General features: G+C 44.1%; 1 protein-coding gene across 4 annotated transcripts; it reads right to left on the bottom strand.

The window, feature by feature from the left end:
• Positions 1 to 20,528: 20,528 nt before the first annotated feature.
• Positions 20,529 to 65,188, bottom strand: SLF2 (SMC5/6 complex localization factor 2). Of its 4 annotated transcripts, none has more exons than XM_090057267.1 (20): positions 65,057 to 65,188; positions 49,867 to 49,910; positions 48,964 to 49,421; positions 46,713 to 46,770; positions 44,575 to 45,764; positions 42,131 to 42,213; positions 41,156 to 41,272; positions 40,662 to 40,829; positions 39,798 to 39,900; positions 35,725 to 35,800; positions 33,829 to 33,970; positions 33,363 to 33,465; positions 32,167 to 32,343; positions 31,434 to 31,531; positions 29,779 to 29,866; positions 28,327 to 28,455; positions 27,525 to 27,602; positions 25,121 to 25,207; positions 23,653 to 23,721; positions 20,529 to 22,754 (listed from the first exon to the last, which is right to left on the bottom strand). In XM_090057267.1, exons 1-20 carry the CDS (start codon positions 65,059 to 65,061, stop codon positions 22,719 to 22,721), a joined length of 3,309 nt encoding a protein of 1,102 aa, XP_089913393.1. In that variant the 5' UTR covers positions 65,062 to 65,188; the 3' UTR covers positions 20,529 to 22,718. The 4 variants fall into 4 exon arrangements, with proteins under 4 accessions (XP_089913393.1, XP_089913392.1, XP_089913394.1 ...); XM_090057266.1 differs by lacking the exon at positions 65,057 to 65,188 and adding an exon at positions 60,854 to 61,094; XM_090057268.1 differs by lacking the exon at positions 65,057 to 65,188 and adding an exon at positions 60,854 to 61,094 and having other exon boundaries at positions 49,162 to 49,421.
• Between the last annotated feature and the right edge of the window lie 276 nt (positions 65,189 to 65,464).

Below are 65,464 nucleotides of genomic sequence, written 5' to 3'. Positions count from 1 at the left end.
CACAGGGGCCTCGCGTGCAATAGTCCTAGCCCTGGCAGAGCTGGAGCAGGCCAGGGGACAGAAGTAGGACACGACTGTCATGCTGCAGCTGGTGGGAAGGCTGGGAGCCACTTCTCTTCTGGGGGTGCTTACGTTGCATGCAGCCACTGTGGTTCACCGTCTGCTTCCTCAGAGACACGCGCTGCTCAGGGCAACTCGCCTACGGCCGTGGTTCTGCGCCTCCAGCTCCAGCCTGGGCCGGCCGGCCTCCTCCCTCTCTGGAAACCTGCATGAAGAGACCGGACTGAGGGTTTTGCAGAGAACAGGAAACCCAGGCGAGACGCTGCGCTCCGCTCTGAGAACGGTCGGGCTGACGACTTCTTCTTTTTTTAAACGCAGTGAAGTATTTTGGAAGATCTCCCAGGCTAATTAGGAAGTTACAGACAGTGAGGGTGGAAGGGACCTCAGGAGGCCACATCTAGTCCACCCCCCTGCTCCAAGCAGCACCAGCCCCAACTGCATCGTCCCAGTCAAGGCTTTGTCTAACCGAGTCTTGAACACCTCCGAGGAGTAAGACTCCACCACCATTTTGGGAAGCCCATTTCAGTGCTTTAAGAGGAACTTCTTCATATCTAACCTCAACTTCCCTTGCTGCAGCCTGAGCCCATTGCTCCTTGTCCTGTCGCCTGCCCCCACTGAGACCAGCCCAGCTCCATCCTCTGTGCAGCCCCCCGGCAGGGAGGTGAAGGCTGCTATTCAATCCCTCTCGGTCTTCTCTTCTCCAGACTCAATCAGCCCAGGTCCCTCGGCCTCTCCTCACCAGTCACGTCCTCCAGCCTCCAACCATTTCCATTCCCCTCCACTGGACTCTCTCCAGCGTGACCACATCCTTTCTGCAGTGGGGGCCCACAGCTGGACACAGGACTCCAGATGTGGCCTCCCCAGTGCTGAAAAGAAAGGAAGAATCACGTCCCTCCCTCTGCTGGCACCGCTCCTACCGATGCAGCCCAGGATGCCGGTCACCTTCCTGGCACCAGGGACACACAGCTGGCTTGTGTCCAGCTCCTTGCCCCCTGTCCCCCCAGGTCCTTTTCTGCAGAGCTGCTGCCCAGCCCGTCGCCCCCAGCCTGCCCCGGTGCAGGGGATCGCCCCCTCCTCAGTGCAGGACTTTGCACTTGTCCTTGTTGAACCGCATGAGGTTTCTTTTGGCCCGATCTTCCAATGCATCGTGGTCTCTCTGAACCCTAGCCCTGCCCTCCAGCATATCTACTACTCCCCCAGCTTGGTGTCATCTGCAGACTTGCTGAGGGTGCGCCCTGTGCCATCTTCCAGGTCATTAATGACGTTGATCATTTGGAAACATAGGAAGCAGATTTTTCTCTCCAAACCACCTTGGGGGGAAAAAAAGATTTCAAAAGGGTATTACAATGATGTGGTTCATTTAGGACAAACTCCTTTTGGAGGCTGCTGAAACAGGACCCTGCTGGGAGCACAAGGCTTTCTCCCCAGGTCGTTCCCGTTCAAATAGGGTTTTAATGGAACGAGAAGCAGCGGTTGTGGTTGTCCAGGCGCAGCGCGTCGTTCCTGCTCCCCACGGAGAGGCCGCGAGAGCCAGCGCCACCGCGTCCTCCCGGCTCTGTCCACGTCCCCCCGTCGTACCAGAGACCCCAGCCCCCGGACAGCTCTGCTTTGAAGCTCTGGCTGCAGCTGCCTGGCAGGGTGGGGTCCTGCCCCCTTGTCCAGCAGCCACCTTGGCACTTCCCAGCCAGTGAAGAGTTAAGTCCCAGCTCACCTCCCTCAGGAGCCCCGGGCTGGGGTGGAAACCTTAGCAAAATGGGAGAAAACCAGCTGGCTGGCAGCTGGCAGGGAGACATCCCCGAGCAAGCCCAGCTAATCAACTCTGGCTCCTCCGCCCCCCGCCTCGCCCCTTGCAGTCCTGTGCCAGGGCGCCCTGGATCTCAGCCTGGGGTCCCGCCGTAGCCACGCCGCCCCCACGCCGCGCTGGCTGCGGCCGAGGTACGCGGCGGCCTGCTCAGGCATGAAAGCCAGACAGCCCAAAGCAGCGTCCCCGCTCGTTACAGGAGCGAGAGATGGGGAAGGGTTTCAGAGCAGCAGCCTTCCCCCGGCAGCAAGGGGTTGGGCGACGCAGTGCCGGAGCCCAGGGCTCCGCACCCGACAGCACCGGAGCCTCGTCTACACCACGGCAGAGGCAGGCTCCAGGCCTCGCCCCCTGCTACCGATGCACGACAGGAGCCTGCTGCCCACGGGGCTCAGAGAAGGCCCGAGCCGGTCACACCGGCTGTTTCAGAGCCCCCATCTCCCAGGCCAGCCGGCGCGGGGAGCGGTAGCACTCGGGGAATGCTTTACCCAAGGCAAGGCGCAAGACCTTCCCGCCCCAGAGAGAATGGAGCTGCAGCGGCAAGTTTCCCAGGTCGTGCATGGAAAAACCCCGTCCTGGGCATGGATCGAGGTGCCTCGGATGTCCCAGCTGGGGCTCAGGGTGCAGCCTGCTCTGAACCAGCATCTGGCTGTCCCCCAGGGGTTGCCTTTTTCCCCCTTCCCTCCTGAAAGGCCAGGGCAGAGCTCGACCCCGGGCATTTTCATCCCAAAGGGGGATGTTGCGAGAGACCAAAACAGGGGATTGGAATGAAAACTGTTGTGCAACCTTAGTGAGAGCAGGTACTCCCCTGCTGGGCAAATGGAGGGATGCGAGTACCCAGAATGCACTGCAGCCACATCTGGACAAGCAACCCGGCGCCCTTGCAGCAAGCCCCGGGGGTCTGCAGTGACCCGGCAGAGCCGGGAGCTCTGGGATACACTTGATGCACACGGGGCCCCCGACAGCGCGGCGCCCCTTACTTCCCCAGGCCTCTCGGCTCCAGCAATGCACAAGTGTTTCCTGATATCCAGCCTAAACCTGCTTTGCTCAGCCACGTCTTCAGTCCGTAAGGAAAGCACCTGGCCAAGATTTCTGGGGGACATTGTGCAACGAGATGCTTCAGTCTCCCGGTATCTCCAGCCCCAGCTCAGTCAAGACACAAAGGTCTCTGGTTTGCAGCCTCAGCAGCAAGGATGTCTCCCCAGACCCCGACGCATCCCCGTCTGCCCACTGGCTGCGGATGCTGCCCCTTGGGATCAATCCAAACCCCGGCTCCTGCCGCATGGGTCGCTGTCCCCACCCCACGTCGCCAAATCCTGGATCCATCCCCATCCATCCCCTGCCCTTCTTGCATCATGCCCCTGGCACCCCCTCCCTGCACCAGCCCTGGCTGCCATAACCTCCTCCTCTTGCCAGCCTGGTGCAAACCCCAGAGGCCTCTTGGGTCCAGCTGCGTCGCCTGCTCCCCTTGCAAGGACGCGATTGTTCCCTTCGCATGGAGAGACCTGGGTGCCGCATAGTTTTAAACCAAACGTTACAAAGCTTCATTAGCTAAAGAGGCATCTTTGGGCAGCCCCGGCGCAATTCAGAAACAACCTGAGACCCACCAAAGCGTGCAGGGAGACCAGGGAACATCCTCCCCTCCCACCGAAACCGGCATTTTTAATCTCAGTGAGGAGCAGGGGCTGCAAGAGGCCAAGGCGGAGGCATTTCACAATTCAACCTGAGATCAGCCAGGTGTTTATCCATCAATCCTGGTTTCGGGGGAGGGAGGGGGAGATGGAAACCCAGACAGCCCCTGCAGGGCCGAGACTAGGGAGCACGACAGACAAACGCAAGCGATTTTCATTGCTCCGGGCCAGAGAAATAATTGGGCTTGGAAACTAAAGGCTCAGACACACAGGCAGAGAGGAGCTGCTACTTGGGGTTGCTTCAACCCCTTCCAGAGCAACAGGAGCTAGCAAGGAGAGGCCAGCATTACCCTGGATCAACTCAGAGCAGGGCCACCGAGGCGGATTTCAACCCACCTCTCGGCTCCTTGCAACCGGGCTCTCCCGTATAGATGAACCCGACGTACTGCGGTGGTGCCATCAGGACGTCACCCAGGTCTCCAGAGCAGGCGGGGAGTCTCCGCCTGGCCAAGAACAGCCACAAACAAGCCCCACAAACGGGGATGCTGGGAAAACTCAACGCCTGACCCCGGAAAACAACGATCACGTCCACTAGCCCTGGGGCTGGAACCACTCTCAATGGGGGTGACACGGACCCTGGGGTGCCTCACCTCGCTAGCATCACATCCAGGTTAAATCTCTCTCCGCTTCCCCCTTCCTATTACCCAGCTTTTCTCCCGCCCCTCCACCAGGTCCTACAGGACATGTCGGATTACAAACACAGCTGCTACTCAGCAGTAGCTCAGCTCTATCAAAGCAATTAGGGGTGCCAGCCAGAGAAATATTAATGGGATTAAAGCTGCTATAAATAAAAGGAGCCTTCCCAGAGGCTCCAGCCTCTGCCCCATGCAGGTTTGATGGCGACTTAGAAATCAGAGTGCAGCTGGGCCTGATTGAGGCAGGAGGAAAATACCGATAGCCAAGGTTGGGTTAAAAAAAAAAAAAAAAAAAAAAAAAAAAGGAAGCAAAGCAGCTCATTAGGCAGCAACGAGGCAGCCAGGCAAAGCACCCTGCAGGCACCCGCCAGCCGGAGGGGGAGAGGGATCTCTCCAGCTCCTCGAAAGCCCCTTGCTCTGCAAGCAGGAGGCGGAGGGGTCCTTTTTCCAGGCTGCAGCAGGTCCCTCGTGGCACAGCCAGGGGCGAGGGTTTCACAACCAGGTGGTTGCAAACAGAACTGCCAGTGGGGACATCCCCGTCAGGCCACATCCGCTGTGACTTGCTGGAGGAAGAGTCCTTACAAGAAGACGCTGAAGACCGCCTGGATGCAAGCCTCAAATTCCCACCCTCTGTTCCCCCAGAAGGCTGCATGGTGGGGTGGGACGGCGTCCTGTATTAACCGATCTGATACGGGCTGGCTGTAAGCAGCAGATTCTTGGGCGATTGCTCCTAAAACACCCTCCCCCAGATGCTCTCCATGCTCCCTGCATCAAGGGGGATTTCTACAGACCGCACTGAAATGGTGATCAACGCCAAAGCGGGGGAGCAGGGAGAGCAGCATGCAGCACCCGAGGCCAAGCCACCTTCATCCTGCGGCAGAGATGCAAACAGCCCCCAGCTCCCCCACAAAAGGGGGTGCCCAGGTTGGGTCTGGGGCTGCGGTCAACGCTGCACCTTGAACCATACCCGAGCAACGACCCCTGCGAAGGACGAGGGCCCCCAGCCACAAAGCCCAGTGTTCACCCGCACCTCGGGGGCTATCATCGCCGATAGCTGCTGCGTTCCACCCCAGACTCAGCTGCAGCCAAGCAGCAGGTTCACACGCTCCGTGAAGTCTGTCGGGAACCTCGGGGTGGGATGTGCTCGAAAGATGCACGCTCTGATGGTTTATGGCAGATCTGGGGCTCGCCACCTGGGAATTAAAACGATGTATTCCATTAAAACAGGCCGCAGCAGGGCCCGATCCGTCCATCATCCTGGTCCCCGGTGGAGCGGGCGGGTGAGGGAGCCCCGTTTCACTGGAGCAAGGGAGGGAGCAATTAAGTCTGGGTGAGGTTTCAGCTATCGCAAGCCACCGCCCAAGGCAGGGACTCTCTCACGGCCAACTTTGGCTCAGTGGGTTTGTCTGAAAGCCGACTGCAAGGGGCTGGGGGTGAGAGGGGGGTGTTACAGGAGTGACTGCACTGGAGGGTCTGGGTGAGATGGGTTGGGAAGGGTGGGGGGCTTGTTAGAGGCTACCCCTGGGGCACAGATGAAACCCTTCAGCAATGCCCCGCTGGCCCCAGGGCAGGGCTCTGCACCCATCCTGAGATCTTCAGCTTCTCTTGCCAGCCCTGACAGGGTTAAGCGTGGAGGGGGCAGTGACCCCCGTGCTGGATGGCGACCTGGGGACCATCCCCTGTTCTGCCACCGACTCACTGTGTGACCTTGGGGGTGTCACTTCACCTCTCCCTAGCCTTCCCCTGCACCGCAGCCGCAGGGACAAGGACCTGTGTCCCGACTCCTGGCATTAAGATACCCAAGTCCGAGGGGCTGGGGGAAGCAGGTCAGAAAGCCGCCTCGCCGACACGCAGCTGCAGACAGGACTGTGCCCTCTCTCCGAGCCAGGCCAGCCCAGGGAGGGGAGCTGGCAAATGAGAAGCGGAAAGACGTTTTAATTACAGATCACGGCAGCATAAACACGAGCTAAGAGGCTTAGCAGAATCCAATCTCCAGCAGCACCAAATTGAAAACAAGCTGGCAGCATAATTAGAGTCACTCCCACAGCTCAGGCAGGCAGCATGTACTCGCCGCATCCCGGCCCGGCGAGACCTCCTGGCATCCCAGGAGGAGGCATGGCAGCCGCTGCGGCGCGCGAGCAAGGGGTGGCTACTTGAGCCACTGGGCACAGACTTGAGTTTGACCTCGGCCCTGATCCCTGGTGAGCTGCTGGCAGTCGGAGGCACCAGGGTGCCAAGACCTTACATCTTCTCCTGACCCCGGATCCAAGCCGGCTCAAGGTCAGGGCTGAGCCTTTGTGGGTCCAGCACCGGGGGTGTTTGCCTGGCCCGGTGTCCGTCTGTCTCGTGCCCCTTGGGTATAGGGCTCTTCCGGGCATGCGGCAGAGCAAGCTGGGATGGCACGCAGACAGCATCTCCCGCGCCCACATTGCAATATCACCACTGCCAGCAGTGGCAAAGGTCTAAAAAGCAACAGGGGAGGGGAGCAGGCACCGATCTCATGTGCCTGTTGGACCCAGAGCTTTGCAGAGACCGGGGTGTGCCCCCAGCTATCCCTTCCCCACCTGTGCCTTGCCGCGGCAGTCCCAAGCTGTTGGCATTTGCCTGGGGGAGCATGGCGCCGCACCAGGCAGGTTTCTGTAGCTCCAGCCCAGTCTTCCCGACGCCTGGTGCGGAGAGGGGGCCCCGGCTGTGTGGCATTGCTGACAAAATGCTACGTCCATTGACGGCAACATAGCCCTTCTCCCCCGCTTCAGGCAAGGGCTCCTCCTCCGCCGAGGCCTCTCCGAGAGCTGGTACCAGAGCAGATGCCCTCACAGCTATCAGTGGGGTGGAGAAGGCCAAGCGAGACCCTAGGGTCAGGCCAGATGACTCCCGAGGCTCCTTCCAGCTCCAGACAGGAGCTGAGCATGTCACAGAGGAAATTTTGAGTGATTTCCTTCCTCCTCGGGTAGCAGCTCCCCCTGCCAGAGCTCAGGTGCTCCATGGGGCAGTTGCCTGGAGGCCTCTGGATCTCAACCTGGATCCTGCGAAGGGAACTAACAATGATACCAAGGGAAAGGAAACTCTGGGCTTCCCACATGCAACCAGCCATGCCGATGCCCCTCAGTCCCACCTCACTGCCCCGTCTGCCGGCGCTAGAGCTCGGTGCCCCCTGCCCTTGCAGGTCCCGGCTCTCAGCCGCTCTCCTCCCGCCTGGCCTGCAGCTCCCCTCTGCCTCTGGCATCGCTCTGAATCGCTAGCAGTCCCCAAAAGCTCAAGGCCAAATTAAACATCAGTTAAGCACCGCGACATGCGTCAGCTCCCCAAGGACGCAAGACTCGCCGTCACCACGGCACTAAGTCCGAGGCGCAAGCCTCTTGCAGGCTGGCAAAGTCCATCCTGGTTCTTCTCATCGTGCTCAGGTGAGAGGCATCCGCAGGGGCCAAAAGGGGGCTGGAGATGCATCTGTCCCAACATGAGCACGCAGGATCTGTTCTCTCTTCCCAAGCCCGACGGGGGCTGGTGGGGTTGAGTCAGTGACCTAAAAGGCCGGAGGCTGTCTCCGTCTTCGTCTTTCCTCAGGGCTATATTTACGCCAGCTAGAACAGCAGATCCCAGGCGCTCAAACAACTGATGAACGAAGGGAGGGTTTTTAGCTCCCAGATGTGCAAGGGACAGGTGGCTTCGCAGCAGAGGAGGAACACAAACTGCAGGAACGGAGGGACAAGGAGCTGAAACCGAGGTGCGCGATGGATGGGCTTCTTCCCAATCAGGACCACACCAGCCGCCATTTCGGTCATGTTTCAAGCACCTTGAAATTGCCTCCATTTAGAGGCGGGGAGCTGGAGACCGGAACAGGAGGAAAGTTCAGGGGCTGAAAGCAGCTTTTTCTACTGCCCTGACGCAGCCCGTTGCTGGGCCTGCAGCCAGCCCCAGGGAGCAGATCCTCTGACTGCGGTCCCTGGCCATCTTCCAGTCTGGAGTCCCAACAAGTTTGACCATTTGACCAGCACGTCCTCCTGCTAGTTGGAGTCTCTCCCCACCTTGGTGCAACCCAATACAGGGAAACTTGCTCCTTTGAAAGTCTGCCATGCCCAACTGTTCTGCCCTAAAACCTCCCACTGTCACCGGCACCGGTACAGCTCTCCCCTTGGAAGCATTCACGACAAAGGGCTGGTGCATTTGAATCATGGGGTTTTCTTCCCCCCACCCAGGACCCTAAACCCCTTCTGCCCTGTTCTGGCCAGCACCGCCAACAGACTGGGATGGTGGGTGCCTACGCTGTGGTACAGGGCAGCTGGCACTGCATTTCTTTTCCAATTCATTGGCTGGGGCGGGGGGGAAAAAAAAAAAAAACCCTCCTAGATAAGCCCAGATCAAAAGAAAGCGTCAATTCTTCCCCACGAAAGAAGAAATTGGAAAATAAAATCATCTAGGATTGAATGAAAGGATTTGTTCACCCTGAAACTAGCAGCTTGGTCTCTTTTGATGGCTTTGTTGAAGCTTTTTTCAAGACAAGTGAAGCCAAAATTGACAGGAAACGCTGTCGGCAAAAACTATCGTTCTGAAACATTGTTTCAGTGACACGATGTTTTCAATTTTTTTAGGGTGTTTTTTTTCCCCCTATTGCTTCAGCCAAGATCCTGGGCACAATTTTATAAAACATCTCGGTCGAGCCAGATCTCCATTTTTAATTTTTTTTTTTTTTTTTAGGGGGGGGGGAAGGGAACCTAGTATTGGCCTCACAACTCTAAATAAAAATCTAACCCCTGTCTGCTATCTATGCTCTCTCTCATACGTGCGCTGCCCAGATGTAGCAGGGGCAACTCAAGGCATGCAGAGATCCCCAGGAATGGTACGTGTTGGGTTAGATGGCATTTAATACCTGGCTTTGGAACAGGCAGAGTCGGGGCCATTCACATCTTCCTTGGGAAGATGGAGGATTAGAAGCTTACTTCAAAAAAAAGCCAAAAAGATCCCCAGGCTGCAGGTGCTGCAGCTTGGAGAATCAGCCCCAGGCCCAGCATAAAACTGCAGAAGTTGCCAGCATTACACTGTCTGCAAAAATGCTTTTATGCAGAAGCTAAAAGCCTCCCCTTATCCCCCTTCTTTCCCCTACACCATTTACCCCCATGCAAGTCAGAGTCTCTTTACAGCTTCCTGCCGGGTCAGGGCTTTCACCACCACCACCTTTACATACGTTGCTGCCGTACACAGGAAGCCGTGAGACTTTGTGCCTTCTGCACGGACAAAGCTCTGAGGATTTCCATAATAAACAAACACGGAGCAGAGCTCCCACTCCCTCAGGCTTGTTCCTCTGGGGAAGTAAAAGTTGATTCAGACAAGCAGAGCCGAGCCAGTTCAGTGCTCATTCACTGCCCTCTCTCAGATCAAAGGCCTTTGTGTCCTTAAAACTTGATATTCTTCTGCTGTTCCAGGTCTCGGCCAGGTTAGGAAGCATGAAGTTGTAATGTTGGATCTCGTTAAGGGACCTGCATGCCCCATTTGTGGTGCTCGCTGCGTTCTAGGTGGTGTCATCTTCCTGAAGCCAGTCCGGACACCAGAATACAATCGCTAGGCCTGCTCTGTTTGTACATGGTTAGCTATTAAAACGAAAAAAGAAAGACAGATTAAACTGCCCTGCTGAGCCAGCATGGCTTCCTCTCCTCTTGTAATGGGGCAAAGATCAGATGCAGAAGATGCATGAAAAATTGAACAGCAAAGACTCAAGACACGGCAGTGAATTGCTTAGGGCAGGAGCTGGAGACTCCCTCGCTTTGGGCTGGGATGGCCAGCTCTTTTGGGCAGGGGCTGCTTTTGCTCTCTGCTTCGAGCTCAGCGCAGCCCTGGGTCTGTGACGAGGACCTCCTAGACAACGCGCAGAACTCACGATAACGTAGCAGTGTAACCATTAGAGAAGAACAGCATGCAAATAAGGAAATGGGATCCCTCGACAGTGTAGGAGTCAGGAGGAGGAATTACAACGAGTAGCACAGCATTGCCTCCCCGGGGGGCTGACACGTCGCATTATTTGTTGCCATACAGTAAAACACATTGCACAGCTTGGGGTCTCAAAGGGCTTCCAAGAAGGCTCAGTGCAAGGGGCCAAGACTTCAGAGTAACCCCAACTCTGGCAGGGGCAGTGGGTTTTCCATGAATGTGCACAACCACAACTGTGGTCACTTATCACCCTCAAGACAGTGGCTCCAGGGGAACGGCACTGACACAAGGAGGTAAGGGACCCTCGCCATTTTTGGGCTGCTGTTTACTGAAAAGCAAAAAACTTGAGTCTCTTGAGGGCACGTAACCACAAGAGAGGAGAGAACAACTTGGAGGGAAACCTTCTTATTCCAATTCAAAGAGAGAGAATTGTAATAAATAGGTTGAAACCTACTTGAATCTTGCATTTCCCTCCAGCAGATGCTGTGCAAACTGTAAAATCGCCCATAACTCCATCCTCACAATATGCATTCAAAATGCACAGAGACGTAGGGATTTCTGAAGGTCTTACTGAGTGGAAACCCCCAGAGTTGCAACCATCAGCAGCAAGATTTTCAAAGGAGATGGGAAGAGTTCGTCCTAGTTGAGATGCTCCAGATTTCCAGGGAGGCAGGTGCTCAGAGCACCCTGGAAACCAAGGCCCACTTCCAGGGGTCAGATGCTTCCCTAGCCTGATAAAGGGTATTTATATCCAAAAGCTTGCAAGGAAGAATTTTTCCAACTATTTGAGTTGGTCTAATAAGAGCCATCAGATTTACCCAAAGAACCTTTAAACCAGCACAGCTACAACCTGCACCCCACAAAAACTGGAGGCACTTAAAATCATTTAGATGTTTTTGCAAGTCTGGTGCCAGGGCTGCACTGTTCAGGGATTTCAGCGCTGCTGACTATAAGACAGCATCGCACACCCACGCCACACAGAAAATGAGTTAGACCTTCTATTTCTGTGCAGGGGCCAATTTATACAGGCTCATTAACAAGATGTGTTATAAAAGGAGAGAGCTACAGAGAGAGAAGGAGCAAATCAAACAATACAGCCTGCAATGCCAAGCATACCAATAAAAAACCCTCAAGTTTCAAAACTTCTCAGAGGCAAGGATTTCTTGCCTAGGTGAGAAAGACCCTCTTCCCTTTTGATCTCCCAGTAAACAGCTTCCTTTCTTCTAATTGCTTCCCTGCTACTCCTGGGAATTTCTCACCCTCCCCTTACCACTGTGTTTTAACCCTGCTGTGTTGGCTTTCCCTGCTCAGACTTCTCTTGCATTCAAAACCTCTTATCCCAACTAAGCAGTGGATCCAGTAAGAGATATTGTCCCAAGACAGCCACGTCTCTCATGCAATTCCTGGACCATCACATGAACCCTACCAGAACTTCTGCACCAGTTTTCATCGCACAAGGCTGAGTGTCTTTGTCCTTCCCTGAGCCCAGTAAAATCCATTAAGAACAAAGCAAAACAAAGTTTGATGCTTGTCAAATGATCTACACGCAACATTTCTGGCTGGAACACACTGGGAAATGTTTGGTTTTTGTTTTAAGTGGTTGAAGCAAACTTTCAAAACTACTGTCCTCCTGGGTGGGTGGCCAGCCGGGAAAACATCAATTACAAGAGAATTTGTATGAGAACCTAACGAACTAAGAGGGGACACAGAAGAGGGAACTCGAGCTTCAAGCGTGCCCTATTTGCGTCTGCTGTAACATGCACTTGCTTTTCACTTCTGCTAGTGAAGTGCTGAGTTTATCGCTCCCAGGACTCAAAAGCAGCAGCAGAATAGAGCGACTGCCTTGTTACTTCCAGATCAAACACCCTGCAGCAACCTAGTGATGAAGATTGAATTTTTTTTTTTTGCCCAGGGCTGATCATTAAAATCCAGGCTCCCAGATGATCAGGGACACTCAGCCAGGAGCAAGATGCCAGCACCAATTTTCTCAGGAAGAAGAGGCTGAGTCATGGCAGGGGAGGCCAACAAGGCTTCGTTCACTTGCTTCAAGGCTTTGGAAAAGTACACAGAAGTGCTTTACTGACTTCCCCCGCTCAGGCTCTCAAAGGGGAGCTGCGGCTGCTAAGACGGCTCCAAAAGGCTGGCGACCCTCCTGCCTTGAGCCTGGATTGCGGCACTGGTTTGTAGCTTTGCACGGCAAGACTGGATGCATCTTCCGGCCCCACTTCCTCGTTCCTGCAGCGCTGGTTTGAAGCTGCCCTCTCACTCTCTCCCTGGAGGTGGGCAATGCCACTGCTCGCAGTTTGATCACTGTTCATCCTCCTCCAAGCAAAGGGGAAATTTCCTTCCAAGCAGTCCAGCAAAAATCGCTGCTTCTGACCCATGAAAGGCTATACGCTCTTTGGATAACATGCTGGCTCGTCTCATCTGCCCCTATTATGCCTGAACATTTAGGCTATAAACTCTTTGGGATAGGTTTATACAGTGCCTTGCACCATGGAGCCCTGGTTTGGCCTGTAGGTGCTGCTGGAATACAAGTGATAAGCAATGAAAGACCAAAAGGCCTTCAGGGAAAGACTGCAGAAGCAGCCCTTTCTCCACTGAATGCCGCCGATACCGCACTTAAAACCCGTAGGCTGCTTGAGATGCGTACATCCTCGTGAGCAGCACTCAGCCTACTTTTTCCTAACGAGCACAGAGCAGGTGGGATTAAGCAGCGAGAGCAGAGCACTGGGTTCTGACTCTGCTTTGCTTTGTGACCTTGAGAGATTCATTTAACACGTGACTTGCAAAACAGGCAGCAGCCAGGGCTTCAGTAATACATAAAGCAAGTGGCACTACCAGGTGTTACAACAGCCTTGAATTTATACAAGGGCTATTCATGAAAGCAAGGGTGTTCTGGAGCAATATACTTCGTACTCAGCACCCCCCATATTCCTTCTCTTCCCCAACAACGTTGGCTCAAAGGAAGGGAAAAAAGTCATCAGCTTCAGGCTGGTCATCACGGGGGACAAAACATCTCTTCTCACTCTCTGCCATGGCACTTTTACCAGCCCCTTGCTGCCAACATGAGTGCTCCACCTTTTGCTCACGTACCTTTGCAGTGCTGCTATCCTTGTTTTACTGCTGGAGAGAGAGGTAGTTAGCCATGTTAGTCTGCAGCGAGTCAGAAAGCAGGGTAGATACACACTTTTATAGACTAGCTAATTAAGATTTGATATATAGAGAGCACAAGCTTTCATGAACCCCAGCTGACTTCATCAGACATTGACAGGGAACAGTCATTCTCCATCCTTTAAAGAAATAAAGGCAGACTTTATGCCCTGAAAGTACAGTAAAAAGACGAAGGAACTAGGTTTTTTAACTCAGGTGAGCAGCCCAGGTTCAAGCCAGTGGGACTATCTTATGCAGAGCCTCAAAAGCCACAGAATGCAACAGGATCCGCAATGCTTTGCCTTCCCTGCAATTTGGGATCAGTCACCCAAGATCACACAGGATGAAGAAGCCTCACAAACACCAAGCCAGTCCCTTAAGCACCAAATCATTCTTCTTTGACCTTCGATGCTGCTTTCTTGCCCCCTGACCCCTACCCTGATGGTGCAGATGCTTTCAAATGTTCACCAATCCAGACATGTTGATCCAATGCTACCATCAAAAGGAGGCCAGGTGAGTAAATATGTAAAAGTAGGTTATCAGCCCCTCCCTAAGAGCTGAACACAGGCCCTTTCTCCAGCCTTTCCACCATGCTGTTGAACTACAACAACTTGATGGAGAGAGACATCCCATTTCATTAAACATTTCAAACTGTGTCTCTGTGGAACACCTTTGCCACTGGAGGAAGAGTATTTCAGGGTCTGCATTCACGTGAGTCCCAAACAAGGGATTTCCCTTCCAAAGAAATGAGATTTGGCAGGTCTGCATTAGCAGGTTTCATCACCATCGCCCATTGTTTGGGAACCACCTGGATCACCGCTGCCTGTTACAAGTTCCCTTTAAAAAGGCAAAGATGGTGGTAATACAATTAAGAATGTAATAATCCCTCCAACCCTGTCATAATGTAAACCTTATTGCAGACAGAATGCGTCTTGTCATTTTTAATCTTATTGCATCGATTTCCTGTAGTCCCTTAATCTCCTAGCAATCCGCGCACACTAAGATTTTTCTGGGTGCCTTTGGACATACAAACTCCTTCCCTTACATAGATGAGACAGCATTGCAATGTTGCTGAAACATCCTTAAAGAGGCAAGATTATATAACAAATAATTAAACCAAATAATTAAACCAAATAAAAAAAGTCAGGGAGAACTAATACAACAATCACCGCACTGTGCCTTTACCAATGTATTCTCACAGTAGGGTACCCCCAAGAAAATAGCAAAAACATATTCCAGTCATTAAAATATTTTCAAATTAATTTAGCTTTAATTGCAACCATCTCAAAGCAAGCATTTGCTGGACCAGACAAAATGAGCTACTTTAATCTCTGGCTTTTTTCCTTCACCATCGCACAAGCAACCTTATTGCTGATGGGAAATGCTGAATGAACAGTCCTGGGAACAGAAGCCTTTCTGCAAAAGAAGTGTTGCAGCTTGGGTAGAAAGCGTGACCCTCCACAGCTGGCCTTCCAGCAGGCTTCAGGCTTGGTCTGCATTACTGCTGTGTATGGACCAAGAGCATGGTCTCCATGGCCTCACTCAGGTTTTTAATATCCAAGTCAAGATGCCAAAGAGGGTGGCTTTGGCAATGGGGACATCTGCCTTCCAAGAACTGGAATAAGATGCACCAGTTTATCACAAACACCTTTTGGATGACAACTTCTGCTCACCCATGGTACAGGTTGCAGTTGCATCCTTTTGTGAAAGAAACACATCTCGCCTTTAAGCTTTCCTCATTAACTCACTGCAACTCTTCAAGCCTTTAATAGGCATTTTCATGGTCCCCCCCCACCCATACTTGCACAGATCTGCCTCAAATCTTCTGGGATGTACGTGACCCCGCTACAAGCTAGCCTGCGGGTTTCTAAATATAATCAAATCTAAGTTTAGACGCCACCGTCAGTTTAACTTCTCTGCCAGTTCTAGCAAAAAGGATTTGCGTCAGACCTGTATTTTACCCTGGATCAATCTGAAATCACCATATTTTAAAAAAGCCACCCCTCAGAAAGAATAAAATCAGGTTTTGGAAAGCTGTAGACAGAAGACTTAAAAACAAGCCTCCACACAACACTGTATTCACATCCCAATACTTCTGTGTCTCTAGTATTACTAGAAGTTTTTCAGACCCAGCAAAAAAAAAAAAAAAAAAAAAAAAAAAAAAATTATACTCATACCCATGCAGCTAATTAAAAAAAAAAAACCCCACACATTATTAAGAAGGACAGTCAAAGCCAGCACACCAAATGCCGGAGGGGATGGTTTAATAGACTAAAGCAGTAAGTTCGAAGTGCTGAGCCTCTCTGGAGTCAGCAGCTCCTTTCCCACTAGGGCTGACTCAGTTCTTCAGCTGAAGTTAGAACCACGAAGGTCTGGGCACAACCCTGTATGCATCTTTTGGATAACACCTTCAAAGCCTCCAAGGTCTGCTCTGCTTAGACATGAAAACCATTGTAGTCCTTTCCGGTGCCCTTTGCTTGAACATGCCCCGTTTATTTTTCCTCTACTTGCTTGCTTCCGAGCCAGTCACACGCATATAATTTGTAGAACACCTTGGGATGCTTCAGGGTGAAGGGTGAAATATTAATAGCCATAAATCCACCTACCTTCACAGTTTGCATCTTGCGGTGTGGCCCTCTTGTCAACCTTTTTTCCCAGATCTCGTGACCAGGCTCCTCTTGTACCTGCTCCGATAATATCATCCCACTGCTCATTGCCAAAGGCATGTCACAAGGGGAGGCAGGAAAGAACCGCAATCCATCAGTCAGGATGAGCTACACATGCCCCCAGGCATCATTTCTAACCCCTAAAGCAAGAATATCCTAACAGTGCCATGCAGCGCGCTGTGAGGAGAGTCTGGCCTTGGGAGGGACACTGGATATATGAAGTAGGATCCTGTGGTGTTAATAGGGGGCCTTATTCTGCCATAGATCTCAGTGCTCTTTAAATAGGAGTTCAAAATAATGGTTTGTGAATGGGATTATATGAAGACCAGATGAATCAGCAAGTCCCTTCAGTTTTAAAATTTCAAGAGGAAAGGGGTCTCTCTTTTATGTATGTAACAGGATGCACCAAAGCAGAGACAGGCAGTGGGCTTGCCACAGGTCTCTGAGGCAAGAACAGCAGGAAGCAATCCTAAACCCTAGACTCCCAGATCTACAGGCAATGAATTAGGCCACAGCAAGTTTTCTGGCAGTGCTTCTCTGGGGAGGAGAGTGGTATCAGCAGGAACAGTGGGGGGACATCAAGGAAACCCTCTACACGATTGTGCGATTGTGATTTCTGGAAGGGACTTGAGCATTTCAGCCCAGCCAGCCGTAACGGTGTCCCTTTAAATCCTTTCAAACAGTAACACATCTATTGCCAAAAATGATCCGATAATGGAAAAAGAGAAAGAGAGCAATGATACACAATGAGTCATCATCTTCTAAGTGCATATTTAACTCCCTTGTCTTTGGCAATGACAAAAGCTAGACTCCTGCCTGAAGCAGGGTGAGGTTGCCCCCAAGAGGTAAATCCTATACAGCGACTTTAGGCTGAAGCCGCCACACATTGAGGTCTTACGTTTTATTTCCTTTGGAGAATACAGAAAAGCAGAATGGGTTACATTACGTGTTTTTCTACCACTTGTTGTCTAAAAACATAAGACCTCTCAGAATTCAAATAAAACTGGAAATGTCAAGCACATCAGCATATCTCAAGTTATGCTGAAGTATTTGATCCCATCATAACCTTGCTCCCAGGGACATCTAAAGGCAATAATGCTGCTGAAAGCAGCACAGATGCTGCCAAGTCGCAACTGGCCCACTGCAAAGGTCATCCTCTGAATGGGATTTAAAAGAAAAAAGGTCTCAAGCAGTGATGGTCAGTGGGAGAAGGCTGCAATTTGCCTTGGACACTTCCTACCTAGTAAAGTTTTTCTTTCTTTTAAGAGGTGGCCCACATTTGGGTTATGCAAAAGGATCTGTATGAGGGGTGCTCAACCACTAGAAAATTTGGTGGCTGAGAAATGGTGGCCCCGCTCCCCTGCTACCAATTTTCCAGCCCTGTGCATGCACAGCATGGACCCTGATGTGCAGGACCTGATTCAGCCCACAGGTCAGCCCCACACCACTCATTCAGCCCACAGAGCACCACTGATCTATACTTTACCTGCTTCAAAGCCATCTCTCTCAAAAAAGCAGAGACAACAGAACTACCCAAACTGGGGTGTAAGCAGGACATAAAGAGCCAAGGCACACCTGCACTTTTTGCAATGATGGGCTTTATAACAGGCCACATTTTTCTCATTTGGGACAGTGCTTTCAGTAGTATGTAACCCTGTTCAGTTTGGGGTGAAGGGAGGAGGAGTGAGGGGGGAGACATGTACCACCCACTGGAAATTAAGAACTTTGCTACACGTTGCAGCATGCCAGGTTTTAAACAGCTCTTCTTGAGTCGAAACTAAAAGCATATTGCCTGGAGCCACTGCCTTTTTCCCTGCCAAACAGTTAGTTCTGACATCATTAGCTGGATCAAATAGCTGGGCAGGCTGACTTACGCCCCAGGTTGGGAGAAGAGGAGAAAGGTGGGAGGGAATAAAAACCTAGAGGCCTAGAGAGAGGATCAGGGTAGGAACAGCCACTTAGAAGGAAGCACACAGCATGCTCTGTGAAGCTTACAAAGCAAAATGCTGAAGCCCAAATACTGAAAAAAGTAGTTTATTATAGGGGGAAACCTTAAAAAATGTACAAAGCATCAAAATCAACCTGACAGACATTTTCTTCCCCACAGCTTATGCAAGAGTTTTCAGTGCTGAGACCAAACATGCTTGAAGAAAGGCAGCACTGTTTGAAAAGTATCTCGCTGCTATGAACACGACTGACACTGCTGCTACCAAGGGCAGCACAGGAAAGCTAATCCTTTTATCCATCCCCTGCATCTCAAAAGCAGCTGGACTGCTCACTCATAGCTGCTAGCTCTTTTCTTCCAGCCAGCACTCAGTAGACAAGATAAGAGTTGGATTTTCCTGCCACTGACCAATGGAGTGCAGAAGTCCCATGTACTATTTCTAAGCATGCCCTTTTCATTAAACAAGTCCAATTCCAGGTGCCCTTGCCCTGCATCTTGCTCAGCCAGGTGTATTTGGAACCTGTGGTGAAAGACATCCTCCCAAAGATCAGGGAAGCAGCCACATTTATCCTTCTGGCTCTCTCAGCAGCATTTAAAATAGCACTAGTGTGCATGCAAGCAGCTGCCAGGGTGAATGAACACACAATGAGAAGCCCTGGGCCTACATTCCCAGTCATTATGGATAACCAACCATTCCATCACAGCTGCAGCAGAGTCCAGCAAGACTCCATACCCCCAGCCCCCACTCATTATTTCATGATGTTATTTGATATGAGCTGTGCAGAGCGCCAGAAGGAAATGGAGATGAAGTGCCTGTAGCTTGAACACAGAGGAAAACATTTTTTTTTTTTTTTTTTTAAAAGATCAGAGTATCACACTATAGCATAAAAATCCTATAAAACCACCCCCCTAACAGACAACATTTTCTGCCATACAGCTTGCCAAACAGATGGTTTTCAGGGTGGAGACTAAGATAATACCAGGTAACAGTTGTGAACAAACACCATCTTTTAATGTTAACCCAGCCCGAGACCTTTTAATGCAAGGTAACATTACCAGCTCTCTTGTTTTATAGCCTTCTAGCTCTTTTTATCCACCCGAACGACACCAAGTGCCCCTGCCATGGTGGCAAAACAAATTTGTGACCAACCAGATGAAGATAACCCCATCTTACCAGGGTCATATCTGGCGCCAGCAACCCAGGCTCTAAATTATGTGTGAAAGTCCAAAAAACACCTAACCTGGAAGACCCTCAAGCCAATAACACACACACAAGCCTCAGGGCTTAAAACAGCAAGGAACTCTTGAAGCTGCAGTCTAATGGAGACAGAAGAGAATTCACATTAAACGCAAAAGCCCTACCAAGAAACACACTAACCTGTGCACACAATTCTCTTCCTGGGAGAGGACAAGAGAAAGAACAAGCCACAGGCAGCAGATGTCAATCATGATGCTTCAAGCACTTCTGGAAGGCACAAAGATTCCTTGTTGATGACAGCAATAAAAGACTCCATGGATTAAAGATACCTGGATAGGCGAGTTCTGTACTACGTGTACAGAAGGGCTCACTTCCACAACCTAATAACTGTGCAACACTCTTGCCAGAAGTGTCACCAATAAGCAGCAGATCCCTGAGGGTCCAAATCCCCTATACCTTCCAAAGATCATCTGAGCTTATTCATACTTTATAAACCTCAGTAACTTTCCATAACAGTCACCATGGATTTTCAGGAGTGCCGACTGAGCATATGTCCCAGTGAAAGCCAGTAGGACCTGCAGCTGTAAAATCATTTAGGTGTTTCTAAAAAACCCAGTTCCATTATCCAATTTCAAAAGCTGGGCAGTATTAAGTGATGGATGCATAAGGGCTTGTCATCGCTGTGCAAAGAGGTTTAAAAATAGAATTTAAACTGACCTATTTTTATGAACTATACAAAAGACTCATCAGAAAAATAGTTGCAAAGAGAAGCATAAGTGTATTTTTTTGTAGTTGCCCTTTAATTTTAAGTGCACCTAATTACCCATGAAATTAAATTAAGTGGCTCTCAAGGAAGCCAGCATAATATTGAAAGATAAACCTCAGTGCAAAATGCTTAGTCAAGGACAAGAGAAGTCACGTGACATAAGTCTGCAATTAGGTTTTTCTAGATGAGCATTAAAATCAGAAGGGCAATACAACAGCTTGGCAAAATCCAACAGGACCAGGCTCGAGTCTTTGTTGCACTCCACTTTCAGAGACAGATGGGGGCTGCTGAAGGATGCTGCAGCATGTTTTGGAATTACCCGACATGGCACTGAGAGTTTCTGGGAGACTCAATATCAATTAAAGCAACTGTATACAAAAGTTGAAGGGGGGGAGGGAGGAAGGGGTAAGAGACACTTATTTAAAAAAAAGGACAAAATGAATTAAGTGGAAAAAGTGCAGGAGTACTTGTGCTAAGTGTTACTTCAAGACATTTGCCAATTATAATAATCTAATTAACTGTGTGCATAAAAGCAACAAGCAAGCCTGCAGTAAGACAGCAAATCTGACTTGCAGCCATCTCATAAAATGAAAATTGATGCCCGCTTCTTCTATGCAGAGATTAATTAAAAGAACAGGTTTAGTTTTATTTTTTGTTAGCTCCATTAAATAAAAAGTAAATATCAAAGTGACTATTCAATTAGAAAATTGGCAGTTTATGTGCTTTGAACTGCAATACAAGAAGACTAGTTGTCAAAAACACACCCATTATTCCCCCAAATATACAAGATATGCACTTTACCTTTACATAGTAAGAAAATATATATACATTAATTACAGTAAAGAACACAGTATAGCCTATAGTTTTTTAACTTTACATAATGTTAGCAAGAAAAATATAAACCTTAATAAAATTACATACAATATATTCACAACAGTAACTGACATGGAGGGAAGAATTAATATATTGTTCTAGTAAGGCAGACTGCAAAGAAAGACAGGAAGCCGCATACTTTATATTGCCACCATAATTTTTTTGCCTTAAATAGTTCTACTAAATCAAACAAAAATATCTGAAGTAGTTCCCCCCCCACCAACTTCTTTTGACATGAGACAAGAAATTTAGTTTTCTAAATGGTGCCATCAGCCTGAATCTTGTTTTACTAGATTCAGGCCAACTGTCCTGTGAAAGGTATATAGATGCTTTGGCTTTCTAGACTTTAATATAATTAGCATATTAACACCCAAAATGGAGGATAAGAACTAGCAATTTAAAAACAATTTAAACAGCAAGGTTCAAATGTGAATAAATCAGGTAAGAATATTTTTAAGGTTATTATAAAGTCACTCCCCACTATTCTGTTGTAGTTCCCTAAATATTTACAGCAGGGATTTTTCTTTCAGTTTAAGCCTTATTTTTTGCCTCATCTGTACAAGAAAATCAGAATGTGAAGTTTATCATGAGAGGCTTGCCTACAAAGGGTAATATGAAATGAATAAACTTTAAATCACACCCCTTAATTAACAAGATATTATTAGGCAGTGTTTCTATCAAATCCTTCAATTTAGCAATTTATGTTAATACAGTCTGCAGATTAAAATACAGTATAAGATGCAAGTGGGAATGTTTCCTCATAGTACACAAGAAAGGGACAGCTTTTGCCCTTGGACTGTTATATACACAGCTCTCAGATTTTAGCAGGAGTTCTGAGAATGTGTGTATGGGCAAATCTGGCACTAAGAAACAGGGACAGGCATAAAATGTCTTTTATAACTACTTTTACATAAAGTAGATAAGTACTTTAGATAAAGATCATGGTGGGATGGCTGGAAGTGGAAGACAGGCAAGGTCTGGTTTTCCCAAATTTAAACTAAATTGAGATCTTTAAGAGTCTAGTCATTTACAGAGAGGGGCTGAAGCCAGATTATGCAGTTAATCTGCCTTTCAGGCAGAGAAATAATTACTCTAGTTGCAGCAAAACTACCTATGTAATATGGCCTTATGTAACCATTAAGTCTTCTGTGCACATACACTCCTGTCCAGGCTCTCTACAACCAGAAGAGGGGAAATGCATTTTGTCATGCTTCTCTTTAAACACTGGAAAAGGCAATACACAGTGGCTGAGCCCATTTATTTTGCTATATCAATCTGCCTGGACACAGCTGCTCTCCACATCAGCCTCTAGCACCTTTCACCTGGACAGGCACAATTCCTACCTTGATCAGTTCATTCCAGACCATTAAAAGGCATCATATGACCATGCCAGGTCTGTTCTGCTGAATGGCTAGAAAGCAGAGCTGCAGGCCAAACAATCTCTCAGTTCAATTCTCCCCTCCAATACAAACACATACACACAAAAATGGAAAAGGACAAACTTAATACTGCTTCTGAATGCTATCATTCTGTTTAAAGGGTTGCTCCCTTCTCTAGCAGTGCAACTACAATACTTATAGGTGTATACAAGGCAATAAAACAAATTGTTCTTTTCTTCTTTTAAATAAAATCTATTAAAATGGGGTTTTTTTGTTTTTATAGGTCAATGGTTTTTAGCAAGGGAAGTACAATGAGAAAACTTCCCTTTTGGCTTTCAATATACTAAAACATTAAAAGCCGATTCAAGACAGGCCTTTAGGAGAAGCAGATTATCTTACATTACATCTATACAAGGTTTGAAAAACAGGTCATCTGTCAGAGTGATACAAATCAATGGGACAGGCATGTTTTTACTTGCCAACTGTACCAAGCTGATGCTTTGATTCTAGTGGCTGATTTCTTTTGTTTCAACCATGCTGAAAATTTCACTCAACTTGCAACAGGTTTCTTGGTGACAGAAGAGGCTCTTGTTCAGTTGCTTTGATTTTTTTCCTCTGGGCTGGTTGATGTTTCATGAATCTGGCACCCAGAAATCATGCAGTTTCCCCTAAAGAGGAAAACACCAAAAAAACAAAGCAGGAAACAAATTCAAAAAAAGACATAAAAGTTTTATTCTGTGAGATTAAAGCAGGCAAGTGGTTTGCTTCAGATGATATATGGATTTACAGATGTGGTTGCAGTATAATCTTAATTGAAAAAGCTTAACAATGAATAGCAGGCTTCTGACATAGCCAAACTCATGATCTCATTTTAAATGAGCTGGAAAGTTGCAGCCACAGTTTTTACAAACTGATTTGCAGAAGCTTCTGCAACAGTGTCACCCTCTACTTCGCTTCCATTAATAGTATAGTCTTTCACACCAAAATCTTGTTCGCTTCACCAATGCTGTAAATAATGGCACACATCAGCAAAATGAGAGGAGCCAAAGTGTTTAATTACACAGGCATTACACACTTCTCACAGATTCAAGCATTTATACATGCTTAAAACTCAATACAAGCAGCTTCTCTCAGATCACTGGATTGAGATGAACAAAATCCCTTCTGCAAAGGTTAGTTACATTTTATAACCTGGGGGACTACTACTTGGTATTAAGGCATTGTCCCATGATATAAAATCTGAAAAATCAGCTCTTTCTGAAATCTGAAAAATTAGCTCTTTCCTGCTAAGGCAGGGGGTCGGACTAGATGATCTACCTAGGTCCCTTCCGACTCTAGCTACTATGATACTATGATCAATAGGATAGGCCCAAATCTTTCTGATACCCAAGAAGTAGCTACCCAGTCTCTAGCACCAGTCAGAGCTAAGGTTTCACCCAGATACCTTACCTGTAAAGCTAAAAGCATGCTCATCTACTAAATCATTTACTGAGCTGCAATGATTTTATTTTATTTTCAAATGAACCTAACACTTTACAACAAGAAAAACTGATTTAATGGCATTACCTGAGTAGGACGCGAGTTTTGTATCATTTCCTGCCACTTGCCATATATCCTAGCAACTAAGTCTTTCACCTGCAAATTAAAAAAAACCTACATTAATTAATAAAAATTGAATGGTCTAGCCATGAAATGAAACAGAATTAAACGTGAGATTGACTGGCAAGAAACATTTGAAGAGCTCCCTTTTAAAAACAGTTATGTGGCAGGAGTCGAGTGAATGGCATATTAGGTCTCCACACTTGGAACTTTTGCTGCTGTATATTCCCCATGCACATACTACAGCAAGACAGTTCCATATGCAGCGAGGCACATGGGTAATGCTGGCACCCGGGACCAGTGTAACTACCTTTGCCTCCCAAACTATTTCATTGGGGGTGCGCAGGGAGTGCCATGGAAGCCTTGTAGTTGGTGAGAGTGAGTGAGTGGCTCTCACTATAGCAACCACTCTGGCCAAATAAAGCAAAACATTCATTCCTTGATTAGAAGGCCATGCTTTACAGCAACTAGTCCTGAACATGCATTTGGTATACACTCTTCAGAGATGAAAATTTGTCTATGCGTTATTACAGCACACACAGTATTTCCACCTGAGAGATACTGCATTATAATATTAAATTGAGTTGACATGCTGGGGCAAAGCAGTAATACAAACTTTCCCATCCCAAGGGGCATGGAAATAAGCACATGCAAAGGGTATGGATGATGCATGTTAAAGACTTATTAACTTGCTGAAGTGCTGTATTAGCTGCAAACATCTAACTGAGCACCAAGTGTCAATACAAGGCTTTTTGTAAGGAAAGAATTTAGTGAATTTTAAGATACTCTTAAAAGAAGTGGCAAAAAAATGCAAAGGCTTGACTTGACTGAGCAGAAACAACTCTTCAAAACTGAAGGCTGTCATGCCATCCATCCACTCTGATCCGGCTTCTACTCCATCTTGCAAAGACAGTAAGGTCAGAGACTTGAGACCACACACTAAATGATCAAGCAAACCAAGGGGCACTCTGCATCATCTTTTTGGTGACTTAAAGACAAAGTTATTGATTTAACTAGCTTGCTGACTTAAAATAAAAGCCATGGGAACAATGCAAAACCACCAGGTTAGCTAAGTGCATACATTTGTCTAAGTGCTACCTGGACAGCAGAAGAGGACTACTTCCCAAACACTAGCCATGACCTTTGAGCCAAGACATTAAGCACTATCACTGGCTCCAGAAAGCCCCTATATGCAGAGATCCTTATCCAGAAGGAAGGTAGCTGCACATGGTTTTTACAATGCATGATTAAATCAGTCCTGCAGATGCCAACAAGATCATTTGCACTCCATCGTAATTAAGCACATGTGTAAGTTTTCACAGAACTGGGGCATAGGTGTAAAAGTCAGCACAAAAGAAAACCAGGAGAAAAAATTCAAGGCTTCCCAACCTGGGGAAGGAAACCAGAATGCAAGTCAATACACAGGCACGCTTACCTTAGTTCTGTAGAACAGTCTTGCATCTTCCCTAATATCACACTTCACATGTTTATCTAGGGCACTGCAAAGCCTCAGTAAGTGTTGCTAAATACAAATAAAATGCAGGGCTGTTAAATCTATTATCCCAGAATTTCAAGTTTCAACAAACAATAAAAACCAGACAAAAAAAACTGAAAGGGTTAGGAAATGACCCAATCTTGATAACAATTTTTAAAAGTCTGAAACATTTTCCCCAAAATACATATTAGGTAGTATAACACAAACTAGAGCTAGCAGAATTCCTGGCCGTTGATGTTAGATGCTAGTGGGACCTGGTTAAATCAGGACTAAACTTTTTTAAATAGCATTTCCAAAAAGGTCCTATTCGAAGCAGAATTATAACCCTAAATTTGACCAGCTAGTTTACAAATCCTTTAGGCCCTAGAAGAGCTAACAGCAACACCATTCAGACTCATTTTTCCATGGTATACTTTAAAGCAAGAATGACAAGCACAGGTGCCATAAGTGGTATAGGCATCCTGAGTGGCACACAGCAGCCTGGGGAGGCAGCACAATGGCAAATAGGACCAAGATGAGAACACAGAGCACCAGACCAGACAGGCATCAGGAGGCAGGAAGCAGGAAGCTGAGCAGCAGACTGGGTAAGGGAAAGTGACCAGAGTGGCACTTGGGGAGGCTGCAAATCTAGTTTGGGGCATTCCTGCCAAAAATGTTAGCTCCCACAGCTCTAAAGTTACAATAATTAGAAGTACAATTGTTCAGCAGAGGTGAGAGTCAGGTCACCACTGGGCATTTCCTCTATAGCTAGTGGTAACTCTCCTAGCAGGCAATGAAGCAGAGGGCCAGTTCCCAAGGATAAATCATTAATTCTTGAATAACAACTAGAATCCACACTGCAGAGTTTTCAGTGAGTTGCAATATTAGGATCAGCCCAATAATGATGGGGGCTGTATAAAGCTGTAGGCTTTATACAAGGACATCCTATGTGTTAAAGGCACAGCCAATGGGCTAGATTTGGCTGCAAAGCTTTATCATCCTGCCCACAGTGCTGCCTGTGGGCGTCAGACTGACCCTACGTGCTGCATGTAGCATGCACTGGCCCCAGCCTGGCACGCATGGCATGCAGTCCAAGGCATGCACTGCACATAGCACGTGCACCAGATAGGCTCTGCATGCTAGATCTAGGCTTGATATGGACTGGCCCTTCAGACCATGCTCCAGATTCAGCATGCAGGGCCAGTCCAACACAGGCACCTAAGGCAGTTCCATGTCCTGGACTAACCAGGGTATGCAGGGCTCATCTGTCGGCCCAGATGTGGCCTGCTGACGCCCCACACCCTTCATCCATCTCACAGGGCCAGGTGAGTTTGCCTAATGTTTATTCCAGGGGCAGACAGTCAATCGATTTATCTCATTTAAAGAGCAGAGGAGAGAATTTTCAGTTACATCTCTCACTAGTGACACTAGAGGATGTATAGTAGAATTATATATTTTTTAAAAACCTCTCACATTTCTAGAAAGAATTTGGGAACAGATTTTTATAGAACATAAGTTGCCACCACTTCCAACGTATCTTTTACTAGCACTAAATTTTGTTGGTGGGGAAGGAAGGTCAGATTTATTTACTTAGCAGCTATGCACAGATCCACAGAGACTCAATGGCAGATGACCTTAGAAAATTAGCACTAGAAGGGCCATCAGGAGGTCATCTAGCCCCTGGCTGAAGGCAGGGTGATCCCTACTGAAGCCACCCTACACTAGCATTTGTCCAATCTGCACTTCACTTCCAAGAATGGAAATTCTGCAACATTAACTACCTTGCGATAAGCAATTAAATTTACTGTGGAGAAATACTGAAAGGTCGGATCACTAAAAGAGGAACAATCTCCCGATACTGCTTCAGTAAATGATTTCTGGCATCCTAGGTTACTCACAAGAGCTGCAACATTAGCTTTCAGTTCATGCACTCTGGAATTTAAATTGCTTTGTTAATAAGTTTGATATTTACAGTGAATCAGAACATTGGACACTTCCCTCCCCCAGCCGAATCAAAACATGTTTAGTCTCCAATGGAAAACATCTGAAATACAGTGATTTAGGGGAAAAAAGCTCCAGGGTGTACTCTTTCAGTCACTTCCAAGGACAGACCAAAATAACAAAGCCTCACCAAGGCCCTTCAACACTATTCTACATAATTTTTTTTAAAAGACTTTTTGGTTTGGGTTCTATTCAGGAAGAGAATTGACATTTTGAAGCTATACAAAAGTCAACATAAAAAGGAAGTTGCCTTCCCCTGACCAGCTCTAACTACTATATCACAAATGAGACACTTTACTAGTATGGAATTATGAGTTGAACCATTTTCCTCCATAAATAGCCATCATTTGAACCAGTAACTTACCCTCCGATTAGAATTCAGAACATCAAAGCAACAAACTTCACTGACCAAGTGAAGAAGAACGTAGGTCAGATAGTAAGCCTAAAAAAGCAGCCAAAAATTATTCATTACAAGTTTGAACTTGAGTCTCAGCAGTTAGGTGTAGACACAAATGCTCTCATTTAATTACTATAGCTAGATACACTGGATACATGCAATGGGCACACTATTTTTCTATCATCCAGCCTCAAATCGAAACACATTCTGAAAGACTCAAGCAACAGCAGTTTCCATGGTACCAATACAAGCACAGTATGAAATTATTAGGAGGGCAGAACTTTTGGATAAGATGGAATACTCAGTATTAATAAGGGCATCTTCCTTAGGCTGAGAAAAAGTTAATGAAAATATTTCTTTTTGAAATCTGAGAGGAAGGATGGTTTTGTGGTTAAGGCACTTAATTGGGAAACAGGAAACTGAGTCCAATTCCTGCCCCTGCTTCAAGACTCTCTGCGACACCCAAATCCCATCTTCAAATAGAGGAATGTAAACCTTTCTTTTCATGTACACACCCTTTGGGCACGGTGCACCTTACTGCACACAAAGTATTTCACATGTGCATTAGGGCCACAATCTTAGATGGATAATACAACATAACATTTCAGTTAACCTAGCTGGATGGTAGAACACTAAAGGCAAAATGCTGTCGGACACTGTATGCAGAGATTGCTTCAGGCACCGAATGGAGGTAGAACATGTTCACACACACACACACACACACACACACACACCCCCCCCCCCCCTGCAAATAATCAGCTTCAAATACCTGCTGGTCTAGCTCTGTCTGAAGGTATTCTCCACTGAGGTCACCCGGCTGGTCCATTCTTTCTTCTAACTTCTTTTTTAATATACTAGAAGGCTTTATGTATGCCAGATACTGACACAGGAGAGAGAGCTATATAAAAACCAAGCAAAAAATGGTTTTAGAAGTTGGTACTGCCTCAATTGCAAAATTCAACACAAACTACCACCCACTAAAAACAGTATTTTGCTCACTGAGAAGAACTCAATATCTAAGAGCATGGCTTTTAAATGAAGGAGGCAGCTTTCATACTGAAGTTTAATTATTCACAAGCTACCAAATTATTATGCATTGCATTATTAAACCAATACTGAATACAACCAAAAGCTGACAAAGGCAATTTGAAGCAAGGGAAAACTACATGTGGAAACAGATCCAACATGCGGAGTTATGTTTGCTGTCCTCAGGTTAGGGCAGAATGGAGCGTGTCTGGTTTGCCTCATGCTTCTGAGCTTTGCTGGTTGCCACATGGGACCATGAAAGAATTTCTTCCCCTCCTATTGCTACAGGTGCCGTGGTTGGGGGGGGGGGGGGGGGGGGGGGGGGGGGGGGGGGGAGGGAAGTGACCCCCCCCCCCCCAACCTCCACCCCACTTTCTCAGAGGCACTGGGTGCTGGCTGCAGCCCAGACTGGGGATTGAGACTGGGCTGCATCAATGCTCTTGCTGGGAATCCAACTCGGAGGTTCTTGACTAAATGATCTTGCCCCTCTGCTCATGGTGGAACTAACTGCCACGTTGGGGTGAAAAAATTTTACCCTATGGTAAGGGGTAGGGGTTTTGCCTTCATCTGTAGTGGCAGATAGGGCATTCTTTATTTGGATCTCGAGTGCATTTTAACAACCCTTGCAGCAGGGCACTGACAGCCGTTATCCCCCACTTTACCTGTGGCAAGTTCAGATGCTTCTGGTGTCTTTGGGTAGTAACCTTGTTGCTCAACTATAAGACCATATCGTCTTGTTTTTGGAATAGGTCAGACAAGGACTGGTGTAGGATGGTTTAGGCAAGGATGATCTTGTCTTGAGCAGGGGTTGGACTAGATTACCTCCAGATGCCCTTTCTAGCCCTACTTTTTATGATTCTATGAACCAAAACATGTATTACAAAATAAACCACCAATAAGCTCTGAAACAACCAAAGGAACCGAAGACCTGTATGTATAGAACTATAAATGTTTTTGTCAACAACGTTTTAGAAATAATTGTCATCTTGCAGAGCTGCTGAACAATAACAAATACCAGCTTCACACAATTAAGATGTGAAGCAGAACAAGATTAGTTGCTAACAGTCAAAATGCAAAAGTGAACCTATTATGTTGCCCTTCAAATTTCAAACAACCCTTTCCTTCTATAAGCACTTAAAACTCTAGAGCAAACTGCACAATCTTTTTTTTTAAAATTAAGTTCAGTGCACAGTACCTGCTGGTCACTGGTGTCTGGTATTCTTGTATTCTTTTGGTTAAGAAATTTTGAAATGATCATGAGGCTAAGGCATCTTCTTACTTGTCTGAAAAACATACATCTTCTGATAAGTCCTTTTTATGATGCATTTGAGGCAAAGTATTACTGCCTGTGTGCTTTAAGCAGGTCAGTCTAGTTTACTAAGTGAAAGTAAAAGAAACAAAACCAGGAAGTGGGTAAACATTTAGGAGGAGCAGCTCTCGCCTTGCTCCCTCGCTCATGCACATGTTTATCAAGTGCTTGGTCTCTAAGCCCAGAGAGAAGGCACATAGGGTACCTCTCCATGAAATGTTGTACTTACTTCTGTTTAGGTGGAGCTGTGATGGTCCAAGAAATGTTTTGTTCAGTCAGGGTATTTTTGTTTGTTTGGTTGGGGGGTTTTTTTGTTTTTTTTGTTTGGTTTTTTTAAAGGGGCCTGATGTAGGATATTTAGTGCCCAAAACTCATCTAACATTTCTCTCATCTATAAAGTTGGTCCAATAAAACCCACCACCAAAAAACTTTTGCTTTCCAATTACTTCTCTTATATTGGGGTGCCCAACTTCTGGCCCACAGCCCAGATTTAGGCACCAGAGCCATGTTATCTGGCCCATGGGGCTCCACAGAGGTCTGAAAATGTGGCGGCAGAGTAGCAGTGACAGTGTTAATTGTTGCCCCCTGCTACCGCCAAATTCTGGACCCATAGGGAGCCCTATGGGCCAGACAGCACAGCCATGAACCCAACTTCAGACATGGAGGGCCTGATACTGCACCCTTTATTTGGCCTGTGGGGCCAAAAGGTCGAGCACCACTGATCTGTAGTGCTATCAGTCTATAACCATGCGAGAGATTTAAGAAAACTTGACACTACTACTCACATCAGCACTCAGACATGAGTGAAAAGGAAAGGTGAAGCTGAAATAGTCATGCCCCGGCTGTATTTCAATCTTATGTACTATCCGACGTAAGCTAAACACATGAATAAGACTTACTTTTCGCAGGTTTAATCATAACAAATAATTCTATATACACAATACAACCTGTATTGTAAAACTGACCTTTTTCTACCTTCAAAAGAACCACAGTCGAATGACAGTTTAAGCAAGGTGGACCCATACACTGGGCCCTCAATAACAGACCATAATTGTGGTTTAATACCCTCTTTGCACTTGCCCCTCAGAAGCAGTGTGAAAAGCAGCAAACTATACGCCACTGAATTTACCATAGAAAAGCTCAAAATTATACGACTGGGAAACCACGACAGGTCACCAGGACAAAAGAGCATAGTTATACAACTTGACAACCAGTGACACCATGGACCCAAGGCGTAATATGTTTGTCTTTGTGAAACCACAGGGAAAGATGAGGTGAGTAGGAGTGATATTAGCTTTTTTTAGTTGATGGCACAAAATTCTCTCTTTTCCTTATTTTTTTTTCCTATGTAAAGTGACTGACATATTTGGGAGGGGGAAAAGTGAACATAACCTGGGAATGACTTACAATTTACCATATTGTTCCAATTGTATCTGTGCATATTTGGGGATGATACATCTATCACACTTTGAGCCCTCTTGGTAGAAATATATTATATGCACCTTAACTACAAGGCACACTTTCAAATGTTAGTGTATTACCTTCCACGTGTTACCCAGCTAGGGACCAGCTGAACCAACCACAGGAGGTCATGGTGGTGACTAGAAAGGTCACTCATTGCCAGGCACAGTTCAGACATCTTACAAAAGAAAAAAAAAAGAAAAAAGGATAAATGATATTACAACGGACAGCTGTTACATGTATGAAAAAGACATAAAAAACCCCATATAAGCCCAAAAGCTAAGGTGCATAACTTCCCTGGAAATGCATGCAATTTAACAATAGGAACATGTCCTTAATGATACTTTCTGCATTGCACTTGAAATATTCATACTGGATTGGTACAAGTTATATTCATCACAGTAAGACAGTCATTACAGTCCATGTTTGTAGGTCAAGAAGCTGGCTTACCAGCTACTTTCAAAGTACAATCTTTGCTTCACTCTTGCAAGCAGATTTTTTCAATTTATGATAGTTCTGCCAAGCGTCAGATACTTGGCAATACCATGCACTCAAAACAGGATAGAGGATTATACTAGCAAGGAAACAACATCATCTAGATATACCCTGCAGCCCCTGCCATTACTGTATGACATCATGAAGAGTTTCAACGCCCTAAGGCACAGGTTTTCCTGCAAAGTATTTCCCAGCACTGTTTTGGGGACTTTTTGTTTGTTTGTTTCTTCAAGTGTAAAAGAGAGATTCCTCCTCCTGCCACCGCTCCCAAGTCAAAATTACAAAACAGGAAAGAATATAATGTAGTTATGGAGTTACCTTGGCATCCCAGTCTCTTATACTTTTCAGCAGTTTTATCAGAAGGCACTGAAGGTCTATTAACGGAATTTGCTTCAATAGTTTTTCCAGGCTTATTTTGAACAGCAGTAATAGCAATAGCAATAATTCTTGGTCTGTATAGATATCCTGATATACAGTTGTACAAAAAACTAAAAACTAAAGAAAAAAAAAAAAAAGAGTATTTAAAACTGTAATAAGTGACTTTTAAAAAAAATATTTTAGCAATTAAAGTTTGACAATGTTTATATCAAGTCCATGATTTTTAGTATCCAGTAGATTTATGAAGTGAAGTTCATAGGCTCGTCTATGAAAGGTGTTCTGTGAGTTTCCTTTGAATATCAGAACTGGGAGATTGGAGAGGGAGTGATTGGATTGGGAGAAGCAGGTCCCCACAGGTAACTAGGTATTTTTGTCTTTGATGGATATTTGGTGTGTATTCATTGTTTGGTTTCTCCAACATAAATTTTCCATCAGGGCATTTGGTGCACTAGAGGAGATGCATTACATTTCTGGAGATGCAGAAATGGGTAAGTTAAGCCCCTGAGTGCCGACTGCATCAACACCTTCCCCTGCAGCACTGGCTATTCCCAGCTATTGGCAACTGCTGGCGCAAAGTGCAACCATTACTAATTACGCCTCTGAACCCAACTGAGTTTTTGGTCATGACTGGGCCTGTACCTTCTGTAACATACACTGTTGTGGCAGCAGCTGCAGCACAAGTACCATCCCAACAAAGCACTCACACAGGCCCTCCTGTTTTAGGCAATCCAACAGCATACAGTCCAAGAGATTTTTCAGGCATTACCATGCAGAATACTCTCAATTTACCCTGTTCTGATAAATGCATTTGTACTCTTTAACTCTCAGCCTCAGATACATATATTATCCTTGGTATCCTTAACAACATTAGTCTAAGTATTTCTTGTTAATATGCAGTACGCTCAAGGACCTATAGTTTTCTTTATGTAAATGGTAGGTCACAGGAACGAAAGTATTTCTACAATACAGCTTTGGAGTCAATTTTAAAATGAGGCATTTCTATTTGAAAAAAATTATACCCCAAAAGAAGCATGTCTCAGGATGAAAGTATCCTACTTGCAAGATGTAAACAGTAATGCACTGAGATGCAGGACACTCTTAAAAAAAGAAAAGGAAAAGAAAACCTAAAGTCTCACCTTGATTACATTAATTAGATTGGTTTCTGGCAGACAAGAGAAAGCTGGACCTGAAGAGATGTTTCCACTTGCTGGTTTCATCACTAATATTTGCATTTTGGATCTATTGAGAAAACATTAAGTGAGCTACAAATTAAAAAAGAATTACTCCTGAAATCTTGGATTAACACAAAAAAAAGTCTCACTTATCCGACATCTTCCAGAACAGCCTCAGAGTTAAGATGACTATAAAAGTGCTTTAAACATCAGTTTATTTACAATTCCTATCCAACTGTTAAGTTATTCTTTCTGCAAAATTAAATGACATGTTACAGTAAAAAGAGCCGAAGAGAGATAAACCCTTCAGTCTGTCAAACATTCAACAGGCTAAAGTGGATTTGAAGTTATCCGTTCTATTTACTGTATAGTCAAGAGCGAGGCTGCCTTACCATGTTTAAAACCCAAAAGGAAAATAAAACACACTTACAAAATATCACCTTCACTGAAGTTGGGCTGAAGATGTTTCAGAGGAAAGAGTGCACTAAAGTGAACTCCCATATTGATCAACACAGCTGATACATCAGACAGGGAGGGAACCCAGGGTCTAAAATGTTCAGCACCAGTAGAAGCTGTAGAGTGTAGAACACATAAGACGCAAATTTAAAAATCAACTGGTTGTGAAATTTAAAAAAAGGGAAAAGAATGTGCTCAATGGCCCCCTGTGCTAAACTCTGCTGCCATGAGAGTCTTTGGTATCACCATAGGGGTTGATTTTTCTCAGAAGCACAACTAGCGTATAACCAAGAAACATACCTGGTAACCACATGGGATGTTTGAAGAAGCAACTAAGATAAAAAAGGGAAGATACTGATGCCTTTTTTTTTCTAGGAGGTGAAAAGTCACCATAGCTCTCAACTGGATCTATGGATTGGACTTAATGCCATGACTACCAACAGAAAGGGGGGACTCGAAAGTGCTCAAGGTTTCAAAAGAAATGACTTAGGGATTCTACCCAAATTTCACGATAAGCAACCAGCCAGTATTTATGCCTTATTTAAACAGCATGCTTGGCTGATAGCATTCCTAAGACAAAGGAGACATTCTTGATCAGTGAAATTTGCATTCAAAACAGATGACAGGGTTCAGGAATAAGATACAAAGAATGGTTCAAAGAAACTAAAGGACAAGGCCTTTTTTTAAAAAGAAAAGAAAAAGAAAAAAGGATTTTTTTTTTTAACTAGGCAAGGAACAATATTTTATTTATGTGGGCAGTCAGTGGGTTTCTATGAAATAGTGAGTTCTGATGGATCTAAATGAACAGAAAAATTGATGGTAGTGCTACAATGAAGCTGTAACCATGACTGTCCAGGAATTGTGAGGCATAGCGCCCCAAGGGATGACAAGGTCGAACGGTCACAAGCTCCTGCAAGACCGTTTCAGGCTGGACATAAGGAAGAATTTCTTTACTGTCCGAGCCCCCAAGGTCTGGAACAGTCTGCCAGCGGAGGTGGTTCAAGCACCTACACTGAACACCTTCAAGAGTAAACTGGATGCTTATCTTGCTGGGATCCTATGATCCCAGCTGACTTCCTGCCCTTTGGGCAGGGGGCTGGACTCGATCTCCCGAGGTCCCTTCCAGCCCTAATGTCTATGAAATCTATAATGGATTTCTTAGGATGATATCTTTATGGGACCAACTTTGGAATAGAGTTAGATAAGCTTTCAAATGCAGGGCATTCTTCAGCAGGTTTGGGCAGTAAAAATAAGAATTGAAAAATATACAGAGAAGTAGTGTTGGCAGTCCCTGAGAAAGTAAGAAGGAAAGAAAGGGGCATCAGAAGCAGAAGCAAATTAGGGGGAAGCAGATTTTTTAGATATCTAATTATGTGGAAATTGCTTTACTATTTCTGCTATTCATCCTACACAGAATGCACAATTCCCTCCCTGTCTCCAGTTTATGACCATGGGAAAAAATATACTGCTGTTGCATTTGAGTTACTTGTGAAGCATTTTGCACAAACATCACATAGTTATGAAAACATGAACAATTAAGTGGGTGAGCTAGGGTTAAGAACAGGGCTTATCACAGTAATTTAGCAGCTGTTTCACTTTGGGATAAGCCACTCATAAGACAGCAGACACAAAGTAATCACTGCAGATCAACTGGTGCTTGGCAATTCATTCTCCCCTCCCCCTGAAGTAGTCACATTAATTTATCTGTCCATGCCCAAAGTACACACAGATTCAAAGAGAACTGGGGTGGGCAGGGACAGACAGACAAAGAACAGATATCCTCTAAAAATACACAAACAGTGTTAAAAAGTTAACAGGGTAACGTTTGTACTCAGTCTACCTTTTTTCCCCCCCCCCCTTTCAAACTCACCATTTTTAATTGTTATCTCCATCAACATGTCCAACATCCGTGTTGAAACATAACAGTCTGAATGAACTGACATCATCTGTTGAAAAGAAGGTATGAATCATAAACCAAGCTACATATTGGGTAACCTGAAGTATTAAAATAATCCAAATCCTTATTAAGGAATAGAACTGAGCAACAGACAATAAATCTCAAAGTCTCTAAAGAAAGTCACAGCATGAAGTGTGGGTATTCTGGATAGTCAGGAATTGAAGTCAGGCCTTTTAGCTGAAGAAGGGCAGAGACGCACAAAAGTGAAATGCTAATAAATGATACTGACAAAGGTTGCCGAAATGCAACTGTTGTATCCCAACAGAGTCATGCAGGTAAGTATAGCAGGAAAGAAGTTAACCTTTGTGTAGACCCCAGAAAGGCCTCTGAGAAGCCCAGCGGCCTTCAGGCCTGGGTTTTAATCTTTGCGCTTAGTGTAAGCTGCAAACAACTGCTGATTTGGCATAAGTAACAAGACTTGAAAAGTGTTGCGTCTTTGACCAAGACCTGCTTCCAGAAGAAGAGGGGAAGTCTGGAAATACTCTCTCCAGGTAACCATAACCAAACTAAGAAGTTAGCCAACTAAAATAAGGAAATCTGGCTTGGGAAAAGAAGAACAAATCAATTGCAAAAACTTACCTTCACCTAAGAATGAAAAGATTAATTAGAATTTTCCATTCTAAGGTAAAGTTAACCACATATAGCAAGTGGAAGCAAACTTACTGATATGCATTAAGGAAGGCTTAAGCTAAATTATGTATTAAGAAATGCAAACTAGTATATAAGATGAAGTAGGAGAGGCTGCCCCTCGGGACACTCCCAAAAGATTAGCCGAACACCAATCTAACATTCTACCCTGTGCTGAACTTGGATGTAGGAACCAAGAGCCCCAGGCAAGACCTCATGGCCTGATCAACCAGTGATGTTGTGCTGGCTATGTCCTGGGGTGGTCAGCACGCTGTATTGCTTTTGACTAACCACAATTAATAGAACTGTAACTGCTGAGGTTATTTTTGCTTTTGATTCAGAGTTCTCTCTGTTGGGATTTATTAAACTTGCTTATAGTTAAAAAATAACTGTGCTTTAGTCTCCATACCTTATACAAAACCCATACTAACATCAGTGGACTAACATGATAGCAAATAATTCTGGAGTACAGTTAATTGCCTTTCTTCTTAAGATACACAGGACTGTCAGTGTCTGAAGAACAACCATTTTGGAGACTCTTTCTGGAGACATTTTTAGGGCAAGGATTCACATCCTTACAGCAAGAAATACTGGGAACTAAGATGTCTCCTGTGTGATTAAGCGGGCTGCAGCTAGTCAAAGAGCCTGTGAAATTAGAATTACAGCCAGGTCCCAGACCAGTCTGAGTAGATGCAGTCTAAGAAATGCAGATAAGGCCAGAGACTTTGAGGGCTGTACTTTGATCATGCTGTTAGGCCTGACATATAATGCAGTGAAGCCTGAGTCCAAGGTATGCTGTACATTGGCCAATGCCTGACTTCCCATAGATGATCATCTTAACTTGATAGCTAAGGAGTTTTGTCTGTATTCTTGCAGGAATTGAAGAGGACAGAATGCAACTGAAAAGCACTGAAGGAAAGCCAAGACAGTGTGCATTCTTAGTATTTGCTGCTCAACAGCAAGCTGCCAGTTTAAGTAATAGGCAGCAGAATAGACCCTGGGATGCAGCAGGCTGAAGCTCCACAACCCCTCAAATAGTGAAGAGCCACAATAACATTGGCCAGTCTCAGGTGATAAGATGGCAGCTGCTTCTCCCATTCTGCACTCGAGTCATATCCTAGCATTTGCACAGGAGAGATGAAAGAAAAAGGACCAGAGAGCTTCTTAAATCACAATCCCACAACTAAAGCATGTCAACATGAAGCAACTGTAGGTGCTTTCTGGCACTCCAAAGGTATAATCCTTAATGATAAGTCTCCAGATGAACACAAACCCCTCAAGTCTGGCAGCTATGACTACAATACCTTCAGAAACATCCTAAGGAAGCAAAAAACCTCAGTTTTCTGTAGAGGTAGCAATGCTTACTCAAGCCAAAAAAATGAAGTGACAGGGCTGAATGAGGGTATTGGAGAAAAGCTTCCCCCAGATGCACCCATTTCTAAGCCAGCCTGAATTTTTACTAGTTCAGGTACAGTCCATATACTTCATGGTACGGGATAAATTAGAAAATATGATACAGATTCATAGATGTTAGGGTCGGAAGGGACCTTAATAGATCATCAAGTCCAACCTGCTGCATAGGCAGGAAAGAGTGCTGGGTTCAGATGACCCTACCTAAATGCCCATCCAACCTCCTCTTGAAGACTCCAGGGTAGGGGAGAGCACTACCTCCCTTGGGAGCCCAGTCCAGATTTTGGCCACTCTAACTGTGAAGAAGTTCCTCCTAATGTCCAGTCTAAATCTGCTCTCTGCTAGCTTATGGCCATTATTTTTGTAACCACCTCAATTATTTTGAGCAGAGCCTCACCAATTCCCTTATGCGTCCCCATGATGAATTTACAGGCAGCCACAAGGTCGCCTCTCACCCTTCTCTTGAGGCGGCTGAAGAGGTCCAGGTGCCCTTGTCTCTCCTCATAGGCCTTGGCCTGCAAGCCCTTAACCATATAAGTGGCTCTTCTCTGGACCCTCTCCAGGTTATCCACATCCCTCTTGGAGTGCGGTGCCCAAAACTGCATGCAGTATTCCAGCACCCAATAGAGGGGAAGTATCACCTCCTTGGTTCTGTTCATCATGCATCTGCTGATGCATGATAAAGTGAAGTTAGCTTTGCTGATGACTTCATCACACTGACAACTCACATTCATCCTGGAGTCCACTAGGACTCCGAGATCCCTTTCCGCTTCCATGCTACCGAGCAGGTAATTTCCGAGACAGTAGGTGTGCTGGACATTTTTCCTCCCTAGGTGCAGCACTTTGTATTTCTCCTTGTTAAATTGCATTCTATTGTTTTCTGCCCATTTGTCCAAATCTGCCTGTAGTTGTTCCCTGCCCTCCAGTGTGTCCTTCAGGACAGCTTAATGTGTCTTAGCCTTTTAAGGCCTAAATAAGCATGGAGCTCCAGGGAACATCTATAATGCACAGCTCTTCTTCCCACATGTCTGAAGTTTACTGCATCCATGCGCTCTGGAAACTAGATATTCTATTTGAAGCAATATTTCAGGAAGGAAAAAAACACCTCTGCAGAGAAGTACTGGGGAGACTGCAACTCATGATTGGCTCAGGTAAGAGGAAGTAGCAGCCCTTACGTGCTATCCAGAGTCTGAGGGCCTTCACCGACAAAATGAGGTCCTACACGATGGAAGCAGTTGGAGCAGAGCTCCCCTTCTACTGATATAGACAGAAAATATGTAGACATTCACTCTTAGGAGAAACACTTCTGGGAGCAATTTGACCTTGGTTCTGCTCAGGTTATTTTAAATCCTAGAGCTGCTATTTTTGCTCGGGAAGAAAATTCCTGAACATCTGTACACTCATGGTTTCTCCTGGGAGAACACAGACTCTGTGAGTGAATTCTCATGGCATTCTGCTTGCTCTCTCTGGCCTGCTCTGCTTTGATGGAGAAGGAAGATCAAAACAGCCTAGCACAAGGTCCTACTTGGCAGAAAGAAAAACAAAGAATCTGGTAAAGAGGAACAAGATGAGAAAAGTTTAAGCTTAGGTGCTGCCCTCAAAATACAAATTTAAGAGAGTCTAAGGTTACAAAGGATAAGGTAGAACTGCTACTCTGCAGTGATGAAGGAGGTGCAGGGATAGAGGAGGAATGGGTAAAGCCCTGGAGCCCACAGACAGGTCTCAGCCATCTTAGGAGTCTGCAGGAGGTGAGGTGCAGCCCAAATATTTCAAGAACAAGTCAGGACTCAGAAAGAGAAAGATTTCTAGTTTTGAAGCCAAATTCTATTAGGAATAAGCTCCCAAGGTTGTTCTAGCTTTGACATTTGCACTACATTTAGCTATCCAAGTAAACAAATACCCTAATGCAGTATAATTGTCAAATAGTAATACATCTTATACAGTCTTACCTGAAACAGCCACTTTAAAACTGGCATGGGGCACTGAGTACAACTGTAAGCAGAACTGAGGAAACCCTGAGTTGTTAAAGAAAGCTGCTGTCTTACTTCAGAGCTACAAAAAATAAAGGGGAGGGGAGAGAAAAAAAAAAAATCACCAAAAACAAACCAAAAAGGAATCAGCTTGGGGACAAAATGAACACAAGCACCGCAAAGCTACACAAAATGTTTTTTTAAGACCTCAGTTAACTGGAAAAGATTACTGCAACTAAAATGAATTAATTTCTCTACTTTCCCAATGAGTAACAAAATCTACTGCAGTGACTACACCTCATTAATGACAAAGTTTTCCTAGGCAAATGGCAAAAACAGAGCAATTACTCTTGTCTCTGGAGTATCATACTATACAAATTGGAAGCGTTTATACAATCAAAGAATAATCTGCTTTCAAATATGCACTTATCTTCGTTAAAGGCATAACTGCTGAACACATTACAGTACTAAAGCATTACTTTTTAAAAGGTGTTCTACCAATACTAATTACATGGTCAGAATGCCTACGCTCACTTATTATTCTTGTTTAAATAAAACATATGCATTGCCATGCTGAAGCAGACGAATGGTCAGTCTAGCTCCTTAAGAGATAAATGAGAGAAAACTCTAATATAAATCAGCATGCAGATGAAATTTATTCCAAAACCTTTAATTAATTAAAGTTTGTGTGCCTCGAAATGCTTACAGTGCTTCTAAAAAGGGATTAAAGGGGTTAGTATTTTTAAGTACAACTTCCATCTTAGCATACTTTTGAGTTTCAAAATGCATTAGCCATTATGAAGCTTTCCAATCAAGACAACATAGTGAAGGAAAAAAACTCACCTGAGGAGGAGTTTTTCTATAGGATTTTGAGAGTTGAATCCAAAATTCCTCAAGTCAAGGTTATGCTGATTGAAGATTCTTCCAGAGTTTGAGAAGTGAAATATCTCTTCCCCAGGGTGGTAATCAGGAATGGCATCAGTTATTACTGAAAATCTCTGTAAAAATGCCCTGCAACATACACAGTATTTTCCTTGTGGATTTTGATAACTAGAAGATATTTCCCATTTATGAGACAATTTTATATTTGGCTGATGAACAAGTCAACCTTATCCAAAAGGTTTATTCAGCTCAGAATACATTTATTGCCAGGTAAATGTGCAAGAGCTTGAAGTTAAAGGAATAACTTGCTGGTAAAACAACAAGGTGACAAAAATAGCTTAAAGCAGCATCATTAATAGCATTACATTAATGGCGAGAGAAAAAAGGAGAGCGAGAGAGAGCGAGAAAATGAAGAACAAGTTCAAGTGATCTGAAAAAAGAAGAAAAATAGACACCTGTGCTCTTCTGAAAGGTTTCCATCTTCTTGGGCGCTTTCATCCTCTACTTCAACTGAAGAACTTACTTCTGTTTGCTGAATGTCTTTCTGTAGCTGCTTCTCCAAATCATCTACCCTGCAGTGGAGGTAAAAGGCATACTGGCAATAAAGAACAGGATAAGCTAAAATCCAGATCTGAATTCTAACCCAGAAATGCCAGAGCTGACTGTAAAGTATCACAGGGACCACAACATAAGATGCACATACTGAATATGCTCCTCCTGGGTGCATCCATTTGAGACCTAACTTTTGATAATAGCTATTGTAATCAATTTTAGTATTCTTGAAAGTATTCTGCATCATTCAGACTAAACATTCCTGATGTAACTTAACCAGAAAAGACCAATGCAAAGACTATTATTCCTTCTTCTGTTACTTGATTCCCGAGGTCAATTCTGATGTGGATTGAAGTACTTTACTAGCTAGGACTTCATCCATCTTTGCAGACTGACATCTGTACACATTCTGGAGCATGCCTTTAATTTACCCCAAGACTATCTTGGAAGATGCTAATTCTGTCCACCAAGATGTGGCAGTTCTGATGCTGCCAGACACCAACAAATTAAATTTTAGGAGTCCTGCTGGGCTAAATCAACATGACTAGTAATAGGCTCTGAAGGAGCTACTGTAATAATGCTAAACAAGTACTTCTGCTTTATGCCTGATACTCAGTCTTGGTTGTGGCAGTTGTGAGACATCTCCTGGCCATTAAGAACATATGCCAACACTATGGTTGTATTTATTACGATGAATCTATCAACCTACTGCTTACATATAGGTGGTCTCTGCAAACAAGTTTAGGCAGGCGGGGGCAAGCAACTGATGAACGTGTTTAACTAGCTAACGCCCATCAGTTCTGCCACCTCAGATCTCACAGCCAATAAACATTTTCTCCACCAGCTTCATATTTATCTTAAAAATTAAACATGCTAACCTTTTGGATTCTTCTTTCTCCTTCACAAGATGCTCCAGGCTGTTTACATAAGACACTTCAGTAGCAATGGGAAGCTTTAGAAGCTGTAACGAAACAGTAAGAAGCCTTATTTTTAAAAGGCACCGTCTTATTAGTTGGATCACTGCTAGACACTAAGTAGGATCTATAACCGTAATCTAATCTGCCTGCTCAAGAACAGATTCTTATTAACTTGCTAATAAAAATGTTAATGAGATCCTGAAAATAAGCAGGTTTAAAATGCATTTCCCTTTTCAAAGAGAGTCTGGAGCTTAATGGCCAGATTTTTCAAGAGGCATTTCAGGCTTCCCACTGACTTTTAATGGGAGTTGGGGCCAGATGCAGAATGTTTTCCAAGGCACCTCCATTCCAGCCAGCCTTTAGTTCCAGCGCCCCTGCCACCATTTTGAAGCACAGGGACACTGATACACGAGATGCTGTGGTGTTTTACTTAGAGCAGCTTGTTCTAATTAAAGTGCCGCCTCCCATACCCTCCGAGTACATGCAGAAGTGCCGTTTTATACCGAAGACACCTAGCTTAGATGCCCAGGTCATTTCTGAAAATGGAATTTAATTATTTAAGTTTTACTAGGTCTAGCAGAATCAAGGAGCACTAGTCATAGAATGGACCCTGCCGTGTCAAGGGCTGTACATACGCAGGGGAATAATGCCTAGCTACATTAAAATACATAGGACAAAGAGCCCCAGCTAGCAGATTACACAGTTGCTGGAAGTGGAAACATCTCTTCCCAAGAGATGCTGCAGTCTATAAAATGAAACATAGGTCTACCTTTTCAGCCCTTAGTTTTATTCTCAGCTCAGTTCTTTTTTGTGCACTGGTCACAATTATCCATCTTTATCCAGTATCCACTGCATCATCTCCAACCTTATTTAAAAACCTTATATGAAAAATTTATCATCAGCCAATACAGTTATACGCACTATTCAAGAATTACACATATTTGTTTACTTCCTAGCGGAATTATGTCCGTTTTCACTAAGCAAGCCCAGAAGACCAGTAAAGCTGGTTAGAAGTGAGCCTAAATCCCTAGACCTGCTACATTATAAAGTATAGTAAATTTCATAACAAAAATGTGCTGCAAGAAATGAAGCAGCACTTTTGCCAGTTATGCATTTGATTACCATGTAGAAATTATACCCAAGAAGGCTTTTGAGCCATTCAGAAGTCAGAGATTTTTTTTGTATGTCCACACTTTCTTTAATAAAAAAGTGAAGACAAATCACAATTATGAGGTAATGGAAGTGCTTGAGCAACCTGATCAGTGCATCTGTGCTGCCTGCTAACTACAGATGCATGTTGGTCAGAGGTTTGTGGTCATGTATATGTACCACAAACCTCTGACCTAGCATGCAGCTATGTAATTAAGTGGTTGAAGTACACACAGAATTTATGTTGCCCAGGGATTATATGTTTGCATATACAGAATTTCAGATGTCTTCCAAGAACCCAGTCAACAAGATGAATTGGTCTGAAAGAGTCAAACAGAGAACAACAAAAAATTACACAGTCAGGCCATAGACATGATAAGACATGATGGTCTTATTTAATAAAAAAAGTTTAGGAAAAATTCATTTAAAATTTAGCTTTTCCTAAGTAGATTAGCCTGTGGTTGGAACATTACATTAGGAAAATCTTTACACTAGACCTTTAAGTCAAACCTCATTTATACATCATGAAGTTTTAAAAGGGCTGCTTATTTGCCACTCTCTGCTACTAACAAGTAAATTTTAAAAGACACAATTATATGCTATCTTCACTCTAAGCCCTGCATCTTGTATGATCAGGGTCACATGCCTTTCTCCCTCTACTTGTCAATTAAAAGCGACTCCAGAACCAGTTCTACACACCAAGCCCCGCCTGCAAGGAAATGTACCCTTTAAAATCAAGGAGATGGGCTGCACTGAAGAAAGCTGCACCCTCAGAGATCAGAACCTACTAAGACACTGAACTCAGCAGCTACTATTAAAATGAACCATGAAAGGGAATTTCTTGAAACCCGGTAAGTTTTCAGCTGTCATAAATAACAAAAACTTCCTTGGTTTAGCAGAAAGATCTTACCACATTTGGGGAAAAAAGGAAAATATAAAATGTCAAGTTTTACTTCACCTACACTCCCCCCTCCCCCCAAAAAACAAAAAAAAGCTTCCTTTTTTATAGGAAGGGAAAATTGAAGGGAAGAAATACAAAATAAGTTTTTGACCATGTAATTTTTGTAAGCCTCTCAGATACATGAACAAGTGCAGTTTAACAAAGAGACAGACGCTCACTTCTTTTTATGTCTAGTTACTTAAAAGAGCCAGTTTTACAGCCAGATGCACAGACTTTACAGATTTAGAAAAGGTACTTCTTTTTCATAATTAGTCAACTTCTAAAAGAAGACAGAGTAATTTTTTAAGCCACTTACAGGAAGTTTTGGTGAGGGAGACATGGTATCCTGTGAAAGATCCTGAAGACAAGCTCTGTCTGGGGTTCTACTTTGTGGTTTGGAACTCAAAGACAGGATTTCCTGCAGTGGTAAGAGTATTTCTTCTTCTTCTTCTTCACTTTCCAGATTGCATTCAATACTCTCATCTTCACTATCAAAACTGTTCCTTAAATTCCCATTCAGCACAGAAGTCTCTACTGTGTGGCTTTCAGTGTCCAATTCATTTAAAAACTGTGAAGAGCTATGGTTATTAGCTGAACATTCACCTTTAAAAGACAGTGAACGTGCAACACTTTTTTTACTAGTCCTTACTGAAGATAAAGGCTTCTCAGAAGTTTCCACTCTCAGCAGCCTACAAGCATCTTCTGAGGTTTTTTCACCGTTCTTTTTTGATTCAGAAAAGCTTCTGTGTGAATTTGAGGGATGCTGTGTATTGCCAGCTTTACAGAGGACAGGTTCCGTCGGTCTCAGTTGGTCTTGCTCTTTCTTAGCACCCAACACTGAAGATGACACAGTGGCTGTCTGAACCTGGGAAGAACATGATAGGGATTTTATTTCTTTTGTATACACAGTGTCTGCATGAATTCCTGTTAACTGATGTGGAGAAGTCATTATGCCAGTTTTTTCTTGAGAAAAAGGACGAGACTTTTCCAAAAAGAGTTGTGAGCGAGTTACTTGGAAATGATTTTCTTTGGAATTTGCAACACGCATTTGATCATTTGTACTTGCATTGCTTCCAGAACATGAATCCACAGAAGAAGAGTTATCTTTTTCATTTAAGTCCCGATAGTCCTCTGAAACAGGCAAATCATCTCTGGCTGAAGTAGCAGCATCCTGTAGTTGTAGAATACCATTCTGTGGAGACTTTAACCTGAATTTTTGAAACTCAGATTTTCCATTTGTATATTGTTCAGATCTATGGAAATGAGGTTTGCCTGAATGCCATACAGTGGGCTGTCCTGAGCTTTTCTTTTCCACATGCGTGGAGATCCGTTTTTTTTCAGGAAACTCTGTGCATTTGGATGGTTCAGAAGAAGTTTCCGAGTTAGTGCAGAGTGATGGAAAGGACTGGCTTTTCAACAGGTTAACAGGTTTTTCAGATGACTGTCCTGATTGGTTTGGAGAAGGTACCTTGCGTTTTGACGACAGTTTCGATTCAGAAGATTGATCTACGGGGAGAATTATGAAAAAGTTAACTCATCAAAACTCTAACAACATTTAAATCACTTGAAACTGTGTAACAGAAGGTGCCTTAACAAAATGGAAGAAGGGGGTTGTTAGGATAATAAAATGTGAGAAGCGATGGTCTCACTTGGCCTGTACACTGCAGAGATTAGGGGGGAAAAATACAGGGCAGGAAGGGATCTACTGGGCCACTGAATCCAGTCCCCCCCCATTGCCAGACAATCATCTACCCAAAGGATCCCCCAAAATTACTACTTTAAACCCTCGTGCACAAATCAGCAGGCATGATGCCCAGAAAACCAGACACCCCTTTATACTCTATGACTGGTAATAGCAAGGGGAGACTGCCAGTGTCCTGCGACAGCAACAGCAGGAAAAGTCAACTGATATAGGCTTGAAAGAGCCTAAGAAAAGGCTCACGCCCCATGCTACAAAAGGGAGACAATCCACAAGCAAAGTCTCTGTCAATATGAACTAGGGGTCACGTCCTTCAGTTTGCCTATGTTTTAAAAATACGCTTATCTTGACAATAATACTCCATGATTTAGAAAAAGGAAAGGTGATCTTATTCTGCTTACAGCAAATAGGTATCAATGTTAATTTCTAGACTGTTATTTTCTTAATTTGGAATTACTGAAGTTACATTAAAGTTTCAAATTTTTGCTTGTATACGGGTGCGAGAGCTTAGACAGTTTTGACAATCTGATTCATTCATCTGTTAGTTTACGAAGATACCTTCTCTGGTAAAAGTTTCAGGTTTACTTGGTTCATTTCATAGTAGGGGGTACATGATAGTTATGAACAACGCAGGTCAAATTCAAGAATATAGAAAAAAATCCACTGCGAAAGGAATCTGGCTATTAAGAAAGTGACATTAAAAGAATATACCCTGTTTGTTGCAACCAATTCTAAACCATTAGCATTGATTGTACCTGAAGGAGCCTCCCATGATGCAGAGCATGATCTCTTCCTTAAGGGACATTCATTGCCCTATTAATAAAAAAGGAGGGGGGAAAAACATTATTTGGTTGAACTTGACAGTGCTTAAAACAAACAAACAAAGCTCACTGTATTGCTGAAATTAATATCACAGTAAGTTCTTAGAAAAAATACCACTTATTAAATGTTCTCTCTTTTTTCTTTCCTAACTAAAGCTTCACTATGACTAAATTGGTCAGGCTTGTGGGTTCCTCCTAATCTGTTGGATTTCGCATTACCACCACTCTCAGTTACTTTAAACCAGCATAACAACATTTGCCAGACTTTCAGAAATGAATTAGAGGTAGACACAGCTACTGCCGCACTGGAAATGAAAAGATATTAACTGCCTTCATGAGCACTTCAGTCAAGTGTAGGATACAGGACAGATTCTCTACTACTTTTACTTCTTTGCCTTCTAAATTTATAAGTTTGATAAATTTAAGACAGCTAATTATCCACAGAACATTTTTCAACCTTATTTATTGCAGGTGTTTGTCTCTACTCGTGCTTTCAAATTACAGAGCCCTTCTCTTTCCAGTGCTTGACTAGAACATCCTTTTTAATTAATTTACGGATTATCTAATGTAAGATATTTGAACACTACACAAAGACCTACACAACCAGATATTAAGGGTCTCAAAAGAAAATAATCCAGCCAGTCAAACTGATACCAACTGCCAATTCCTCTTTATTCAAATAAAAGGGACACAAGAGAATAGCCAGTCAAAGAAAAAAAGGCTACCACAAGACTGACGCATATTCCATCTAAATAAGTGGCATTCCACACTGTGCTAAATAAAGGCAGTGAACTCCTTCTGGAAAGAGTTTTACAACTGAAGACAACAACATTTGACAAGAAAAGTGTTTCTTCAAGGCAAGTCCTGACAAACTAAACAATAAATGCCTACTACATCCCAGGGTAATGGTCCACCAACTGCTCAGATGTCTAAGGCCTAAAGCAGACTCTCAGAGATCCACAGCATCCTGGAGTGCCAGGAAATCCATTCCAGGGTGTCACACAATATTAGGGATCGAACACCACAGGAGTCACAAGATAAACCCAGAGATTCCAAATAGGAATTCATAGCGTCAAAAATATTCTGACCTGTTATGGTTTTTCAAAGTTCTTTGCAACAGATAAACTGCTCTATTATTTTTTCCATAGTCACAGAATCATATAAATTTAGAAATCAAGGGCTGGAGGGGACCTCTAAAGATAGAGTCCAACCCCCCGCTCTGGGCAGGAATACTGCTGAGATCAAGTGATCCCAGCAAGGTGTTTGTTCAGTCTCCTCTTGAAGACTTCTAAGGTTGGGAACTGCACCCCCTCCCTGGGAAGTCTAGTCCAGATTCCATCAAGAAACAAGTGTAACCCAAGAGCTGGCATTTTCCAAGGAAAAAGTTTTGAGTCTAAAAACCATAAGCTAGCTGTTCTTAACTTATGTCTCATCAGTAAGGGCCTCAAGATCAGTGCTTAGTATCAAGCTATACTTGGTTTGTTAAAAACAGAAAGATACACAAGCAGCTCAGAAGTTTAAGCTTGTGTTTCTGACTTACCTAAAAAGTACCTGTTAATCAGCTTAGCAATGTTTTACATAAAAAAAGGGTGTGGAGGCATAACAGTTGCATCATAGCAGCTTATACCCATTTCCCTTGATGGGGACATAATGGTTACATCCGTTTATAAGCTTACTTAGAAAGCAGGCAGTTCTAGTTAGCATGCACTGAATTCAGTTAAGTTAAAGAAAACAGGCCTGAAAGATGTTATGCATTTAAGCAGTTTAGTCTGTCCAGCATGATGAAGTGTGTAGAGTCCCTGATCCCCTGACACTCTTGCTAAGGCTTTATTTAGCAAAACCTTGGTACAGCAAGACCTCAGCTTCTACCAGCCTTCCCCTCGCTTCCCTTTAGTTTAATGAGGTCTCAGCTTCTAATGGAGCAATCCCTCCTTCCCTCTCCAGTCATGGATTCGGATTTTCTTACATAATCATTCAGTTATGTCATCAGGTACCACACAGGTAACCCCACATAGGGGTACCCTATTTAAGGACTTTGGTATGCATATCAGTTAATTATCTGGTTACTGACAAACCTCCTTGCCTTCTTGTGCTACTTGACTTTTCTTCCAGGTGTGATCTGTGAGGTCCTTAAAACCCCCCATCATTATTTTTGGCAACCTAACCAAGCCTGGTACTGTCTTACCCTGTTGGAGTCTGAACTGGCCTCCTCTAGATCCACACAATCAGTCCTCCAATCTCTACTATTGCCACAAGACAAGGGCATTCTTGGTAAAACTGGACCTCTCTCACTTCTCCCCAGGTCATGCTTAGCATCCTTTTGCTTTTTGGTTCTAGAAGAGTTACAAGACCCTGGAGGTATAGAGAGTTTTCGAACCACAACCTTCGGATATTCGGTGTTCCACAGAGTGTATGATCTACTGTTTTCTAAAGTGGTTGGATTGTCCTTTTTTATTTTCTTAGCTCCTCTCGAAAAGGCATCCAGCACTGGACTCTTGGTTGGTGTTTGGACTGGCATCTTTTTCCTACTACCTTTCTCTGGAGAGGATATTGCCTTTTCAGATCGTTCTGCATGTATGACTGACAGCCCAACCTCTCCATTTTTTACATTTCTTCTCTCCGAGGAGTATAACCCAACTCTGTCTTTATAAAAACATTAAAAAAAATACAAAACACAGAAGTTAGTTTTTGTACAATTAAGATACCAAAAGAAGTGGGAAAATTAGACAAAATATAAAGTATAAAACCCTAAGCCAAAGATACCTCCTCTTCTCAAACAAAATTAATGTAATGATATAATTTGGGGATTACTTACACATGATAAAATTATAATAATACTGTAAGTATAACCTATGCTGTAATGGAGTTTCCCCTGATTAAGCTAGGTTTTGGATGGTATAAATATTTTTTTAACTAGCCATTATTTTTCCCTACCAAAATGGATCCAGTGGTACTTTGTTTATTTGTTCATTATCACTATCTACTACGTCTGTTTACGTGACCAGGATCTACTATAGATGATAACTATGTTTAACTGGATTTTATTGTATTCTTGAATACTTTAAGAAAACTCACATATTTTATTTACCTTGTTTTGAAGTTGGTTGGAAGTAGTCCGTAATAGATCGGTTTCTGAAAAGAAAACAGAAATATTAAGAAGTATTTTATGGTGGAGTATCAGTAACATGCTAAAGAACATTAACAAAAAACAGCATTTAAACAGCATTTTAAATTTTTTTTAATACTCCAGTATTGTACAGTCTAACAAGTCTCTCTAAAAGAGCTACGGATGGTAGAATGCCTCTTCCTACTCAGGATGATGACAGAAACAAAAAATGGCCAGAGCTCTTTACGAAGGCTGATGGTTTCAAAGTTAGCTTTGGGGTTTAACCACAGATCTTCTATAAGTTTCCATGGAGCTTGTGTGACAAAACGTCCAATCACCACTATATTTTGAACCAGCCTTGTTGACCAAACTTCATACACATGCACAACTATGACTTGCATTATGGCAATCTCTCTTTTCCAGCCACATACTCACATCCCCACAAAAAACAGCTGCTAAAATGAGCCTCCTCATCCATCAGTTGCTTCATGACCCTTTTCAGATCCTTCCAACATACCCCTCTTCTTCCACCACAGCCATTTCAAGCTTCCACCCTAATCTCCAAGCCTCTCAATTCTGCCATTTTTACTGAGTGTATCCTCACCTCTGCTATCTTGAGTTCACTCCCTTTTTGTTATTCCTCTGCATTCAGTCTACCATGAATGAAAAACAGTCCCAAAACAAAAGCAACACCTGCTGTAGCCCAGAGTCCATATATGCTGTCCTCCTCCAAGTCTGTTTGAAGTGCAGTGCAGCTGCAATGCTTACAAGTGAGCCAATGCTTAACGAACTGGCTGTGGGAAAGATTAATGTGGTTTTCATATTTATTTTCTTTGAATTACATTGTTAAATACAAGTACACAAACCTTTCATAGGTTTCCTTATGTCCCTTTTACTTCACATACTGTTTATCTGGTTATACTACAGATTGTTTTCAAGACATGCCACATTCACCCGTATCAAGATTGGGACCTTTTCATAAGAGCCTAAAATAAATAAGGGACTTCAATTGAGTTGATTCAACAGAAAGGCTTTATGAACTCGGCATCTTAGAAAGCCTCAAGCCCCTCAGCTGCACTTCTTGGGCAACAGCTTGTACAAATGCATGGCTCTTGCAAGTCCTTTCCTTTGTCAAGGGGAAACACTGATTCTATCAGAGAAAGACAGAATGTAAGGTTGAGTTGTGGCCCTTCACTTAAGATACCTTTGCCATGTCACCAGCCCAAAGCTATTTAAAATTGGTAACTGTTAGCCCATGGTCACACAGCTGAGTTCAATATGGAAAGGGAAAACAAAAGCTTTAAAGACAAGCCAACACATTGGCTTCCATTCACTTTTTTTATTGCTCTCAATGCAGACTACTCAGCACAAGTGTTATATGCTCCCTGACAGATAACAAGCTGCCAAATACTACATGCATTGAAAATCTGATCAGTTTAAGTGGTAGAAGGACACTGCAATACACCAACCAGGAAAATTACTTCAGCTAGGAACCTCTTTCCTTGGATGCAGACCTATTTCCTTGCCAAATGTATGCATCCTTTTCCCCAAAAGTGAAGTCCTGACCGGTAATCCAGTACAAGCTATATGCTGCATACCTTAGTAACAAGCAGCAGGAAAAAAAACAAACCCTCAAGAGTGCACACACCTTCTGCTACAGGTTCTCTCTAACCAACCAACATCCAAACAAGTCAGAAGTAATCCAGTATCAGCCATCTAGAAAGTGAGTGTCCTGATTCCAAACAGAACTAAACTTAATTAAAAGCAGAAAGACTGTTTTTGGAACACAAGATGTAAAACACAGTATCAGTCAAACCATCAAGAGAGAGGATAAAGTAAAACCCTATGGTAAACCCACCACAAGACAACTCCAAATAGAAGCTGATCAATTCTACTCGGATATTTCCAGCTAACGAGCTGCACCAGCTTGCAGCAGAAATTCTGATGAGCACCTCACTGCATGGCCTCATATTTGCACTACTGAATTCCACCCCATTTCTATTACTCCAGGCTTCAGGGTTATCCACTTCTTCTTGCACAGGCCTCCCCTCCTCCGTACCGACCATCCCTCCCAATTTAGCCCAAACCACAATTTTCATTAGCACTACTTCCCATGCAGGTCAGTCCCAAACAGATCCTTAAGGATCTCCTCTTTCAATTTTGTCCACAGTCCAGTATTTTCTTTCAACACAACCTTTTGTTATTCCCCTTTAACTAGGTCCTTACAATACTAGCACTACCTCCTATCTTCTTTAATTTATTAACATAATCTGTGTGTGACGCTATAGAAATGCTATGCTGAAGTTCAAGTTGATCCTACTATTCTTCCTTTGTCTAAGACAGGGGAGCAGCAACCTGCAGCTCATGCTACTACTGGATCTGGCCCACAGACAGCTTTGGCAGCAGGGCATTTCAGACATGGGCACTCCTCCAAAGCGCTGCATTGCATGCATCCAGCCACTTCTGACTGTCCTTTTGACTTTACAATTGGATCACCTGGCAGTGACCCTTGGCATGACTGCAGAGCAGGGAACTTTTCACTGAAACAGGCACCACCACATCTTTGACTGCTACTTGGAGGCCAGCAGCAAGAATACAGGAGGCTTCCTGCTTTCCATCCTGATGCCCGACATTCCAAAGAAACAGAGTCCTGCTCGGTGACTCTGGAGATGAAGTACATACAGCCTGCTCACATGCAGAATTTAGCTCTTAAGGGGCTGGATCAGGGATCAGCAACCCCCAGCACGTGTCAGAACATAGCATGTAAAGCCATTTTGCTTGACTTGCGTGTGGCAAGGGAGAGGCCGGACTTGTGCAGCCTGATACACCTCAAGTATTTTTATTTAGCCACTTCTTTCCTCAGGTGCCATGTTTCAAGTGCCAGGCAGCTACATGTGGCTTATAAAACATAATCTGATCACCTATTTAATTGCTGCCAACTATTTATTATGCAGTTTCAAGAGTAAGCTGAAGTGTTCTGAAACTACTGAACATTTCAATGTGGCACAGACTGGTTGGCTTGTTCATGGGTGCAGTGCCAATAAGGGATGAGGGAACCCCCACAAAGGTAGTAACACCAGTCTTAGCAGCGCTGGCCACTACATGCTCTGTCGTTTAACAGGTTCTGTACGCCAGCCTATGCTGCTTAAGTGATAAGGATGAGACCGTATTTCCCCAGTGGAAGACCTGCACATCTATACTTACAAAAAAGCAAACAAATGGAATTACATTCTTCACCTTAGAAAAATACATTGCAGGCTCAAAAATAAGTATATAAATAAATAAATGCACATGTACTCCCTTTCAATAAATTTGAAAGTGGCAAAATAGGTTTATATGTTTACAGAAGATGGATCTAAATAGCACATGGTTTCTAATCTAAATCTGGGTTAGGGAATGACCATCTTGATTTTCTTTGTAAAATCAAGAAGCTTAATGACTAGTAAAATAGCAGTTACTCTTATTTGCAGGAGTTTCTTTAGGAAAAAAAAGCAAGATGGTCTCAGAAGGAGAGGAAGTGTGACATGCAGCCTATTGTGACATAGGCCTTTTGTTAAAATGGTTTCCTGGAGATGACTATGCCAGCACTCTGTACTTTCAAGCATATTAATCAGAGTGAATTAGAAGGCAGAAGGAAGCTAGGAGTCTGAAGTAATTTGTTTAGAATTGCCATTCCAAATGCCTGTATTGAGGCTGTATCTTTTAAATTTAGTGACTGCTTGTTTTACTCTAAGTTAAGTAGCAAAACATGATTATTATGCTGCACTTAGGCTGGACTTTTCAATTGAGGGCCACCATCTCAATTCAGCAAGGGATTTGCTGCCTGAAGTCAATGTGCTTATTTGCATATTTTATAGCTAAGGATACAAGTGTGTTTTGCTGAACTGAGGCCCAAGTTCATAGCACCAGTAGTTAAAACTAGAATGCACACTTAGGGCATTTATCCATATGCTCTGGGAGGCATAGGGAGGGGAAGCACTTTAATTAACACAACTCCAAGATCCATGTTGAGTATCAGTTCCCCAGCACTGAAAAGTGGCAGCGGGGCGCTAATTTAAAGTGCCCCCCGCCTCCCCATTTTTCAGCACAGGGACGCTGATACACGTGGCGCTGGAGGTTTCTAGAGTGTGATAACCGAGTCTGCTCCAACATGCTGGAATTCCAGTGCATTGCAGCAGACTCCCCATGTTCTTGACTCAAGACAAATGTAAAACTTATCTTTCCCATAGCTTGAAACTTAAAAAAACCCAAAGAATTATTTATGTTCTTTGAATCCCCGCCACAGTGAGCAGCATAACTCCCTGCTGCCCTAGTGTAGCACTATACACCTCAAAGTGACAGGGCTTGCAAACCCCAAGTCTAACAGACAAGACAGAAAGGCACATCTAAACTGTTATTTTTCTTATTCTTAATCCCTACTGTCTTACAACTGTTTCATGTTCCACTGGCCATCTAGCTTCAAATGCCCATTGCCAAAGCATGTTTAACACTTCATGCTGGTCACAGGATCAGAGGACAGTAGGACTGCAAGGGACCTCACGAGGTCATCTCATCCAGCTCTCTGGCAGGTATGCAAGTGCATTTGCATGAAGAAGCATGGAAACTTGAGACAGCTATGAAATAAAGCAGAAAGCTCCAAAGAGTAACCAGGACGGGAAGAAAAAGGAAAAGCCAGTTAATCCCCTCAGGGTAGGAGTGAGAGGTAGAATGCTATTGTATAAAAAGCAAAACAACAGAAATGGTTTGATTTTTTTCATGGTGTGCCAGCCTTGTCAGTGGTTCTGCTGCGGACAAACTAAGGGAAACCAAGGCAGCTCCACCATGGAAAGATTAAAATTACCCAGCACCCCCTCCTCTGTTGTTGTTACCACTTATACAGCTAAAACGGTCTCTGTGCAGTTCAAAAATATGATACAAAGAGAGAGAGGTGCCAAGAAAACCAATGTTAATGAATAGGAGTGCGTCATTTATAAATGGTAAATAATGGACAAAAACCCTCTCACAGTTAAAAACAAGCATGAACAAAGTAGTTTGAAGGGTTTAATGGAACAAATCAGTAGTAGCCTTCTTATAAGTAAGCCAATTTAGAAAGGGAAATCCCAGTTCAACAAAGCAGAGAAGCAAGAAAAACAAAAAAACCAGCTGGTGTAACTTGTGAAAACAAAGGGAGGAACTCGCCCACAAAGTAAAGGCACAAACTAGAAGTGAGATAACAAGCTAGGTTAATTGAGTAAATCCCACCTATAAAAAAATTTAAAAAAAAGAATCCAAAACCTCAGCAAGTAGGAAGGTACTAGGGCTGTGATAACTGGCAATCACCTGTGCAGCTACAGCTCCTTCTGCCCCTTCTCCCCCCTATACCAAAGGGGCAAAAAGGCAGCATCACTGCATAAAGAAAGCCCAACCCTGGAATCATGCATCCCAGTTACATTCAGCCTGGATGCTTGGGGCTGGCCCCAAATCCCATTAAGGGATGCCGGTATAACATGGCAATTGATACAGGGCATCCAGTTCCAAAATACATGCAGAACCAAGCAAAAAATGGAAACTGGAAGTTCACAAACTTTTTTGACTTTAGAAGGGTTTAATGGCAAACTATTCCAAGTTCCCATTACTCAGGAATTGAACCCTTTACTAGATATACTGTTCACTGTTCAGGTAAGTTTGAAAGAAAGAAAAAAAATGTTGTTAGCAGCATTTTAAAGTCACAGACCCTGAAAAAGTTGAAAGCTTTGATTAGTTGTGCTAAGTTGGAATGTGTTGTTATCAACAAGCAGACAAGGTTCTTAGGGTAAATCCGATATTTTCTATTAGACCAACTTAAATGGTTGGAAAAATGTTTTAGCAAGCTTCTGGGTTTAGAAACCCTTGATCAGGCCAAAGAAGTCTCTGCAGTTGGTATGTGCTCTTCCCGAAGGAATTAATAGTAAAGAAGCCAGAGGTGAGAAGGCAGCTGTATTTGGAGGCTCTCACCCAAGTTCTTCTGTAAGTCTCCCATAGCCAGACCACTGCTGCCAAAAGTGAATGCAAATGTTGTTGCATTGGTAAAAGTAGTAAAGGATGTTTTTGCTAGGTGTAAACAAAATTGTGATTTATCTTTAAAAAGCAAAGACAAGCTTAGCAATAACAAGTGACAGTTCATTCCAGCTTTACTTCTCTACAAAATCAGTGTGACTATGTGAACAGGAGGGGTCTTTCTTAAAAGTTACCTTAACAAAAAAGGAAAGGAAAGGAGCCCTGATCAGCAGGGAGTAAACTACCTTCCCCTGCTAACATTAGGACTCTCAAGTCCTTTTTAAGATTGGCAGGTTCTCAAAAGATTTTATCAAGAAATATGCAAAGAAAGCTGCCTCATTGTAAGTGGTCCTAAATGAAGCCCTAAACAAGCAGCAGCAGTGATAGACCCCAGCACTACCAGATCCTTAAAAAATATATAACAAAAAACCTAGCACTTAAACAAAAGCATACAGGTGACAATCTGTAATTCGTTCTCTCCAGTTCTGTGTGGCTTTCTTACTAAAAGGGAAAAACATAAATGTCCCCTGCCAAAAAGAAGTAAGCCATGGAAACAGCAATTGATACCTCCTCCTAACTAGACACTGAACCACTGATAACTATTCATTGAGTATGATGATCCCACCTGACATGTATTCACTATACAGTACTTTCATCTAGTCTGTATCTCCTTGGTTTGCTAATGACAATCTCATGAGAGCGCCAATAAAAAGGTATCATATCTGAACCAAGAGGTTTAGATTTTTGCTCCATCTGCTGAGCCTGTCACCTTATTATAGAAGGAAATCAGATGAGTAAGGCATGATTTGCTCTTACTGAATCCAGGCTCACTGCTCCTGAGCACCTTGTTCTTGTTCTTCTCCATGTTTCACGAAGGATTCCTCAAGGACCTGCTCTATGCTCTTTCTAGGTACAGAGATGAGACTGCCAAGACAGTAGTTCCCTGGGTACTCCTCCTTCCCTTTCTTAAAGATAGGGACTATACTTGCCCTTTTCTTGTCATCTGGAATCTCACCTGGCCTCCACAAATCATCAAAGAGGATAGTCAATGGCTCCAAAATTACCTCAGCCAATTCCTTCAGTACCCCAGGGGGCATCCCAGCCAGCCCCACACACTCAAAAGCATTTAGCTTCTCAAAGTAATCCCCAACCTGCTCTGCCATTACTTTTGGCCGTTTGCCTCCTTCCCTACTTTTGCTGCCAACTGTGCTCATCGGGTAGCTGACTGTGAAAACTGAAGTGTAAAAAGGCATTAAGCACGTCAGCCTTCTCTGCTTCATCTGTAACCATGCCTTCCACATTTCATAAGGGACCGAAGGGTTCTCTGGTCTTCCTTGTTTCCTGACATACTTGCAGACTCCTTTATTGCCTTTTAGGTCCCTTGCCAGCTGCATCTCAAATAGTAGTTACAACACACTCCCTCTGAACTATATGGAAACAGAATGGGAACTGAAGGAGATCAGCCCACAAATGTAAGGGCAGGAGAAGGAAGAAGCTAGGAGCTGCCCGTGTTGTGTCTTCTTAGGACAAATTATTAAAATAAAAACTAATGAGCAACTAATTAGTTTTAAAGGATAGCATTCATGTGACCCTTCGCTAATCTTGCTAGGAAGGACCTGTAGCTCCTTCCCTCCCACCTCTTGCAAAGCCAACTAAACTGCTCAATGAGTAACTATTAATGAAATAACAGGCATATTTGCTTCTGCTATAGTTAGGTCCATAGAGAAGAGAGAAACATATTCATTTTGCATGTGTTGCCAGTCAAGGAAATACTTCATTTACAGTTAAAAATGGAAATACTTCATTCAAAAGAAACTGCAGTCATTTCATTATATTAGGAAACCAAAGGCTCTGCTAAATCTTGATCACCTGCAGAGGCACACTCTTCACTTTTTAGAGCCCCTCATTGTCTGTCTGAGCCTACCTCTTGCCTCTTAAGTTCTGCTGCAATCCTGCTTCTGAGCGAATACAGTAATTAACACAGCACCACTTGGAAGTAAAGAGCAAAGGTAAAAGTTTCTACTTTTCAGGCCTGGCCTAAATTCTTGTTCAACTTAGAACCTAAATTTTGGTAAATCTTAAGATTTTAAAAGCAATTAACTAATATTTTAACCTACTTGAGAGGAAGGATTTTTGATTAACAACTTTTAAAGAATTTTTATATAACACCTATTTAAACTTTCCTCTACATTTTTAGGGAGGGGAAAAAAGCCTTTGCCAGTAAGATTTAAAAAAAAAAAATTCCTTTCAATTGACCATAGGATACCACAAAAAGCTTGGGGAGGGGGGAGAAGAGAGCATGGCAAACTCACAGCTGATCTTACCTGAAACTCTTGATATTGTTAGCAAAATCGAGTTAGCTGCCCATATGCCGAAGGACAACTTGGTTTTGCCTCATGGGTACTAGCTGTGATAATATAAGTCAAGAGACACAAGAGTGCCAGTAGTAAATGTATTGCTTCTGCAGAAGGTAGTCTTCTGTCTTAAGGACTGGGAGCTACCCAGAGGAATTTTAAACTTCCATATTTATATGGTTTCTTTCACATATGTTTAGTTGGGAGCGCAATGAAATTAGTCATTGTTACATAACATTTTTCTGTTAGTTATAATTATCTCTTGTGATAGGAGTCATCATAAGGGCATCTTCCCCTTTCCAGTTGGGTCAGGCTGGACCTCAGAATAGATTTCTTCTGTATTAGCACTTACATTTCCTCAAGATTATATTTAGTATTACACATCTTAGTCATATATGCATGGGTTAAATTGCCTACTAATCAATTTTGTTAGACACACACTTAAAATACTTAAGCTTATAAGCTTATGAACTACTCATACTTAAACTTATGACCTACTCAATTAAGCAAGCTAACCAATCTTTTATATCAATATCAAATGAAAGACAAATTCCCTTTTTTTTTTCTTAGTAAAAGCTCAACCACCACACACCACTGGGGGAAGACAAGCTCATTTGGGCGGGGGGGGGGGCAAGAAGATGATTTAAACCCAAAGATCAAGAAACCTGCTAAAGTGTTTACTATTTATAACTATACTATTCCTATTCGACTGTGTCCATGTTTCGTCTTTGAAGAAAGCTGTAGTAACAGCAAGTCTGCTAGCTCATCAGATAAAGCACAGCAACACAAAATGAGACCACAGACGAAACAGATCTACTCTGAACCACAATGATGCATCTTGAACACAACCCTCTACAAGTGTATATACGATACATGGAAGAATGTCACATCTGCAATTGGTTATGGTCTTAATGCAGTGTCTTGAATCAACCACTTTCCGCAAAAATATTCACAGAGAACACCTCCCATCCTCTCCACACACAGATTAGTTTCACTTTCCCAGACAGGAAGCAGCATAAAATATGAATTGAGTGCTTGGTCTTCACCCTCCATAACATACAGCATTGAGACAGAAAAGAAAAAACACCAGAGGAATTAAGAGGGGAAAGGCATTACCTACTTCTACCCACCACAACCTGCTCCGTTATGACAAGGGCAAACAATTCTGTCCAATGAACTATCTTGCCAAGGACTGCCCAGCTCAAAATCCCAGCGACTGCCAGGATATCTCCACATTGTCACAAATGACAAAACTTTAATGCAATCTTCTAGTTTTGCTCCTCTTCTCTCCCCCTTCCCACCTTCCTCCTCAAATATCGTGCACTGGGACTAGTCTCACCTGGACCAAAAGAAAATTCAAAACATAAAATTTGCTTCTTTTAACCTGAGCTGTTAAGGCCTGCATAGGCTACACAGAAGAAATTGAGAGCTGCAATATCTACACAGATATTCAAGGCTCAAACTCAACTGACTTCCTAACCAGGCTGGTTTTTATTCAACCATCATTTTTCATTTGCTCCCACATCTGTCCAGGATGCCCTGCTGTTATTCAGCTACTATCTCACACTGTGGTCAAAGCCCAGCACCAAACTGATGCCCAAAAATGGAGCCAACCATCATAACTTTCCAAAAAATAAAGCACTTAATTTACTCTCACTGTCACACTTTCTTTCATTCCTTGAACATCTCAGTACAGCAGAGACTCCCTGTGCCTGAAGAAGGGCGATTGCACCCAAAAACTTGGGGGAAAAGAGCTCTTTGCAACTACTCAGTTGGTCCAATAAAAAGATTTCTACCTAAAAAAAACTTGGCCTGCCTAATTTACCATATGAACTTTCATTTCTACTCAGGAGAACTTTTGCAATTTTTTTCCAACTCCCAACGAAGGGTGTTTGGGCCCAAAAGCTTGCAGTTAAAGAGGTTTTGGAGGAAAAAATCTTGTTGGTCTACAAGATATCATCTCTACTTAAGCCCTCCTTGGTTAATTTGCCACCAGTACTTGTTATTAGGAAGCCTGACACAAGCCATTTAGAAAGAGAACTAGCCCTGATGAACAGCATGGTGGCAGCGAAGGCATTAGCAGCAAACCAGAACTGCATGAAAAGGGAAATTAAGGTATCTCCTGAGCCAGACAGGCACCTTGGCAGCCAGAAGGCACCTGTCTGGTTTCAAAGGGCTGGAGTTTGGAAGGACTCAGGTGTCTGCCCCTCCTGCAAACAAGGGAAGGCCCCACTCCTTTTGGAAGGAAAGCAGCGCATACCGGCCACAGGGAAGACACAAAGCACCCCCCCACCCACAGGGGAGCTGTTACCCCCCCCCCCCCGAAAAGCACTGCTGCATCTCCCCAGGCAACAGAGAGGGAAAGCACTCAGGGCTGGCAAGGAGCATGAGGCTCTGCACGTCTCCACTGCACGCACCCCACTCTGCAAGCAGGCACAGCGCATGAAGGGACACATCACCCCAGGGGAGAGGGCTCCCCCTGCTGCCTGGGCGCTGTGCATGCTGGGAAATGCCTAGCAGGGACAGGGCTCCCCCTGCAGGCTGGGCCCAGTGTATGCTGGGTAGTGCCACTCCCCGGGTAGCGGCCCCGCCCTCGGTACCTGCTGCAGTCTCCGGCGCCCTCCTCTGCAGCCGCCGGCTTGAAATGGCGGCAGAGCGATCCGGCAGGCGAGCCCTGCGAGGAAGAGGAGGAGGAGGAGGAGGAGCCGGCGCCCAGGTGCCGGGTCATGCCTCCGCCCGCACGCAGAGCCCAGCGGCCCGGCCCCGCTGCCGCCCGCAGCCGCCGGCGCGCTCCGCCATCAGCCCAGCCGCCTCAGCGCAGGCAAACAGGCCTCTGATTGGCTGAGCGGGCCGTCCCATTGGCTACTGGGTCTGATGGGCGGGACAGGAAGGCGTTGCTTGGACAGCGGGAGTGGAAGCGGTGGGGGGTGGAGACTTGGCGTCCCGCCTCTCCCGCCTTCTGATTGGGCGGGGGAGGCGGAGAAAGTACCCACCCTCACGTGGTGGGGAGGCAGCGCCGTCTTGCCTTATGAGGGGGATGTTCCCTGACATGTGCATCGCCGCCCTCTGGCCTACTACAGCCGCCCTGCCAGAGCCCACGTGGCTGCTGCTTTCCCAAGGAAATGGGCGCAAGACCCTCTAGCCAGGACCTTCCACTGTGTTGAAATTAAATGTTGTATTATAAAATGAAGAAGCAAAGTGTTAGCCATCAACAAGATACACAGTGTAAAGGGAGCATTAGCACATCCCCGAACTCCTCATGGACAAAAGCTTCCGCTGGATGTGAGGCTAGAAGATGTCTATGTTAATACATCCAGGGTGGACGATTGGACAAAGCACTTGGACGGCTGAAATGCTCAATGCAGACCTGGTAAGGGATAACCACCCGTGCGCGGCTTCCATCACCATAAACCTCACAATCTTTATGGCACGTGTCCTCTCGTAACCTTGTGATTTCTCTGGACGTTGGCAATGCGATTGCGGATGTGAAACTTTGACGAGTTCGAGTGCCATTCAGCAGAATAACGAGTTAGAAGAAGAGCTGAGGCATTGAATAACGGCAGGGTGGATGAACTGGAAATCCATGGAAGGAATGTGAGATGAAAGGGGAAAGTCTATAAGATGGTGTGTTGTACAACGTGGAGATGTGGTCCCTGAAGAAGAAACTCGAGAAAGGAGATTGAATGGGACCGAGATGAGAATGCTCCAGTGGACACGTGAAGTGATGAAGATGGATCAAACGGGCAATACTTGCATTAGAGGATCAGCGAACGTAGCGGAGCCATCGAAGAAAGTGTAAGAGAAGACGGGCACGGCCTGGACGTGTTCAGAGGAGTCCGGGAAAATACATGGGAAAAGAAGTTACCGAAATGACGCTAGCAGGGAGAAGGAGAAAAGGAAGGATCGAAGATGGGGTGATGGGACACGAGAAAGGAGGATTTGGAAGAAGACGACACGTATGACTGAAGCTGGTGGCAAGCCAGGATCTGCAACAGTGACCCCATTGAGATGGGACAAGCAAGGGAAGAAGAAGAAAATCCTCCTAACCCTGCCGTAAAGTAGAAAAGTACTATTGCATTTCATCCGCAACCCAAGTGCCTTTTCCAAAGTCTACCAAAGCCTGCTAAGTCTTAGGGTAACACTAATCATGGCACCATCAGTTCCTTAGCTTAAACCAAGCTGTGCCTGTCTGTACAAGAGGTTGATCTCAATGTTACACTGGACAGCTGAGCATCAGCGCTTGCATACGTTACTTCTAAACCACATCATAGAGGAAGGCCTCATCAAACATTCAGGCAGGGTCATAAAAATTGAACGCAGCAATACAGCAAGCTTCAAGAACCAGCCAAAGACTCTATAAATTAACTTTAAGGACATTCCTTCATGCAAACTCCATTTCAGACTGTGGCTAATTGCTGCCTAATGATTCTATAAAGACTGACAAGGAAATATTCTGATCACAAAATTAAAGTCCCAATTAGCTGGGACTGTTACCAGCAGGTGCCTTGAAAAGAGAAACCGACGTCTGTCCTTGTGGCAGGGCAGAAACGAGTAGGTGATTCATGTGAATACACAGATCAGAGCTCAAAAGAGCTTGTAATCTGCTATCACATGTCATAGAAAGATCTGGAGCAAGTTTCAGTCCATGTTGAAATTGCTTCTTCATTTTATAATGCAAGCAACACTCAACTTACAACGTTTCAAGTTACGGCGTTTCGCACTTACAACTTTTATAAATTGACATCCTGTTTCAACTTTCTGGCGTCGGTTTCGACTTTACAATGCTTGATCCGACGCCATGCCAGGAAACAAGTTCACTGCATCGCCCATCTCCCATCTCTCCAAACTTTCTTGTCTGCTTTCTTAAAGTGTCCAAGGCTCCAGAAAAACCTGCAGCCAGGACTTCTGAGAAGACTCCAGCCAAGGACCCTTCAAAAAGTCCAGCCGAGTCACCTCAAAAAAGTCCTTCCAAATCAATATGATTGCTATTTACAATATAAATATGTTAATGTAGCTATATTACTCATCTGTAATTGATTTAGTACAAAATTCTGGGTTATTTTTGGTGAATATAGGGTACCGGACCTTGGTTCAGGAACCAGTCCCCCATTTATAACGTTGTTTCCTATGGAAAAAATCGGTTCCGAGTTACGACGTTTCGATTTAAGACACAGTTCTCAGGAACCAATTGTGTCGTAAGTCTGAGGACTGTCTGTACAACATTTAAAATGTTAGCCACCAGCAAGACACACAGTGTAAAGGGGCAAGGTTTAATAGGAGTTAGACCAAGTATCAAAGCAAGAATTGCTGCACAAGGAAAAAGGTGTAAATATTAGACCCAGCCTCATTCCTCTTTCAGTACTTCCTGGACTCAGAAGTGTGAATTGGAGACTCCTTTCCCTGCCACTGGTGCCTCCACACTGCCCACAATGTGGCCTTGAGGAAAGACTACAGCAAGGAACAGCTAGAGACCAGAAGTTTCTAGTGCAGAACTGTAAGCACCCAAAGCAGGGACCACTAGAAATGTTCCACAGTTTTAACTAGTTTTGAGTTCTCCTGCATTGAGGTGCTATTTCCTCCAGTCCCCTCCCTCCTTTCGCAAGCCCTTGACCCTCTTCTGCTGTAACATCTTCCTCTATGTGTCCACATACTCCTCCATTTATTCCATCTTCTCTAAACCCACCCAAAAAGACCCTAATACAAAGTTTGCTGCCACGATATAATTCACTCTGTTATGCCCCTCCATCCATCCTCTGCATGTCTGTTTAAACTGCAAGCTCTCCAGAGCAGGAGTTATCTGCTAATACTGTGTCTATACAAGACGTAAAATAATGCAAATCCATTCTTGCATTAATCAGTAATAAAAAATGAATCCACATGGAGACATGGCTGTTTGATGAGTAATTTGTTGCCTCTGGGCTTGTTGCTTTATAGGTTTGCTGAAATATATGTGACAGCACAAACTTGAACTAGGTTCCATTAGATGCCTTTCAGCAAAACTTCTTGCCCAAGGCTACAAATTGAGAAAAAAATTGCAGGGAGTGCAAATTATAGTATGAGCACTGTCCTTTTTCTTTCAGTTAGGAGTTCTCAGCCTTGAACAACCAATCACATGTTTTGTAACAGACCCAGAGGCAGTTTCCAGATAAGCTGTCACAAAAGCAGCCAAAACAAGAGCTTCAGCTTGCCAATCAGTTTGAAGAAAGTTAGATACAGAAATTCAAAAAAGGCAAACAGAATCCAGTGAAGGGTAATTGCAACAGAAGATAGGTGCTATGTCAATCATATTAGACATTGTACAACTCGATGATAAAATTACAAACAACAATTGCTACCAATTTCTTACTTGTACAGACTATAAATTAGTTCAGATGATACACATTGTTAATTTTGGCAAATACCTAGAAACTGCAGAAAGTAGTCTTTGCAGTAGGAAGTAGAGGGCATGAACAAGGGAACATACCCAAAATTGTATCAGTCGTGTATTTCAGAGGGAGAATTATACAGAATAAATCTGATAGATATAGAGGCCATTTAAATTAATGCATGTACAACAATTTTAACCCCAAAGATAACACACCGCTCTTAAGAAGCACACATACAGATACAGGCAGCAGCACTTGATGCTCCTTAGATGGATTTTTATTCTAACAGTAGATTTTCAAATCACCCTGAACATTATCTACTCTTGAGGAATCGCTCTTTCCAAGTCACTTCAACAGCACTTCACTGTATTTATTTTAGAAGTGTCGAACTTCATATTCCTTTCTTCATGGATTAAACAACAATTTTGAGATGCTTACCTCATGGTGCCTGGCTTCACTGAAGTTAGATACACTTATGGCTTATCCAACCCCGTTTCATTTCCCTCTGTTGGTTCAATCTGAAAACAGTGGTTTCTGCACTTTAATCCCCATAAGCAAACAATGAAAGTCCAGAAAGTTAAATATCTGAAATACTGGGAAGGTATTAGGGTGGAATTTGGAGTATGCAATATATATTACGTTCTTAGCAATTAGATTGGTCTTATCCTATTCCTTAACTGCATCCTAAAGTGACTCATCACTTTTCTTTTCACCAAAACAGGAAGTATCCCAGAATGCTATTTTTTTTCCCTCTATAGCCACAAAAAAACCCTAAGTTAACTCTTCAACATACAGCTAGTGAAGCAAAGAACTAGAAGATGGCTAACCACCCATAATACCTGGAAT

The sequence above is a fragment of the Crocodylus siamensis genome, chromosome 7 (genome assembly GCF_052110815.1).
Source record: "Crocodylus siamensis isolate JL-2025a chromosome 7, ASM5211081v1, whole genome shotgun sequence".
Taxonomy (NCBI): Eukaryota; Metazoa; Chordata; order Crocodylia; family Crocodylidae; genus Crocodylus; species Crocodylus siamensis.
The sequence above is the reverse complement of the archived record's forward strand: the minus strand, read 5'-3'. Positions and strand labels throughout refer to the sequence as shown.

Coding starts and splice junctions, on each gene's coding strand:
- SLF2 (XM_090057266.1), bottom strand. CDS start 60,981: ATGACCCGGCACCTGGGCGCCGGCTCCTCCTCCTCCTCCTCCTCTTCC. Junction 46,771..48,963: donor CCAGTTCAGACTCCAACAGG/GTAAGACAGTAC, acceptor TTTTATTAATAG/GGCAATGAATGTCCCTTAAG. Junction 33,971..35,724: donor GGAGATAACAATTAAAAATG/GTGAGTTTGAAA, acceptor TACACTCTACAG/CTTCTACTGGTGCTGAACAT.